A 72089-nucleotide genomic window follows, 5' to 3' on the forward strand; every position below is an offset into this window, starting at 1 on the left:
ATGGTGCCAAAACAGCCATTTTTTGGTTACCTTGCCTCACAAAAAACTTAATATAGAGCAATTAAAAATCATATGTACCTCAAAATAGTACCAATAAAACTGGCACCTTATCCCCTAGTTTCCACTGTAAGGGTGTATTAGGGGCCTTAAAATGGGACATCTTTAAACCAGTCCAGCAAAATCTGCCTTCCAAAAACCATATGGTGTTCCTTTTCTTCTGAGCCCTGCAGTGCGCCCTTACATCAGTTTACGACCACATGTGGGGTGTTTCTGTAAACCTCAGAATCAAGGTAATAAATATTGAGTTTTGTTTGGCAGTTAACCCTCGATGTGTTAAAGAAAAAAATGGCTTAAAATGGAAAATCTGTCAAAAAAAGTGACATTTTTAAATTTCATCTCTATGTTCCTTCAATTCTTGTGGAACACCTAAAGGGTTAACAAAGTTTGTAAAATCTGTTTTGAGTAGCTTGAGGGGTGTAGTTTCTACACTGGGGTCATTTTGGGGGGTTTCACTATGTAAGCCCCACAAAGTGACTTCAGACCTGAACTGGTCCTTAACCACCTCAGCCCCTATAGCTTAAACACCCTTAATGACCAGGCCACTTTTTACACTTCTGACCTACAGTACTTTCACCGTTTATTGCTCGGTCATGCAACTTACCACCCAAATGAATTTTACCTCCTTTTCTTCTCACTAATAGAGCTTTCATTTGGTGGTATTTTATTGCTGCTGACATTTTTACTTTTTGTTATTAATCGAAATTTAACGATTTTTTTTGCAAAAAAATGACATTTTTCACTTTCAGTTGTAAAATTTTGCAAAAAAAACGACATCCATATATAATTTTTTCTCAAAATGTATTGTTCTACATGTCTTTGATAAAAAAAAAATGTTTGGGTAAAAAAAAAAATGGTTTGGGTAAAAGTTATAGCGTTTACAAACTATGGTACAAAAATGTGAATTTCCGCTTTTTGAAGCAGCTCTGACTTTCTGAGCACCTGTCATGTTTCCTGAGGTTCTACAATGGCCAGACAGTATAAACACCCCACAAATGACCCCATTTCGGAAAGTAGACACCCTAAGGTATTCGCTGATGGGCATAGTGAGTTCATAGAACTTTTTATTTTTTGTCACAAGTCAGCGGAAAATGATGATTTTTTCTTTTTTCTTTTTTTTTCTTACAAAGTCTCATATTCCACTAACTTGTGACAAAAAATAAAAACTTCTATGAACTCACTATGCCCATCAGCGAATACCTTGGGGTGTCTTCTTTCCAAAATGGGGTCACTTGTGGGGTAGTTATACTGCCCTGGCATTCTAGGGGCCCAAATGTGTGGTAAGTAGTTTGAAATCAAAATCTGTAAAAAATGGCCGGTGAAATCCGAAAGGTGCTCTTTGGAATGTGGGCCCCTTTGCCCACCTAGGCTGCAAAAAAGTGTCAAACATGTGGTATCTCCGTACTCAGGAGAAGTTGGGCAATGTGTTTTGGGGTGTCATTTTACATATACCCATGCTGGGTGAGATAAATATCTTGGTCAAATGCCAACTTTGTATAAAAAAATGGGAAAAGTTGTCTTTTGCCAAGATATTTCTCTCACCCAGCATGGGTATATGTAAAATGACACCCCAAAACACATTGCCCAACTTCTCCTGAGTACAGCAATACCACATGTGTGACACTTTTTTGCAGCCTAGGTGGGCAAAGGGGCCCACATTCCAAAGAGCACCTTTCGGATTTCACCGGCCATTTTTTACAGATTTTGATTTCAAACCACTTCTCACGCATTCGGCACCTAAAATGCCAGGGCAGTATAACTACCCCACAAGTGACCCCATTTTGGAAAGAAGACACCCCAAGGTATTTTGTGATGGGCATAGAGAGTTCATGGAAGTTTTTATTTTTTGTCACAAGTTAGTGGAATATGAGACTTTGTAAGGAAAAAAAAAATAATCATCATTTTCCGCTAACTTGTGACAAAAAATATAAATTCTAGGAACTCGCCATGCCCCTCACGGAATACCTTGGGGTGTCTTCTTTCCAAAATTGGGTCACTTGTGGGGTAGTTATACTGCCCTGGCATTTTCCAGGGGCCCTAATATGTAGTAAGTAGGTAAATGACCTGTGAAATCCTAAAGGTGCTCTTTGGAATGTGGGCCCCTTTGCCCACCTGAGCTGCAAAAAAGTGTCACACATGTGGTATCTCCGTACTCAGGAGAAGTTGGGCAATGTGTTTTGGGGTGTCATTTTACATATACCCATGCTGGGTGAGATAAATATCTTGGTCAAATGCCAACTTTGTATAAAAAAAAAGGGAAAAGTTGTCTTTTGCCAAGATATTTCTCTCACCCAGCATGGGTATATGTAAAATGACACCCCAAAACACATTGCCCAACTTCTCCTGAGTACAGCGATACCACATGTGTGACACTTTTTTGCAGCCTAGGTGGGCAAAAGGGGCCCACATTCCAAAGAGCACCTTTCGGATTTCACCGGCCATTTTTTTTACAGATTTTGATTTCAAACCACTTCTCACGCATTCGGCCCCTAAAATTCCAGGGCAGTATAACTACCCCACAAGTGACCCCATTTTGGAAAGAAGACACCCCAAGGTATTTCGTGATGGGCATAGTGAGTTCATGGAAGTTTTTATTTTTTGTCACAAGTTAGTGGAATATGAGACTTTGTAAGGGGAAAAAAAAAAAAAATTATCATTTTCCGCTAACTTGTGACAAAAAATATAAAATTCTAGGAACTCGCCATGCCCCTCACGGAATACCTTGGGGTGTCTTCTTTCCAAAATGGGGTCACTTGTGGGGTAGTTATACTGCCCTGGCATTTTCCAGGGGCCCTAATGTGTGGTAAGTAGGTAAATGACCTGTGAAATCCGAAAGGTGCTCTTTGGAATGTGGGCCCCTTTGCCCACCTAGGCTGCAAAAAAGTGTCACACATGTGGTATCGCCGTATTCAGGAGAAGTTGGGCAATGTGTTTTGGGGTGTCTTTTTACATATACTCATGCTGGGTGAGAGAAATATCTAGGCAAAAGACAACTTTTCCCATTTTTTATACAAAGTTGGCATTTGACCAAGATATTTATCTCACCCAGCATGGGTATATGTAAAATGACACCCCAAAACACATTGCCCAACTTCTCCTGAGTACGGCGATACCACATGTGTGACACTTTTTTGCAGCCTAGATGCGCAAAGGGGCCCACATTCATTTTATGAGGGCATTTTTAGACATTTGGATCCCAGACTTCTTCTCACGCTTTAGGGCCCCTAGAATGCCAGGGCAGTATAAAGTATAAATACCCCACATGTGACCCCATTTTGGAAAGAAGACACCCCAAGGTATTCAATTAGGGGCATGGCAAATTCATAGAAAATTTTTTTTTTTGGCACAAGTTAGCGGAAATTGATATATTTTTTTTTTTCTCACAAAGTCTCCCTTTCCGCTAACTTGGGACAAAAATTTCAATCTTTCATGGACTCAATATGCTGCTCACGGAATACCTTGGGGTGTCTTCTTTCCGAAATGGGGTCACATGTGGGGTATTTATACTGCCCTGGCATTCTAGGGGCCCTAAAGCGTGAGAAGAAGTCTGGAATATAAATGTCTAAAAATGTTTACGCATTTGGATTCCGTGAGGGGTATGGTGAGTTCATGTGAGATTTTTTTTTTTGACACAAGTTAGTGGAATATGAGACTTTGTAAGAAAAAAAAAAAAAATCCGCTAACTTGGGCCAAAAAAATGTCTGAATGGAGCCTTACAGGGGGGTGATCAATGACAGGGGGGTGATCAGGGAGTCTATATGGGGTGATCACCCCCCTGTAAGGCTCCATTCAGATGTCCATATGTGTTTTGCGGATCCGATCCATGTATCAGTGGATCCGTAAAAATCATACGGACATCTGAATGCAGCCTTACAGGGGGGTGATCAATGACAGGTTGTGATCAGGCAGTCTATATGGGGTGATCACCCCCCTGTAAGGCTCCATTCAGATGTCCGTATGTGTTTTGCGGATCCGATCCATCTATCAGTGGATCCGTAAAAATCATACGGACATCTGAATAGAGCCTTACAGGGGGGTGATCAATGACAGGGGGGTGATCAATGACAGGGGGGTGATCAGGGAGTCTATATGGGGTGATCAGGGGTGATCAGGTGTTCATAAGGGGTTAATAAGTGACAGGGGGGGTGTAGTGTAGTGTAGTGTAGTGGTGTTTGGTGCTACTTTACTGAGCTACCTGTGTCCTCTGGTGGTCGATCCAAACAAAAGGGACCACCAGAGGACCAGGTAGCAGGTATATTAGACGCTGTTATCAAAACAGCGTCTAATATACCTGTTAGGGGTTAAAAAAATTACATCTCCAGCCTGCCAGCGAACGATCGCCGCTGGCAGGCTGGAGATCCACTCGCTTACCTTCCGACCCTGTGAACGCGCGCGCCTGTGTGCGCTCGTTCACAGGAAATCTCGCGTCTCGCGAGATGACGCATATATGCGTGACTCTGTGCAGGGCTGCCTCCTCCGGAACGCGATCCTGCGTTAGGCGGTCCGGAGGTGGTTAAAAAGTGGGTTTTGGAAATTTTCGGAAAATTTTTAAGAATTGCTTCTAAAATTCTAAGCCTTCTAACTACCTAAAAATTTTTTAATTACATTTACAAAATGATGCCAACATAAAGTAGACATATGGGGAATGTTAAGTAATAAATATTTTATGAGGTATCAATTTCTGTTTTTAAAAGCAGAGAAATAGAAATTTTGAAAATTTTTAATTATTTAAAATTTTGGGTAAATTTGGGATTTTTTCATAAATAAAGGTGAAATATCTTGACTCAAATTTCTGACTATCATGAAGTACAATGTGTTACGAGAAAACAATCTCAGAATGGCTTAGATAAATAAAAGTGTTCCAAAGTTATTACCACATAAACTGACACATGTCAGATTTGCAAAAAATGGCCTGGGCAGGAAGGTGAAAACTGGCCCGGGGTTGAAAGGGTTAAGTAGATACCAAGATACTTACGTTAAATGTATATATGGTGTGTGTGTACCAAATTTGGAAATAGAGCATGTATGCTTTTTTTTGCAGTTCGAACATTGTGTGGTTGTATCAGTTATTATCTATGCATAGTGATGATAGTTAATATGTACTGTACTGATGCACCTTGCTTTGTGATATCATATATATGTATGTATATGTATATATCATATATATATATATATATGCTGCAAAAACGATCACATCTGTGATATGAATTTATGCATTATTCTGTGTAGTAAGCAGATAACAATTTACAGGCCATAACAACTAGCCACTAGAAGGGGTTGTATGCCTCTCTCCATAGGCAGGAGGAGCTTAGTTTTTGTTTTCGTGTCTACAATTGTTTTGTAGACACATGAGTCAATGTAGAGACAGTGGTTGTCTGGACATTGATGAGTGCCAATGAAAAGAACCAGCTCCAGAGAAAAAAAAATAGCCGGAGAAGCAAAAAAGGGAGAAAATAACATTGAAAGGCATACCAGTGTTAAGAGGAGGTGCTAGTACAAACCCTATAGAGGTACACTGCTTAAAACAAAAGCTTATAAACTCCATAGTAGCCATTGACCAGAAGTTGAAAGCCTTCTGGCCCTGGACAAACATAAAAGACAGACTCCAGATATTCCCACCATACCACTTCCCATAGAGGAGACTAGTGGCAACAAGCATTATGAGTGTGGCAACCTGTAAAAATGGTGCAGAGCTTTTTTCTGATGTTAGCATCCACACTGTGGCTGCATAGTGAGAAGTGTTGCACCTCAATTTCTGTATGTGTATGCAAAAGAAGCTAATGTAAGGAAAATAGTTTTAGAGACTTCTTGTCTTATTAAAATTATTGTCTCAATTCAGCAAATGGCATTTGTTATGTAGCCAAAGTTACTGCAAGGCACTTACTAAAATATTATGATTGAAAAATGAGTCAAGCCAGCAAAGGAGGCAATTGCATTACATAATGCTTATTTTCCAGGGTTACAGCTACTGCTGCAATCCAGCAGCTGTGGCTGTGCTTACCCATTATAGTAAAAAACGCTGTCCTCTCTGGTGGCTGGGAGGCACGCATGCACAGCAGTTACTATCCCGGCCACCTCGTATTTACACTTCAGAAATGGCCGTAAACCCCTGGAGGAGGGCAATGTATAATGCGATGGAAAAATTAATCAAGGAGGCAATATGGATAATCACAATACGATAATAGGTGCCTTCTATTAACTATTGTCAACATGATAAATGTCAGTTGCTGAAGTGAAACAATCCTTTAGCTATAGTCACGTAACCTGTAAGAGCTGTGAAAATTGCACTTGTGTAACATCTGCCAGTCCATGCATGCTGAAAACTGCAACTGATGTGCTTGAAGTTCACTCTTCAAGATGCCTCATCATTGCCCCCACTGCTGCAAGGGACCCTGCCTTGCACCTCACAATTCTCCTCACCATCAAGGGCAGCCCAAACTACATTCAGGCAGGCTTCCCAGAGTTCAGGATGTACCTCAAAGGGAGTAATAGGTGTGCCCTTTCAATTACTGCACAGCCCAGGGATTGTCTGAACTGTGAATACTACTACTCCCATCCCCCACACCTCCCATTCATCTCAATACACATGGCTGCTTTCTTCCCAAAACAGCTAACTAGTTCGAAAAAAAAACACAGATTCTCTCGTACGCTGACGTGATGATATCAATCAAGATGGCCGAGATGGCCTCTCCATGATCAAATGGATGAGGTGAGTATGTATTTTTTGTTTTGCCACCATTTCAGGAAAAAATAATTAGTTACCCCAAAGCACCAAGAAATTTAGTTTTGTGGCAAATCAAATTTTTCTTGTAATTCGGATCGAATTCCACTTCGATTCCCTCAACACTAGCCCTGATATACAGTTTACGACCTGCTAATGTAGTTTCTGTATGGGTGTGTCCCTCCTAGCTATGAATGCTGGAAGTGAGCTATGTGTGTTCCGGATGCTGCTGTCTTTACTAGCTCTCATATATCAGCACAGCTCCATTCATGTAGTGATTTCCCCTTCTAGAAGACATGAGGGATCACTACTCCCATGTGCTGACAGACAGTGATGCTGAAGAGTGTGTGATTACCCCCCACCCACCGCCCCAATCACTGCAGAGTCTGTGGCCATGGGTGCTCTTTTCTCTATGTACACTCCCCCTCTGCATGAAGACTGCTATGTGTGTGCTTTCCTACCTATCACACTCAGTGCAGCCATTGAGATTTGTCTGCCCAAGAAGGGTTGGATACTTTGTGGACATTCATAATTTTCCATTTCAGAAGCGATATAAATGAAAAGAAAGGAATACAGACAATAAAAAGCATCAGTGTAAATGTGTTCATAACCTTTAAATTATGTACAGTGTAATTTAATATTTGTGTGCTTTCATACAAAATGGTTTATGAAAAAAAATGAAAATCATGGACTGATCAAAACTGCTAAAACTTGCAAATACTCAACATAAATAGTTAAATTTAGAGTTCTTTGGTAAAAATATAATCTGTGTGTATTAGAACAACTGAAATTTGGGACATTTAAGTCCTGCCCTTTGACCAACCAAGGAACTCCATTTGCAACTTCTAAAAAAAAGTAATTTACCAAGTTAAGTTGTTGCACTTCACTTTCATAGTTGTCATTCTGTTTCCTGAGAACATGATTTTGCCTTTTCAATATATAGTTTTCCTCTTTTATTTTGTATAGTTCGAGACTGAACTTGGCTTCTCCAATCATGCTAAGCTATGTACTTTACATTGCCTGAAAGTGCATTTGCTTCTTCCTGTAGATATGAGAAGTAGTTTTGAGCGAACTTGTGTTTTCAAGTTTGGCGTTCGGATTCGGGTTATCTAATAATCCTGTTATGGATTCTGGTACCATAGACCATAACGGAATTCTATGACGGTATGAACCACGGAAGCCTATAAGAGGCATTCCGTATTGCATTCTGTCATAATAGAAGTCTATGCTGGTTTATGCTGGCCCAAGACTTCTATTATGATGGAATGCAATACTGAATGCCTCTTATAGGCTTCCATGGTGCATGCCGTCATAGAATTCTGTTATGGTCCTTGGTAGCGGAATCTATAATGGAATTCTTAGATAACCCGAACCTTGTTCGCCGAACTTGAAAACACAAGTTCGCTCAACACTAATGAGGAGTCATATCATTCATGGGTGAAATATAATGGCTGGATAATAATAAATTCATTATGGAATAAATGGTTTCTTGGCTTAGTACTGCAATAAAAACATTCTTATATGTGTGTACACTTATAGCAAAAATGTGACAACATATACAGTCATACAGTATATGTTTTCATAAATGGACAGCACTCATTTAAACCTCAAGTAGGACATTCCATGCAAAAAATTCTAATAATACTACTGCAATAATGTTTAGCTTATCCAGGTTCATGCTCTAAGGGCTGTTAAAGAGCTAGACACTTACCTATAGGGTAGCCATCAGATAGGTGGCAATATAGAAACGTTTGTTGTCCTCCTGAATAAGAGCTTATGTGCATTCACTTACTTCCAGGGAGCATTGCCGGGCCTATAAGACTCCCTACACCAACTTGTGGAGGAACAATAATAGGGTTTTTAATATGTCCCTATCCAGCAAACTACAGGGTGGGCCATTTATATGGATACACCTTAATAAAATGGGAATGGTTGGTGATTTTAACTTCCTGTTTGTGGCACATTAGTATATGTGAGGGGGGAAACTTTTCAAGATGGGTGGTGACCATGGCGGACATTTTGAAGTCGGCCATTTTGAATCCAACTTTTGTTTTTTCAATAGGAAGAGGGTCATGTGACACATCAAACTTATTGGGAATTTCACAAAAAAAACAATGGTGTGCTTGGTTTTAACGTAACTTTATTCTTTCAAGAGTTATTTACAAGTTTCTGACCACTTATAAAATGTGTTCAATGTGCTGCCCATTGTGTTGGATTGTCAATGCAACCCTCTTCTCCCACTCTTCACACACTGACAGCAACACCGCAGGAGAAATACTAGCACAGGCTTCCAGTATCAGTAGTTTCAGGTGCTGCACATCTCGTATCTTCACAGCATAGACAATTTCCTTCAGATGACCCCAAAGATAAAAGTCTAAGGGGTCACTGGATATGCTAAATTGCTACATGATGATGTGTTTCCCTCTTTATGCACTGAAGCTGGCACGTTCCCTTAGTTTTTCCAGCAAGATGGTGCACCACCACATAAGGGGTGTCAGGTCCGAGCATTCCTAGATGAACAGTTTCCTGGAAAGTGGATTTGTCGTCGTGGGCCAGTTGAATGGCCCCCAAGGTCTCCCGATCTGACCCCCTTAGACTTTTATCTTTGGGGTCATCTGAAGGCAATTGTCTATGCTGTGAAGATACGAGATGTGCAGCACCTGTAAATACGGATACTAGAGGCCTGTGCTAGCATTTCTCCTGCGGTGTTGCTATCAGTGTGTGAAAAGTGGGAGAAGAGGGTTGCATTGACAATCCAACACAATGGGCAGCACATTGAACACATTTTATAAGTGGTCAGAAACTTGTAAATAACTCATGAAAGAATAAAGTTACGTTAAAACCAAGCACACCGTTGTTTTTCTTGTGAAATTCCCAATAAGTTTGATGTGTCACATGACCCTCTTCCTATTGAAAAAACTAAAGTTGGATTCAAAATGGCCGACTTCAAAATGGCCGCCATGGTCACCACCCATCTTGAACAGTTTCCCCCCTCACATATACTAATGTGCCACAAACAGGAAGTTAATATCACCAACCATTTCCATTTTATTAAGGTGTATCCATATAAATGGCCCACCCTGTACAACTACTACTCTGGTAACCTCTAGGATAAAGATATCACCAGCTTATTGTTGCATCTATTTGTAGTGAATGGGTTAAACATATTGGGCACTGCCTAGTCAAAAAAGACCATTAAAAAGAGACCATTAAAAAGAATATCAGAAATTCTAAATTTTTAATTACAAAAGACGCAAATATTTCATAAAAATTCAATGGACATGTTCAAAAAGGCAAAAAGAAAACAATGAATACCTCTGCTTTCTGTTTTTCTAGGATCTGTATTGTATGTTCATATTCTTCTTTGGCAACACTGTTTGATTTTTTAGTTTGCAATAAGTGCTGTTTATGAAAGAGACCAAATTCATGTATTAAAGTCACAGTAACACCCACTTTGTCATATACAGATGTAACCAAATTTCACAAAGAAATTCACTTGGTGACAAATTACTTTGTTACTAAGCGCATTTCTTTGTAAGTAGCGGGAGCAATGATGGGGAACTACGATTGCACCACCCCTGCCATTAAACCCCTTTGATTCCACGTTCATCGCTGATAATCTGATAATAATATTGAAAGTCTTCAGGAGTTTGTCTGTTAAAAAAAAAAATAATAATAATAATACGCACCTTATCCATTTGAGCGCAAAGAGACCAACATGGCCATCTTGATTGAATACACACTGCTGTGCATGATGAGGTCATCACTCAGGCCTGTGTGGTAATATCATATGTTACCACGCACAAGATTTCGCATGGAATCTTTAATCAAGATGGCCGTGGGGGCCTCTGTCACGGCCTCTGTTGTGTGTGCCGTGACACGGTTGCAATGCATGCCGTTGCCTGTGGCAATGTGTTGTTGCATCATGTAGATGGCTCCTCCTTTCCCTGGGTCCTTCCCTGTATGGTGCCGGAGGGGTTAATTATCTGGCTGGTGTGGATTTTGGTGTGTCTTGGGTGTGGCCTCTTGGCTCTTTATATGTTTTGTTGTGAGCCTATGGTCAGTTGCCATCCAGCCTTTGTGTAAGCTGGAGTGATGCTCCTATCCTGTATATACCATCTGTCCAGTGGGAGGGCCTCCTAGCTAGACATCAATGTCACCATGATGTCTCCCCTATGTTCCCTCTGTCATTTTTCCTTCCTCATTTGTTTTGGTTGGTGTTTTGGGTGTATGTTTATGTCTAGTTTGGTGTTCCATGTCTGGTATGTTTGGTATTGGATTCCAGCATGGTTGCTCGACATTTCCATTGATTATCTGTTGAACCTCCAAAGGAGAGTGTCTAGTTTCCCCAGAGGGGGAATCACAAATCGATGAGCAGCTCTGCCTGGGGCCGCCATGCTTCCTGTCTGCATGGGGGTTCGGTCATCGTTGTGGCTGCGGCAGGTAAGTGCGTGTTGTTTCTGGACTCTTACCTGCCGATCCAGTGGCTGTTCACTGGCTGTCTCTTTCCTTGAAGCTAGGCCAGTAGAGACTCCTGTTCATCTGCGTCTGGGATGAACAGGTTGTCTCCTGCTCCTTACCTTTATTCAGGGATCATCAGGGCGACTCAGGGTCCGAGGTTCCTGTATATGAGCCCACCTACCATCTGGGTCTGCTCACACGGTTAGGAGTCAGGACCAGGATTAGTGCGGCTTAGGAGGTGACCTGCTCCTTTTCCTAGCTGCTTCCCTATTCTCCTAAGTTATATGGGTGGGAGTCCCCCCCCCCCATTCCCCACCGTGACAGCCTTTTCATGCTTAAATGAGGATTATGGTTTTTTTTTGCTGCCATTTCGGGGAAAATTGATTCGGCTTTGTGATGAATCAAATTTTTCCTGCAATTCGGATCAAGGTCCACTTCGGATACTTTGATTCACTGAACACTACTCTTCAGTATCCACAATTTATCATTTTGACAGGGTCATCACATTACTTGACTTGAACCATTACTACTTCTTACAAGATTGTTTTTGTGTTAGTTTAGACTTTTGTCTCTATAATGCAAAACATGCTCAGAAAGAACTGTCCATAGGAATTCACAGGAAAAGCCATTTCTAGTAAATTCAGAATTAGCAGGACGGTAGTGCCGAGCATAGTCAAAAATGTATGTGCTTGTTATGAGAGAAATGTGGAAAATCTACGAGTAGCTCTAGCTAAAATCTGGCAGCAGGTGCATAAAAAAGGGAAAAGTCACATCACCATTTCATTTTCCATTCTTCTGAAGAACAGAAAAAAAAAATGGATTCTACATTATGCTCATTTTATGCCATTTCCGTCTGATCATTATTTTAGATTGGAGAAAATGTCCTCCACAAAGGACTTTCTTCTATTTAAAATAACGGGTCTCAGACACAAATTGCTAAAATGAGCATAATGGATGCTCAAAATGTAGAATCCATTTTTTCGTTGTGACAGATTAGAAGAACGAACATTAAAGCGGTGTTTTGAACCTAGCATAAGTTGGTCATTTTAGGGCTGGGACGGGCTACACAGAGACTTCCACAGCATGGCTGCAGAGATATCAAACGTATCATGACAGATTAATAGGAATACATTTAGTCTCATAACAATTAAACTGAAGATGACCATAGCTAAAAGAGCTGTTGACTATGACATGTCAGAAAGTAACAAAGTGTTAAATCCCAAAATCCAGGACAAATGTGCAGCATATTCTGTTATAAAAATTTTTGTGGATCGAATGGGGTCCCAGTTATTTCAATGGGGCTGCAAAAAAAATGCGAACAGCACACCATGCACTGTCTACATCTATATGTCTGTTCCGCATTCCAGCGGGAAAAAAAAATAGAACATGTGCTATTCTTGTCCATTTTCTGGACAAGAATAGGCATTGTTACAATGTGTCCGCAAAAAAACTGATACAGTTGTTTGAATGCACCCTTATAGGCATGCTACAGATTTAAAAAATCTTCAGTATGCTGTCAAATCCACAGCTAAGGTATCTGTTTTGTTTGAATGAGGTATAGAAAACCCCATCCATAACTATTACACTATACTCGGTTGCAGATTTTTGATGCAGACTGAGTGTGGACACAGGGTGTAGACCTGGCTAATCATAAAGAGTGTGAAGTTTGACTTAGGTGTTCAAAATTGTTTTTCAGGCAACACATATACACTGACCAGCAAAAGGGTAACAATGTTTTGAAGTTTTCATTTTGTAGACAATCATTTTGACTATCTCATACATAAATTGGACTAGCAACTATTTAGCATATGATTAGTTATGCAGATTCTTGTCATGTAACTGCATTGTTACTGTTTTGCTCTTGGTGGTGGAACAATCTTTTTACCTCTTGTATACTACAAATTACAACTTGTTCTCACATTCCCGAAGAGAAACCGCATCATCTAGCTCATCGATAGAGGTATCTCGGCCAAGAAAATTGCCAAACTGAATCATGTGAGTGACATGGCAGTTGGAAGAATATGAAATGAAGTCCGTCCATTCAAAGCGGTGGATGTCCAGGCAAAATATCGAAGTCAACAAGTTGGCTCATCACTAAGTCTCTTAGTTTTGGCGAGACAAACACAGCAGTGGAAGTGGCTAGTGTGCTTCGTAATAGTGAAATCACAGACAAGTCTGGAATGGTGGCTTTAGAAAAGGTGAAGAAGCCTCGACTTCATCGAAAGAAGCATCTGCTAAAGTTTGCAAAAAAGTATGAACAGTGGACAGTAGAAGATTGGAAACAGGCGATTTGGAGCAATGAGGTGAAAATCAATAGACTGGGCTTGATGGGTTCAAATGGGTCTGGAAGAAACAAAGTAAAAGGGGGCTAATGGATTAAGAAATTGAAAGAACTCTGGAGTAAACCTGATGATATTGAGTTGTTTCACCACAATTGGCATTGGATACTTGACCAGAATCAATGGTGGTCTCAATGCTGAGCTATATCTGGGTATCCTACAAGACGAGTTACTTTGTTCACTCGAGTACTATGAGTATGAAAAGACATAGTGTTCCAGCAGGACAATGACCCAAAGCATACATCGCGATTGGCGAAGAAATGGTTTAATGTAAATGAAGTAAAAATGCTGGATTGGCTCCCACAGTTCCCAGACCTCAACCCAATAGAACATGTGTTGGTAGAGTTGAAGAAAAAGCTGTATTTGTACCCAAGTGAGTCAACCTGTATGCACCAACATTGGGAACGTGCAGAAGAGACCTGGGAACAGATTTCGGTCAAGACATGCTTGAATCTGATCAAGACCATGCCCAGAAGTATTTAGGCAGTGTTGAAAGCTAAAGGTGGATTTACAAAATAATAAAAATAAACATTTAGAATTTTAGGTGCAAAACAGTAACAATGCACTTATATGACAAGAATCCGCATAACTTATCATATGCTAAATAGTTGCAAGTCCAATTGATGTATGAGATAACCAAGATGATTGTCTATAAAATGATGGTAGTCTCACATTTGAAGGTGTAGTGGATGATGAGATATGGAGCCTTCAAGTCAAAAGTTCAAAACATTGTTACCCTTTTGCTCGTCAGTTTAAATGCCTAATTTCAATAGAAACTCTAGCACAGAATACACAGTAAGACACTGTGGGTTGTCATTCTTGCTTTTCACTAATATTATAATGATAAAAATAGTAACCAATATAATAATTGGCAATTGTGGTCTAAATCAGCACTATATACACATTTAATTGCTGTTCCCTAACATATTGTTTTAAGACATGCCTTAATCTGTTCATTTGATATTTACTGCATTTTTAACCAAAATGTATTTTGATAAAATTAAGATTACTGTGGCTGTAGGAGACAGTGTAGCCTCATTTCGATTTGTCTAATAATTATCTTTTTTCTGTTTTATTTTTTTAACATTTAAGGAAAATACTGTGGTCTATATTATTCAGTTCTATTAGATAGATCCTGAACCTGAATACTTTTATTTTTTTAAATAAATAATCAATTCACTTTTGCATTAAAGCTACATCACAAACTAGGATAGCACAACCTTAGTATCATAATACATTACTTTTCCGGTATTTTGAACTAATACATTCCTATGGGAAAAAATGCTGGCATTCAGGCATGTCTTTTTTTGGCTGGAGATAAAACCGTAGCATGCTACGGTTTTATCTTTTGCCTGATCAGTCAAAATGACTGAACTGAAGACATCCTGATGCATCCTGAACGGATTACTCTCCATTCAGAATGCATGGGGATATGCCTGATCAGTTCTTTTCCGGTATAGAGCCCCTGTGATGGAACACTATGCCGGAAAAGAAAAACGCTAGTGTGAAAGTACCCTTAGGGCTCTTTCACACCTGCGTTCTTGTCTTCCGGCATAGAGTTCCGTCGTCGGGGCTCTATGCCGGAAGAATCCTGATCAGGATTATCCTAATGCATTCTGAATGGAGAGAAATCCGTTCAGGATGCATCAGGATGTCTTCAGTTCCAGAACGGAACGTTTTTTGGCCGGAGAAAATACCGCAGCATGCTGCGCTTTTTGCTCCGGCCAAAAATCCGGAACACTTGCCGCAAGGCCGGATCCGGAATTAATGCCCATTGAAAGGCATTGAACCGGATCCGGCCTTAAGCTAAACGTCGTTTCGGCGCATTGCCGGAGCCGACATTTAGCTTTTTCAGAGTGGTTACCATGGCTGCCGGGACGCTAAAGTCCTGGCAGCCATGGTAAAGTGTAGCGAGGAGCGGGGGAGCAGTATACTTACCGTCCGTGCGGCTCCCCGGGCGCTCCAGAGTGACGTCAGGGCGCCCCAAGCGCATGGATCATGTGATCACATGGATCACGTCATCCATGCGCATGGGGCGCTCTGACGTCATTCTGGAGCGCCCCGGGAGCCGCACGGACTGTAAGTATACCGCTTCCCCGATCCCCGCTCCTACTATGGCAACCAGGACTTTAATAGCGTCCTGGGTGCCATAGTAACACTGAAAGCATTTGGAAGACGGATCCGTCTTCAAATGCTTTCAGTACACTTGCGTTTTTCCGGATCCGGAGTGTAATTCCGGCAAGTGGAGTACACGCCGGATCCGAACAACGCAAGTGTGAAAGAGGCCTAATCCGGTTTCCGTGAAGTCTCCATGACACCACATATTTCCGGCCCATTTTATTATTTTCAAAATTCTTAAGTTCTACCCCTTATGCTGGTTTCCGTTAAAATACACTGGCGATGAGGGGAAGGGGTGGGGTTTTTACCTCTCTGTGTTTCTTCCTGTCCTATCAGAGGAAGTCAGTCTCAGGATGTGGTGTAATGGAGACCTCCAGGAAACCGGATTACCGGTGAGTGTAATAAGCATATATATATATATATATATATATATATATATATATACAGGGAGTGCAAAATTATTAGGCAAGTTGTATTTTTGAGGATTAATTTTATTATTGAACAACAACCATGTTCTCAATGAACCCAAAAAACTCATTAATATCAAAGCTGAATATTTTTGGAAGTAGTTTTTAGTTTGTTTTTAGTTTTAGCTATTTTAGGGGGATATCTGTGTGTGCAGGTGACTATTACTGTGCATAATTATTAGGCAACTTAACAAAAAACAAATATATACCCATTTCAATTATTTATTTTTACCAGTGAAACCAATATAACATCTCAACATTCACAAATATACATTTCTGACATTCAAAAACAAAACAAAAACAAATCAGTGACCAATATAGCCACCTTTCTTTGCAAGGACACTCAAAAGCCTGCCATCCATGGATTCTGTCAGTGTTTTGATCTGTTCACCATCAACATTGCGTGCAGCAGCAACCACAGCCTCCCAGACACTGTTCAGAGAGGTGTACTGTTTTCCCTCCTTGTAAATCTCACATTTGATGATGGACCACAGGTTCTCAATGGGGTTCAGATCAGGTGAACAAGGAGGCCATGTCATTAGATTTTCTTCTTTTATACCCTTTCTTGCCAGCCACGCTGTGGAGTACTTGGACACGTGTGATGGAGCATTGTCCTGCATGAAAATCATGTTTTTCTTGAAGGATGCAGACTTCTTCCTGTACCACTGCTTGAAGAAGGTCTCTTCCAGAAACTGGCAGTAGGACTGGGAGTTGAGCTTGACTCCATCCTCAACCCGAAAAGGCCCCACAAGCTCATCTTTGATGATACCAGCCCAAACCAGTACTCCACCTCCACCTTGCTGGCGTCTGAGTCAGACTGGAGCTCTCTGCCCTTTACCAATCCAGCCACGGGCCCATCCATCTGGCCCATCAAGACTCACTCTCATTTCATCAGTCCATAAAACCTTAGAAAAATCAGTCTTGAGATATTTCTTGGCCCAGTCTTGACGTTTCAGCTTGTGTGTCTTGTTCAGTGGTGGTCGTCTTTCAGCCTTTCTTACCTTGGCCATGTCTCTGAGTATTGCACACCTTGTGCTTTTGGGCACTCCAGTGATGTTGCAGCTCTGAAATATGGCCAAACTGGTGGCAAGTGGCATCTTGGCAGCTGCACGCTTGACTTTTCTCAGTTCATGGGCAGTTATTTTGCGCCTTGGTTTTTCCACACGCTTCTTGCGACCCTGTTGACTATTTTGAATGAAACCCTTGATTGTTCGATGATCACGCTTCAGAAGCTTTGCAATTTTAAGAGTGCTGCATCCCTCTGCAAGATATCTCACTATTTTTGACTTTTCTGAGCCTGTCAAGTCCTTCTTTTGACCCATTTTGCCAAAGGAAAGGAAGTTGCCTAATAATTATGCACACCTAATATAGGGTGCGGATGTCATTAGACCACACCCCTTCTCATTACAGAGATGCACATCACCTAATATGCTTAATTGGTAGTAGGCTTTCGAGCCTATACAGCTTGGAGTAAGACAACATGCATAAAGAGGATGATGTGCTCAAAATACTCATTTGCCTAATAATTCTGCACGCAGTGTATATATAATTTTTTTAGCCTAAAACTTGCTTAGCTAATATATATTGCTAACATCAGATTTACAGTGCTTTATTTAATTTTTTTAATAACTGAGACAACCCCTTTTGAGAATAGCCATTTTTATAAAGCAGCCTGCAAAATGTGAAGGGTGCACACAGCTGACATCCGCATTTTTGCAGACAGCAGAGATTGAAAATGTATAAATGATCAATTTTACCACAAAACTATATATCAATCTGATCAGCTTCTTCTGCTCTATAATATGTTTCTTCTCTTTTAATGGCATTCTGTGGACGGCTGGGTGACAACCGTTTGGGCACTAGATATCGCTGTTGGAAATCTTGTTCCTGTTAGACTATTTCGAGTCTACATATGAAGAGGAAAACTATGGAACTGATAATTGATTTTTAATGTTCTGCAAATGTGAATCGAGCATCCAACTAAGCATATGTAATCCTATGATCACAATTAACTTACAAAGTAAGTTCATCTGAAATTCCAGCGGCATATCACAAGAATTTCCACATTGTTCATATGTAATTAAGAAAAGCCTATTTGCCTTCTAGAAATGTCATTTGTAAGTTGTCTGCTGATTTTCCTGTACCAGACCTTACTTCCTTTAGAAGCCACAGCCATCTCCTTTATTCACTTCACATGTGTTTTTGCTTTCACAGTTATTTACATTTCCAAAAATCATTTGGGAATAGTTTCAGCTCTTTATTGGAGCATCTGAGATCATTGTGGCATTGGATGGAAATCCTTCATGGTATTTATGAAGAGACTGAAGTTCATATCCTCTGATGGTTGCAGGATGCATACCCTAGTCTGATGTAGAGATTGTAATCTTCATTTCCATAAAAGCGGAAAATAGGTGACAGAAATTTAGTGTACAAATAATGTTTTCTTAAAAGAACATCTCAGGTGACACAACACATGGCTAGTATTCCTAAAACACCCTGTTATTAAGTGTATAGCAACAGGCCATAAGTGCACTGTGCGGTCATCATATGGAAGTCACTCCATTTCATAACAGAACAGATGTGGATGGAGGTCGGACAACAAATAGAAATGTGGATGAAAATAACACAGGAAGTCACACATGGTTGTATCAGGCACAAAGTATCAATTAAATACAATGTCCTTCAGTTACATTTTTGTAACATTCACATTCTGAAAGTATAAAGAATCTCCCATATTCTTCTAAAACCTATGAATTCAAAATCTTATTCTCCAGCTATTAACGACTAGATTCTGAATAGTTGCCATTTTGGTTAATTTATTGTCACCTGATGGGACTTTTTTCAGGTTTAACACTAAGGGATATGTTAAAGGAAATGAATGGGAAAGAAATAATAACTTTTGAAGGCAGCTTAAAGTGCTGGATCCTAAGTGAATTGTAAATTGTTGAATTGTATCCACGTGTTAAGAAGGAAAGTAAGCAACCATAAGGTCGGTGATATTGTATGTGTAGAGTATAATTTGAACATGTAAAATGTATATGATAAATGTTTCTCTTGAATGAATTTTGAAGCATAGATTTCAGGCATTCAGTGGCATACCTTCAAAGGAGGAAGACCATGCCACTGCTATGGGACCAAAGGGGAGGGAGCCCCAGCAATGAACTACTTCATTTTGATGCAGTCACCACTAGTGATGAGCGGGAGGTGCCATATTCAATTTCGCGATATTTCGCGAATATTTGATTGAATATTCGTCTTATACAAAGAAAAAGACACAAATGCAATGGCACTCTGCAACCAGCATTTTGCCCTGCCTCTATGCTGGATGAGGCATTGGTGTACATTTTGGCCAAAGCGTAATAATATTCGTCTTATATTAGTGGAAATCGAATATTTGTCATTATTCTATTTATAGCGAATAATATGCGATTTAATTATTTCTTTTAACTGTATAAGGTAACTTTCCTATTGGTTGGCTATTTAGAATATTAAATATTTTTTTCCAATCTTTACAGTTGTTCGCATACTCCTCCCCGACAAGCGTCCCCGTCACCATGGGAACGCCTGTGGGTTAGAAAATACCATCAGATCTGAGTTTTCCCTGAGATCGTGAAAACTCAGATCTGATGGTATATTCTAACCCATAGGCGTTCCCATGGTGACAGAGACGCTTGTCGGAGAGGAGTATACGAACAACGGTACAGATTGGGAAAAAAAGACGAATATTCAAAATAACGAATATTCGCTATATTGCTATAATTTTGTTTTTTAGAATATTCGTCATATTCGTCATATTCTAAAACACAAAGTTATAGCAATATAGCGAATATTCGTGAAATACACATATAGACTGCAATTTAGCTAATAAAGTGCTATAGTATTTTTTTTTATAGTCACTTTTTTTGTCTCTTCTGAAGTTCAGATTTGGAAAAAATTTACACTATTAAAAATAAATACTATAGCACTATATTAGCTAAATTGCTGTCTATATGCGTATTTCATAAATATTCGCTATATTGCTATAACTTCGTGTTTTAGAATATGACAAATATGACGAATATTCTAAAAAACGAAGTTATAGCAATATAGCGAACTAATGAGCGCTTCCATAGTGCTCATTAGTATTTACATTATAAGATACACTTATGCCATTTTTCCACCACTTCTGGGGTAAAAAAAAAGTGTGTCTTATAGTGCAGGAAATACAGTATGTACCTTTTAGGATTCATGCACAGGATCATATGTATCTGCACTTGAAAAGTGGTACAGTACATAATAAATAACTGCCTTGTGCAATGTTTTGCAGTCCACATAGTTCAATGTGGGCAGGTAAGCAGCTATAGAGGAAGCAGAGAAGCCACTGCTTTGGGGCCCGAGCTCAAAAGGAGCAGTAACATGACAGCCTGTTTCATGCAAGTTTCAGGAGCCGGCTGCTGTTGCCAAGCAATGAAGTAAACTTGCAGCTTACAAGCTCCCAAGCTGTAGAGCCACTCAGACTTGCCACTTCTTCTCTTCATTCTTCAGAGCAGGATGTCTTCCTGAGGAGAGTGAGACTGCAGCGAAACTCTTGAAGCTACTGCTGTCTGGATACTGTAGACCAGCAGGTTCAATGCTTATTTAATCGTTTTATTGCCTTATTAAGCCGTTTGTTTGCCTCCATAGACTCCCTCACACCTGCCCCCATATCCCGTCCTTCTCTTATCTCATCCTCACAGAACCGTGCTGTCTCCTTTGCTCCCTAAGGGTACTTTCACACAAGCATTTTTCTTTTCCGGTATTGAGTTCCGTCACAGGGGCTCAATACCGGAAAAAGACTGATCAGTTTTATCCTAATGCATTCTGAATGGAGAGCAATCCGTTCAGGAAGCATCAGTTCAGTCCCTCTTCCATTTTTTGTCCAGAGAAAATATCGCAGCATGCTGCAGATTTCGCTCCGGCCAATAATAACACTTGCCGGAATGCCGGATCCGGCATTAATTTCCATTGAAATGTATTAATGCCAGATCCGGTATTAAGTGTTCTGGAAAACCGATCTGGGCATGCGCAGACCTTTAAAAATGTGAGAAAAATAAATACCGGATCTGTTTTTCCGGACGACAACCGGATGCGGATCCGGAATTGTGATGCATTTGTCAGACGAATCCGGATCCGTCTCACAAATGCATCCGTTTGCATCCGGATTGCCAGATCCGACAGGCAGTTCTGGCGACGGAACTGCCTGCCGGAATCCTCTGCCACAAGTGTGAAAGTACCCTTATTTATCCAGAGCTCCTGTTCCACCCCTATTATCTCCTATTGCTGCCTTGCACAGAACTCCTGTGCGGATAGTGACATTACCGGTGGTACCTCTCCTGTATAACGTTTCCTCATCCCAAACACCTGTGACATTTCCTGTAATTTTTCATTAGTCACTGGTGACCGCATTGACATTATCTGCAGGATATCTCCTGTGTGATGTTTCCACATCCCAAATACCTTTTTAAATTTGTTTGCGCATACACTTCCAAATCCTACGCTACTGTACGTGTGACATACTTTCAATCATATATCACATTTAATATGAAGAAGGTGAGCAGTAAGGGACGGGGCAGTGGCCATAATGCTGATGGTGCACGCAGAGGCCGTGGCCCTGGGTGCGGTGAAACTATGCCTGCTGCCAGAGCACAAGAAAAACAATTATCCACGATACCTAGCTTCATGTCCCAGTTTGCAGGGCGTCGCTGGACACCACTCTTGAAGTCAGACCAGTGCGACCAGGTGGTCGGTTGGATTGCAGCAGATAATGCTTCCAGTAACTTAAGCACCACCCTCTCTTCCACCAAGTCTCAGTAGCCAAGAGTCTGCTCAATCCAATCCTCACCCTGATCATCCTTCTACCCACCATGGAGAGTCTGGGCAAACAAGTGATCCCATTTTCCTAGGAGCTCTTTTCAGTGCCATTCCTTGATTTGGCCCTCTCCCAAACTCTTGAGCATCCACAATCACAAGAAGATGACAGTGGGGAACGGCAATTACTGTTTAATGAGGTGGATGATGATGAGACACAGTTGCCAATAACTCAATGACAATTACTGTCTCAAGAGGTTGATAAAGAGGATGAGACACAGTTGTCAATCACTGAGGTAGTGGTTAGGTCAGCAAGTCAGGAGGATGAGCAGAGTGAGGAAGTGGAAGAGGAGGTGGTGGACGATTAAGTCATTGACCCAACCTGGAAAGGTGGAAAGCCGAGCGAGGACATCTCAGTACAGAGGGGGAGGGATCTGCAGCACAGCAACAGGCTGGAAGAGGCAGTAGGGTGGCAAAAGGGAGAAGGCGGGCCACACCAAACAGGCCCGCAACTGTTCCCGGTAGCACACCCTTGCGGAAATCTCCTTGCCAAGGGGTAGGTGTTCCACACTCTGGCACTTTTTTGAGGAAAGTGCGGACGACAAAAGAATTGTAATTTGCAACCTGTGCCATACAAAAATGAGGATGGGCGTGAACACTAGCAACCTCACAACCACTAGCATGATCCGCCACATCCCACCAAAGCACCGTAATAGGTGGGCCGAACGCCTGGGTCCACAATCTGTATCTGTGGGTCACACCACTGCCTCCGCTTCCCCTGTGTTATGTGCTAGCCAATCCCCTGTCGAAGGCGCAGGCCCTGATGCCTCCCGCCCTGCACCTGGACCTTTGCAAGCACCATCAGCAACCACATCCACTTCCGTGTCCCAGCTCAGATTCCAAATTTCCTTACCCCAGGCCTATCAATGCAAGCGCAAATACCCAGCCACCCACCCACAGGCCACTAAATGAGCAGCTTTCCATATTACTGGCCCTGGAAATGTTGCCATTTAGGCTTGTGGACACTGAGGCCTTCCGCAGCCTGATGTCGATGGCCGTACCGCATTATGCAGTCACCAGCCGCCACTATTTTTCAAGTTGTGCCATGCCTGCCTTACACCAACATGTCTCCCGTAACATCACACGTGCCCTGACCAACGCAGTTACTAGGAAGATCTACTTAACCCTGGACACATGGACAAGTGCATTTGGCCAGGTACGCCACATTTCCCTGACGGCACACTAGGTGAATGTTGTGGAGGCCGGGAGCGAGTCGTACCCTGGGATGGCACAGGTGCTACCAACGCCAAGGATTGCGGGCCCTACGTCGATCAGTGTTTCCGCCAGTACCTATGTTAGTGGCTCCAACCTCCAATTCTCCTCCTCCGCCTCCTCCTCCACTTCCACCTCCGAATTATCCACGTGCAGCACCAGTCAGTCATCAGTTGGTAGCTGAAAGCAGTGTAGCACTGCAGTGGGGAAGCGGCAATAGACCGAATTGAAGTTCATATGCTTAGGGGACAAACAGCCCACCGCCGCAAAGCTGTGGCAGGGGATAAGAGACCAGACTGAGCTGTGGCTCTTACTACTCAACCTAGAACCAGGCATGGTTGTATCTCAGATAATGGCCCTAACTTGGTGGCGGCTTTGGAGCTCGGCAAGCTCACACACATCCCATGTCTAGACCATGTCTTAAACTTTGTGGTTCAGCAGTTTCTCTTAACCTACCCAAATTTGCCTGAGCTACTAGTGAAGGTGCGCCGCATGTGTGCACATTTCCGCAAGTCATCGACAGGTTCAGCTGGTCAGTCCACGATGCAGCAGCGCTTGAAATTGCCAGCTCACGGCTGTTGTGCAACGTGAGCATGCGCTGCAACTCCATGTTCCACATGTTGGCCAGGCTATGTGAGCAGGAGAGGGCAGTCGTGGAATACCAGCTGCAACATGGTCATCGCCTTTCCAGTCAGCTTCCAGTATTCACAAGCGAGGAGTGGGCATGGATGTCTGACCTCTCTGAGGTTTTACGAAACTTTGAGGAATCAACACAGATGGTGAGCGGCGATAAAGCTATTATCAGCGTAACCATCCCACTTCTGTGTCTACCAAACACTTGCTGCTCACAATTAAGGACGACGCTTTGCATGTGGAAGAGGTGGAAATGGGGGAAGACATTACACAGAGTGATTGCAAGACCACCCTCAGTTCGTCTTCTCAGCGCGAATTGGACGATTAAACGGAGGAGGAGACAGTTGCCTCCGCTACAGATGGTAGTACCCATGGAAGTTTAATTCCATCTGTTTAGCGTGGGTGGGCAGAAGAGGAGGAAGAGGAGATTGAGAGTGATCCTCCTGATGATGACAGCGAAGTCTTGCCTGTTGGTACTACTGGCACACATGGCTGACTTCATATTAGGCTACCTTTCCAGCGACCCGCGCGTTATATGCATTTTAGACAACACGGATTACTGTTTGTTCACCCTTCTTAACCCCCACTACAAAGAGAACTTCTCATCTCTCATTCATCCGGTGGAGAGGACGAGCAAAATGGTGCAATACCAGAAGATCCTTGTTGAAAAATTGATTCAAAAAATTTCATCTGACAACACTGGCGGCAGAGTCTGTAGTTCCTTGGCCAACAGAGGAGGGGAGACAAGGGGAACACACAGCAGTTCCAACAGAGGCAGGGCAACACTCTCCAAAGCCTGGGACATTTTCATGACACCCTGCCAGAACCCTCACCTTGATGCGCAGCCTGGTGTCACACGGAAGAAAATTTTTGGGAAGATTATGAAGGAGTATATAGCAGACCGTGTCAGCGTCCTCAATGATCCCTCAGTGCCTTACAACTACTGGGTGTACAAGCTGGACACGTGGTGAACTGGCGCTCTTTGCCTTGGAGGTGCTGGCCTGCCCTGCCACCAGCGTTTTGTCTGAGCGGGTATTTAGTGCAGCTGGTGACATTATAACAGATAAGTGTATCCGCCTATCAACTGAAAATGCTGACAGGTTGACCCTTATAAAAATGAACAAGGCCTGGATTGACCATGACTTCTCGACTCCACCAGAGGAAAGCTGATGAACATAAAGGCACGTAAAATGTATTGCTTATAATGCTCCGAATACCCTGTATTCCCATGCACCCCTTCCACCACAAACAAGGGTATATGGTTGAATCTTCCTTTTCTCATCCTCCTCCTCCTCTTCCATCATATCAACATGCATAAAAATTGATTTGTGAATGTACTGTCATGGCCTTTGGTTTGCGCTGTGACACTGTTGTACTGTCACGGCGGGAAGTGGGTGAAACCCCCCACCATACAATGCAAGAAGGATAATGGCAGCAACTAGGCCAGGACGCCGGGATCAGGGAGCAGGTCACCTCCTATTGCATCCCTAATCCTCTCCCTAACTCCTAACCGTATGAGCGGACCCTGATGGTGGGACGGCTCATACCCTGGATACCTAATATCCTGAGTTGCCCTGGAAATCCATCACTTAGGAGCAGGGGAGAGACGACCTGTTCATCCACAACACGGAGTAACAGGAGTCTCTAAAGGACTAGAATCAGGGAAAGGGAAACACATACAGCTAAAGGAGATGGCAGGTAAGCAAAACCAATAACACACTTACCTGCCACAGACACACTGACTGGTCCTTGGTCCTGCAGTAAACATAATGAAAACGCTGATGAAAACACACCAGCAGACTTTGCCTTTACCATCTATTCACAATTAAATCAAGCAGCTTCAGTAAGTGTACACCTCCTTTTGCTGTATGGACCGAATTACTTAGTGGTGAAATTTTGTATTTCAAACATGTGTTTTTTGGTGAAAATTGATGGGTGATTGTACACCTCCTTTTGCTGTATGGACCGAATTACGTGGTGGTGAAATTTTATATTTCAAACATGTTTTTTAGGGAAAATGTACCTCCTTTTGCTGTTTGGACTGAATTACGTCGTCCTGGGTCCTGCAGTAAACATAATGAAAACGCTGATGAAAACACACCAGCAGACTTTGCCTTTACCATCTATTCACAATTAAATCAAGCAGCTTCAGAAAGTGTAAAATATTCATGCGTTTTTATCTGCTCCATCTGCATTCAATCTCCATAGCACACAAGACATGACAGGAGAACCTCTGCTTTGGAGTCCAAGTCCAGTTTCTTAAGATCAGGAGTTCCTTCAGAATTGTGCGTGACATTCTTGCTCCCTATGCGAAGCTAAAACAAAAGGACTCAGTAGGCAAAGGAAAAATATATTCTCCGTTCATCGTTGCACTTATATGTTGAAAAGCCTTGTGTAGTGTAAAAGTGGAAAAAAATAAGAGGCTATTTGCCGTTCAGCGGCGCAGTTATATTTGGTAAAGCCCTTTTTGCAGTGAAATTTTTTATGTGAAACAGGCTTTTTTTTTTTTTAAATTGATTGTACACCTCCTATTTTTGCATGGACCGAATTACGTAGTGGTGAAATTTTGTATTTCAAACATGTTTTTTTCTGGAAAATTGATGGATAATTGTATACCTCCTTTTGCTGTATGGACCGAATTACAAAGTTGTGACATTTTTTATTTCAAACATGTTTTTTTGGGAAAATTGATAGTTGAATGTACAACTCCTTTTGCCATATGGACCGAATTACATAGTGGTGAAATTTTGTATTTCAAACATGTTTTTTTGGGGGAAAATTGATGGGTGATTGTACACCTCCTTTTGCTGTATAGACCGAATTTCTTAGTGGTGAAATTTTGTATTTCAAACATGTGTTTTTTGTGGAAAATTGATGGGTGATTGTACACCTCATTTTGCTGTATGGACCGAATTACGTAGTGGTGAAATTTTATATTTCAAACATGTTTTTTTCGGGAAAATTGATAGGTGAATGTACACCTCCTTTTGCTGTTTGGACTGAATTATGTCATCCTGGGTCCTGCAGTAAACATAATGAAAACGCTGATGAAAACACACAAGCAGACTTTGCCTTTACCATCTATTCACAATTAAATCAAGCAGCTTCAGTAAGTGTACACCTCCTTTTGCTGCATGGACCGAATTTCTTAGTGTTGAAATTTTGTATTTTCAAACATGTGTTTTTTTGGGAAAATTGATGGGTGATTGTACACCTCCTTTTGCTGTATGGACCGAATTACGTGTTGGTGAAATTTTATATTTCAAACATGTTTTTTTGGGAAAATTGACCTCCTTTTGCTGTTTGGACTGAATTACGTCGTCCTGGGTCCTGCAGTAAACATAATGAAAATGCTGATGAAAACACACCAGCAGACTTTGCCTTTACCATCTATTCACAATTAAATCAAGCAGCTTCAGTAAGTGTAAAATATTCATGCGTTTTTATCTGCTCCATCTGCATTCAATCTCCATAGCACACAAGACATGACAGAGAGCCTCTGCTTTGGAGTCCAAGTCCAGTTTCTTAAGACCAGGAGTTCCTTCAGAATTGTGTGTAACATTCTTGCTCCCTATGTGAAGCCAAAACAAAAAGGACTTCGTAGGCAAAGGAAAAATATATTCGCCGTTCATCGTTGCACTTATATGTTTAAAAGCCTTGTGTAGTGTAAAAGTGGAATAAAATAAGAGGCTATTTGCCATTCAGCGGCGCAGTTATATGTGGTAAAGCCCTTTTTGCAGTGAAATTTTTTATGTGAAACAGGATTTTTTGTGAAAAATTGATTGTACACCTCCTATTGCTGTATGGACCGAATTACGTAGTGGTGAAATTTTGTATTTCAAACATGTTTTTTTCTGGAAAATTTATGGATAATTGTATACCTCATTTTGCTGTATGGACTGAATTACAAAGTGGTGAAATTTTTTATTTCAAACATGTTTTTTTCGGGAAAATTGATCGGTGAATGTACACCTCCTTTTGCTGTTTGGACTGAATTATGTCATCCTGGGTCCTGCAGTAAACATAATGAAAACGCTGATGAAAACACACAAGCAGACTTTGCCTTTACCATCTATTCACAATTAAATCAAGCAGCTTCAGTAAGTGTACACCTCCTTTTGCTGCATGGACCGAATTTCTTAGTGTTGAAATTTTGTATTTCAAACATGTGTTTTTTTGGGAAAATTGATGGGTGATTGTACACCTCCTTTTGCTGTATGGACCGAATTACGTGTTGGTGAAATTTTATATTTCAAACATGTTTTTTTGGGAAAATTGACCTCCTTTTGCTGTTTGGACTGAATTACGTCGTCCTGGGTCCTGCAGTAAACATAATGAAAATGCTGATGAAAACACACCAGCAGACTTTGCCTTTACCATCTATTCACAATTAAATCAAGCAGCTTCAGTAAGTGTAAAATATTCATGCGTTTTTATCTGCTCCATCTGCATTCAATCTCCATAGCACACAAGACATGACAGAGAGCCTCTGCTTTGGAGTCCAAGTCCAGTTTCTTAAGACCAGGAGTTCCTTCAGAATTGTGTGTAACATTCTTGCTCCCTATGTGAAGCCAAAACAAAAAGGACTTCGTAGGGAAAGGAAAAATATATTCGCCGTTCATCGTTGCACTTATATGTTTAAAAGCCTTGTGTAGTGTAAAAGTGGAATAAAATAAGAGGCTATTTGCCATTCAGCGGCGCAGTTATATGTGGTAAAGCCTTTTTTGCAGTGAAATTTTTTATGTGAAACAGGATTTTTTGTGAAAAATTGATTGTACACCTCCTATTGCTGTATGGACCGAATTACGTAGTGGTGAAATTTTGTATTTCAAACATGTTTTTTTATGGAAAATTTATGGATAATTGTATACCTCATTTTGCTGTATGGACTGAATTACAAAGTGGTGGAATTTTTTATTTCAAACATGTTTTTTGGGGAAAATTGATAGTTGAATGTACACCTCCTTTTGCTGTATGGACCGAATTACGTGGTGGTGAAATTTTATATTTCAAACATGTTTTTTTGGGAAAATTGATGGGTGATTGTACACCTCCTTTTGCTGTATGGAACGAATTACGTGGTGGTGAAATTTTATATTTCAAACATGTTTTTTTGGGAAAATTGACCTCCTTTTGCTGTTTGGACTGAATTACGTCATCCTGGTTCCTGCAGTAAACATAATGAAAACGCTAATGAAAACACACCAGCAGACTTTACCTTTACCATCTATTCACAATTAAATCAAGCAGCTTCAGTAACTTGAAAATATTCATGCGTTTTTATCTGCTCCATCTGCATTCAATCTCCACAGCACACAAGACATGACAGGAGAGCCTCTGCTTTGGAGTCCAAGTCCAGTTTCTTAATGTCAGGAGTTCCTTCAGAATTGTGCGTAACATTCTTGCTCCCTGTTCCAAGCCAAAACAAAAGGACTCCGTAAGGAAAGGAAAAATATATTCGCCGTTCAGCATTGCACTTATATGTTGAAAAGCCTTGTGTAGTGTAAAAGTGGAAAAAAATAAGGGTCTATTTGCCGTTTAGCAGCGCAGTTATATGTGGTAAAGCCCTTTTTGCAGTGAAATCTTTTATGTGAAACAGGCTTTTTTGGGGAAAATTGATTGTACACCTCCTATTGCTGTATGGACCGAATTACGTAGTGCGGAAATTTTGTATTTCAACCATGGTTTTTTTGGGAAAATTGATGGGTGAATGTACAACTCCTTTTGCTGTATGGACCAAATTACCTAGTGGTGAAATTTTGTATTTCAAACATGGTTTTTTTCGGGAAAATTGATGGGTGATTTTGCTGTATGGACCGAATAACAAAGTGGTGACATTTTTTATTTCAAACATGTTTTTTGGGGAAAACTGATGGGTGAATGTACAGATGTAGCAGGGTTTGCACTCTAGCTCTTAACTCAAATTTCTTAACTCATCGCGTTATCTTGAGGCAACAGCCATTAAAAAGCAATTGAAGGTGTTTGCTCAGATTAGATAACACAACTCAGAAATCTCAGAAAACAGGAGTGTTAACTCTACTCCATCCAGACTCTTGGATAGGGAGATTGGACTTGCAGGTGAGGGCCTGCTGGTGAGCTGACCTTCTAAAACATTATATGCAAGGGCCTGCAGATGAGCTGACCCTGTAAAAGATTGTAGGTGAAGGCCTGCTGGTGAGCTGACCCTGTAAAAAATTATATGCGAGGGCCTGCTGGTGAGCTGACCCTGTAAAAGTTTTTAGGTGCGGGCCTGCAGGTGAGCAAACCCTGTAAAAGATTTTAGGTTTGGGCCTGCTGGTGAGCTGACCCTGTAAAATATTATATGCGAGGGCCTGCTGGTGAGCTAGCCCTCTAAAACAACATGCTTATTTGTCACATATAATGCCCTCGCATATATTCCCTTTGCATATAATGTTTTACAGGGTCAGCTCAGCTGGAGGCCCTCGCATATAATTTTTTAGAGGGTCAGCTCACCAGCAGCCCTCACCTACAATGTTTTACAGGGTCAGCTCACCAGCAGGCCCTCGAATATCATTTTTTATAGGGTCAGCTCACCAGCAGGCCCTCGCATATAATTTTTTTAGATGGTCAGCTTACCAGCAGGCCCTCACCTAAAATGTTTTACAGGGTCAGCTCACCAGTAGGCCCTTGCATATAATTTTTTTAGAGGTCAGTTCACCAGCAGGCCATCACCTACAATGTTTTACAGGGTCAGCTCACCAGTAGCCCCTTACCTACAATGTTTTACAGGGTCAGTGTCATGGTCTTACCTTCTTGCTGTTCTCCTTCGTTTGACATGTGCTGGCGGCCATCTTGGTTTCTGGGTTTCTTGTAGCCTTCCACCCTGCGGCTCCTCCTTCCCACTGGGAGGAGCTGGATGCCTGCTCATATATATAGGAGGTCTGTGGCGTCAGTTCCTTGCTTGGTCCTCCTGTGTTCACATGCTTCTAAGACTGCTGCTGCTTCTGGTTCCTAATCCTGGCTTCGTCTGACTTCCCTGCTGGTTCCTGATCCTGGCTTCGTCTGACTACCCTGCTGGTTCCTGATCCTGGCTTCGTCTGACTACCCTTCTGGTTTCCCGACCTCTGGCTACGCAAGGACTCTGCTTCGGTTTCACCATCCGTTTGGACTTTTGCTTTATAGCTTGATTTTCAATAAAGCCTTCTTATTTTCACTTATCTCTTGTTGTACGTCTGGTTCATGGTTCCGTGACAGTCAGCTCACCAGCAGGCCTTCACCTACAATCTTTTACTGGACAGGGTCAGCTCACCTGAAGGCCCTCGCATATAATGTTTTAGAGTGTCAGCTCACCTCCAGGTCCTCACCTACAACCTTTTAGAGGGTCAGCTCACCAGCAGGCCCTCACCTACAATCTTTTACAGGGTCAGCTCACCAGCAAGCCCACACCTAAAATCTTTTACAGGGTCAGCTCACCTGCAGGACCGCACCTAAAAACTATTGCAGGGTCAGCTCACCAGCAGGCCCTCACATATAATGTTTTACAGGGTCAGCTCACCAGCAGGCCCTCGCATATAATATTTTACAGGGTCAGCTCACCAGCAGGCCTTCACCTACAATCTTTTACAGGGTCAGCTCATCTGCAGACCCTCGCATATAATGTTTTAGAGGGTCAGCTCACCAGCAGGTCCTCACCTGCAAGTCCAGTCTCTTTATCCAAGAGTCTGGTCAACACATTTCTCACCGCCGGGGGTTGCGTAACTAGTTATAATCTAGGAGTCTCTTTCGTTATCGGAATTAACCAGACAAATTGCTCCACCAACTAAGAACGTCCATGCACCACCACCCACAGAATCACGAAAGAGCTATCAATCTGTCAATCCTTTCCGTGTTCGGGCCGGGTGAGATTTCCCGTGTTGAGTCAAATTAAGCTGCCGGCTCCACTCCTGGTGGTGCCCAGTCAATTACTTTAAAGGGGTTGTCCGGGTTCAGAGGTGAACCCGGACATATCCCTATTTTCACCCAGGCAGCCCCCCTGACTTGAGCATCAGAGCAGTTCATGCTCCAATGCTCTCCTTTGCTCTCCGCTAAATCGCGCATGGCAAAGGAATTTTTAGGAGTTCCTGTGATGAACCGAGCTCTCCATGGGGCTGCCAGGAAGCCCAGTGACATCACCGGCACTGATGGGCGGGCTTTAGCACTGCCCTAGCCAGTAAAACGGCTAGAACAGCGCTAAAGCCCGCCCATCAGAGCCGGTGACGTCACCGAACACAGTTTGTTTCAGTTTTAAATAATGCTTTTTTTTATTATGTTTTTTTTTTTTGTGTCTCTATATTCTGAAAGCCATAGTTTTTTTTATTGTTTAGGCCACTGTCTTACGTAGGGCTCATTTTTTTCCAGATGAGATGACGGTTTGATTGCTACTACATTAGGGTGCATATGACTTTTTGATAGCTTGGTATTACACTTTTTTTTACGGTGTTCATCTGAGGGGTTAGGTCATGTGACATTTTTATACTACAGCTGGTCGTTACGGACGCGGAAAAACCTAAGGCCCCTTTCACACGAGTGAGTATTATGCACGGGTGCAATGCGTGATGCGAACGCATTGTGCCTGCACTGAATCCGGACTCATTCATTTCAATGGGTCTGTGTACATGAGCGTTGGTTTTCATGCATCACTTGTGCATTGTGTGAAAATCGCAGCATGTTCTATATTCTGTGATTTTCACGCAACGCTGGCCGCATAGAATGGGCTGCGTGAAAATCGCATCCGCAATTAATTGCAGATGCAATTCGTTTTTCACGGATGTTTGCTAAGAGATGTTGTTTGTATGCCTTCAGTTTTTATCATGCGTGTGCAAAACGCATTAAATCGCATTGCACCCGTGCTATAAAAACTGAACAACTGAACGCGATCGCATACTGAACTGAATGAACTTGATTTCAAAATCGCGCATTTTTCACTGAATGCATCCGCAACACATCTGGACCTAATCCTCTAACGCTTGTCTGCAAGGGGCCAATATCACTGGAGTACATACAGGGGTCGCAGTTGCAATGTAATGGAGTGCTCTGATGGGGCCCGGCATGAAGTTCAGTGGCAATTTCGGGCCCCATCAGAGCGCTCCATCCCTCCATTACATGTATAATACATGTATATCACTCCCACACACCGGGTCAGGCAGTTAATTTCCATAGTGAAGCAGGGAAACCTCTCTGCTCCCTGCTCCACTGATCTTCAGAGCTCAGGAGCTCCCCCTGCTGGCCCCACATCATGCTGCTTGCTGTGGGAGGAGAGCTGAAAGTCCGGGAATCTGCCTACAGCACAGCCAGCAGCGCGATGAGTGTGGGAGCCTGTCATCAGGGAAGAAGGTATGTGTTTTGTTTTTTTATAATGCTGCAGAATGGGGGCAAGGGGGTGATGGGCACAACTAGAGTGAGGGGGCACAAAAGCTGGCATCTCTACTGAGGGGCACCAAATCTGCCATAACTAATTTGAGGGGGCACCTAATCTGGCATAACTACTGTGAGGAGGGCACATAAGAAGGCATAACTATGATGGGGCACATATGAAGGCATAAGTACTGTGAGGGGGCACGTAATCTGGCATAACCACTCTGAGGGGGCACATATCTGGGCATATCTACTTTGAGGGGGCACATAACTGGCCATAAATACTGTGATGGGGCACATAATCTGGCATAACTACTAGTGATGGACGAACATCTGCCGGGACTGTTCGGGAACGCGATCGCACGAACACAATCAAATGTTCGCAAACCTCAAGTTCGCGGCGGGTCCCATTCATTTTAATGGCAGACGAACCTGAAAAACCTTCAGCTCATATTTGCAGCCAAGAAATAATTACTAGAAGTGCACAAATAGTCCCGCAACATGGACAGTGACATACCAGATGTATTAGTCGAATTTGCGATCTCCATTCATAATTTTTTTCAATGCGAAATATTGGCAATATAATTTTCACGTACGCGTATGCACAAATGCACTATGCAGTTCCCAAATGCACTATAAAGAAAGTATGTTGGTATATAACACCCCGCTTCAATCAGTTTTTTGGGGGGGCGACTGGTATATCACACCAGTAGAAATTATTTGTTCCAATAACGCTTGTCCCTCTATATACCTGCAGTATCGCAGCAGAACCGCACATAACTGCGGCACAATACAAATGCACTATAATATAAATGAAAATAAATTCAATTATTAAAGTTAAGCAAAAATCATAGATGTGGTAGGCAATAACAAGTGCTCGGCGGCACTAAATCAGGTGCTCGGCGCACCAAATCAGAAACCATATGTCCTACTACAATCCGGGGGGTTCCAGTACACATCCATGAATCCCGGAGGGAAAGCAAAAAAACATCTATCCCTGGGCTAGATGATGATGTGGTATTGAAGGACAGGGTGGGCAAAGAACTGTCACTGATATTGCCCTACAGGGGGGTGCTATTCTGGCCCTGATAGCCTAACCACAGACCACCCGCCCTGATAAGAGCGACACTGTCCAGAACCTTACCCTATATAAAAACCGCCTTAGTAAGCCCCTAGCCCCTGACTTCCAGGTGATCACTATATAGATCTATGTGTTTTTGACTCATTATAAAAGTATATTATAAGTATATCGCACCCCTCTGTGTATCACACCTATCTATAGCACACCTATACAAGTCCCGAAAATGACTTTTGTAGCCCTATTAGCTAGCATTTGGTGTCCCTAACAGTCTGTCCCTGCTCCACACAGCAACCTATCCCTACACTGGTAAAACACTGAATGTAAAATGGCGGCCAGATCAGGTTTATTTATAAGGTAGGGGGTATGTCCATGTGCTGAAAGTCTCAATTGGCTGTCCTGTACCACCTGATGGATGTGTCATGGGTCAAAGTTCTTCACAATGTAAAAGAATATGGCGGGCGCGAATATCTCCATATGTTCAGCGAATCGCGAACACGCAAATTCACCGCGAAACGACCGCCGGGTGAACCGCAAGGCCATCTCTAATTACTACTGTGAGGGGACACATAATCTGACATTACTACTGTGGGGGGGACACATAATCTGGCATTACTACTGTAAGGGGCAGATAATCTGGCATTACTACTGTGAGGGGACACATAATCTGGCATTATTACTGTGAGGGGACACATAATCTGGGCATTACTACTGTGAGGGGGCACATATTTGGCATTGCTACTGTGAGGGGGCACATAACTGGGCATTATTACTGTGAGGTGGCACATAACTGGGCATTATTGCTGTGAGGGGACACATAATCTGGCAATACTACTGTGAGGGGGCACATATCTGGGCATAACTACTGTGACAGGAACAAAGGTGGGCATAACTACTGTGAGGGGCCACAAGATGGGCATTAGTACTGTGTGGTTGCATTTAGGGGAAATGTCCTAGATTACCCTGCTATACATTGGCATGGCTCAGTCTTACAGGCCAGCACAGCACCCCCAGCTGGTGATTTCACAGGGGCAGTCACCATCCCTTCCTTATGTGATTATTCTTTTTTTCTCACCACAGGGACCTTGTTCTGGATCCAGCGGACATCACGCCGATGCCAGTGACACCCTGGATGAGGTAGGACCAGATTTAATTAGGTCTGGGTGAGTGTAGCCATGCATTGGGCTTAGGGCTCTTTAACACGAGCGGATGCCATGCGGGTAATCCGCTGTGTGAAAGAGAGCCAAGCCCCGTTTCGGACAGCAGAGACACGGAGCATTAACATGATTTATAATGCTCTTTGCCTCTCTGTGATCTTTTTACTACAAAATCACAGTGAGATAAAGTTGTCACCGTGATTTTGTAGTAAAAAGATCAGTCAATCATGTTACTGCTCCGTGTCTCTGCTGTCCAGAATGGGGCATGGCACTCATTCACGCAGCGGATTAGCAGCACGGAAAGAGCCCTTAGTAAGAAAATCTGCCGCTTCTTTGTAAAAATGGGAGGGGGGCCCAATCCAAAGTTTGCACTGTGGCCCATAACACTATAGTTACGCCACTGGCCGCTGGGCAGTGTTCCCTCTAAGCTGCACGGGTGAGCAGCCGCGCAGCAATTATTGTGCCCCCACTCACAAGTTTACTATGTCCACTCAGCGCGCCCGCTCACCCGCCTTGCAAAATGCCCACACACTTGTCCACACTATTGATGAGTTCTTCCAAACTTCCTCCTGTGTGTGAAGTAAGTGAGGTGCCGCCTACCACATATTCCCCGCGCCACTGCTGCTGCCTTCTCCTTCTTTTTCTGACTGAAGAGGAGGAGCGGCATTGCACAGGGAGAGGTAATGTGGAGGCGGCGTTGTCGCCATCTTAGAAGCTAGACTCCCTCCTGAGACTGAAGCTGCCTGCTGGACCTGCTACATAAGTATGCTCGGAGTGGGGACAGACCTGGAGGACATGCTGCTGCAGAACACAAGGGGTGAAGCCATTGTGAGGGACACACCATCCTATCCCAGTACATAGGAATAGGCTGTATATAAGTGCAGGGCTTGCTGCTGCAGAACACAAGGGGTGAAACCACTGGCAGGAATGACGGGGGGCGACGGGGAGGGGGCCCCATGTATGAGTTTTGCACCGGGGCCCCATGAATTTTGTGTACGCCACTGGCCAATATGTATACTTTTTTAATTTATTTAACCACCTCCCGTCCGCCCATAGACTATAAACGTCCGGGAGGTGGTTCTTTATTTCTGAATAGATATTCCAGAACGTCCATTCAGAAACTGCAGCTGCACGCTAATCGTGCAGCTGCTGATCGGGTTGACCGCTGTCAGTGACATCAGGGCAACTCATAGAGGTGTCCCTGCCTTCTGGATCGCTGCATACACAGCGCTCACCGAGCTATGCGCTTCCTGTTCCGGCCCGGCGGTCATGTGATCGCTGGGACCGGAGAGTGCAGGAGTTGTGTGAGGTCTTTCAGAGACCTCGATCAGCCCTGCACTGATGCTGTACAGCGCTGTATTGTGCTATACAGCCTCTCTGGGGGGTTGTATTTCTCCTGTAACTGGGGCTACTGTGTCAGCCCCAGTTACAGGAGAAATCAACAGTGAAAAAAAAAAATAAAGTGAAGAAAATGTCCCCCTGAGGTCTTGTACGACCTTATGGGGGACGAAAAGTGTAAAAAAAAAAATAAAAAAAATAAAGTGTTAAAAAAATAAAATAAAAAAAAAGGTTTCACATGTAAAAAAAAAATTCCCCAAGTAAGGAATAAAAAAAAAAGTTAAAAATAGAAAAAATAAAATAGACATATTTGGTATTGCCGTGTCCGTGACGGTCGGCTCTATAAATATATTACATGATCGACCCAGTCCGATAAATAACATAAAAAATATATATATAACTGTCAAAAAAAGCAATTTTTGTCACCTTACATCACAAAAAGTGCAACACCAAGTGATCAAAAAGGTGTAAGTCCCACAAAATGGTACCAATAAAACCGTCAACTCATCCCTCAAAAAATGAGCCCCTACATAAGAAAATCTCTCAAAAAATAAAAAAAAACTATAGCTCTCAGAACATGGACACATTAAAACATTTTTTTTTTGTTTCAAAAATGCTATTATTGTGTAATACTTAAATAAATAATAAAAAGTATACATATTAGGTATCTCCACATCCGTAACGATCTGCTCTTTAAAAATGTCTCTTGATCGAACCCCTCAGGTGAACGCTGTAAAAATAAATAAATAAAAACTGTGCTAAAACAACCAATTTTTTGGTCACCTTGCCCCAAAAAGTGTTATAATGAATGATCAAAAAATCATATGCACCCAAAAATAGTACCAATAAAACTGGCACCTTATCCCCTAGTTTCCAAAATGGGGTTACTTCTTGGGGGTGTCTACTGTAAGGGTGCATCAGGGGGGCTTCAAATGGGACATGGCATCTAAAAACCATGTGGAGTTCCTTTTCTTCTGCACCCTGCCGTGTGCCCATACAGCAGTTTATGACCACATGTGGGGTGTTTCTGTAAACCGCAGAATCTGGGTAATAAATATTGAGTTTTGTTTGGCTGTTAACCATCAATATGTTAAAGAAAAAATTGGATTAAAATGGAAAATCTGCCAAAAAAAAAAATCTCCATTTTCCTTTAATTCTTGTGGAACGCCTAAAGGGTTAACAAAGTTTGTAAAATCGGTTTTAAGTAACTTGAGGGGTGTAGTTTCTACATTGGGGTCATTTATGGGGGTATCCACTATGTAGGCCCCACAAAATGACTTCAGACCTGAACTGGTCCTTAAAAAGTGGGTTTTGGCAATTTTCTAAAAAATTTGAAGAATTGCTTCTAAACTTCTTAGCCTTTTAACGTCCTAAAAAAATGAAATTACATTTCCAAAAGGATGCCAACATAAAGTAGACATATGGGGAATGTTAAGTAATAAATATTTTATGAGGTATCAATTTCTGTTTTAAAAGCAGAGAAATTGAAATCTAAAAAATTGCAAATTTTTCTAAATTTTTGGTAAATTTGGGATTTTTTCATAAATAAAGGTGAAATATATTGACTCAAATTTATGACTATCATGAAGTACAATGTGTCACGAGAAAACAATCTCTGAATGACTTGGATAAGTAAAGGAGTTCCAAAGTTATTACCACATAAAGTGAGATATGTCAGATTTGAAAAATTAGGCCTGGTCAGGAAGGGGGCAAATGGCCCAGATGGGAAGTGGTTAAGTTTTACACAATAAAAGCATTTTTGAAACAAAACAAAAAAAATCATGTTTTAGAGCCATATTTATTTATTTTTTTGGGCGATTGTCTTAGGTAGGGTCTCATTTTTTGTGGGATGAGATGAAGGTTTGATTAGTACTATTTTGGGGTGCGTATGACTTTTTGATCGTTTGGTATTACACTTTTTGTGATGTAAGGTGAAAAAAATAGCTTTTTTGATTTTTTTTTTTTTTTTACGATGTTCACCTGAGGGGTTAAATCATGTGATATTTTTATACAGCAGGTCTTTACGGACTTGGCAATACCAAATATGCATACTTTTTTATTTAAGTTTAACACAATAAAAGCATTTTTGGAACAAAATAAAATCATGTTTTAGTGTCTCCATATTCTGAGAGCCATAGTTTTTTTTATTTTTTGCCAGACTATTTTATGTAGGGACTCATTTTATGCGGGATGAGGTAATGTTTTGATTGGTACTATTTTGGTGGGCATGCACCTTTTTGATTGCTTTGTGTTGCACTTTTTTGATGTAAGGTGACAAAAAAATGGTTGTCTCAGCACAGTTTTTATTTAGTTTTTTTTCTACGGCGTTCAGGTGAGGGGGTGTATCATGTTATATTTTTATAGAGCCGGTCATTATGGACGCGGCAATACCCAATATGTCTATTTCTTTATTTTTTTTATTTTTTTACAATTTTATGTGTTTTATTTTGGGAAATGGCCTTTTTTTTACTTGGAACTTTTTTTAAATATGAAAAACACTTTTTTTTTTATATTTTTTTTTTTGTCCCACTCTGGGACTTCAACTTATGGGGGCTAATCCCCTCTGTAATACATCACAATACATCCTGTGAAAAATAACAAGGATTCCAGCTCTTCACAATAAAAGGCTTCATTTTGCTCCAGACTGAGTCCAGGTCTGTACATCCGTGCTCTACCAAGAGGTGAGAGGTGAGAGCTGCAGCGAATTCCATGTTTATCACAATACATCCTGTATTGTAATGCATTGCCTGTCAGCATGAAAGCTAAGGGGCTGGATCTTACAGGCTTCCATAGAAGGCAAGCCATGTTGCCTATGGAGGGCATCGGGCTGGCTTCTCTGCCATTATTTTCCCGTCATTGCACCCGTACCCTCCGCAAACCGGCTGCATGCCGCGGTCAGCGTTGACCGCAGCATACAAGGGGTTAATACGCCGCCATCTGTGTTTTCACCTATGCTGGTGTTGTCACAGTCGTTACCTTTGACTGTGACCTTCCGTTCTTGCTCATTCGGCGCTCCTCGCTGAAGTTCTGTTCCTGTGTGTCTTTTGTGGTTCTTTATGGGTTAACTCCCCTGTGTGCCTATTAGGAGTTAATCCTCTGTCTGCTCCATGGGTGTGGTCTCTCTGCTGCACCCATGGAACCTGTATATAAGGCTGAGGTTTCCTCAGTTCTGGGTCAGCTCTTCTGGTGTGTGTTGTCTGTCCTGTTCCTGGTTTGTACTCTCTCCCATGCTGCTGACCCATGGGATCTGTGTCTGTCTGTCTGTGCTCTGTGAGTTTCCCTACTTGTTCATTTGCGTCCTTTTTCCTGTCTTTCTGTTCTGCCAGTTATGTTTTAGTTACTTTGTGTTTATTCTGATGTCTGTGTTCAGCAAGCCTTTGCAGCAGAGTGGCATGACAAGGCCATGCAGTTTACTACTGGTGGAGCAAGTCCTTCTCTGCTCATTGCCACTCCTGCTCCCTTGCGTGAACTCCTATTTGTATTATTAGTTGCCCTGTTTTGTATTCATATGTCTGTGTTCAGCAAGCCTTTGCAGCAGAGTGGCATGACAAGGCCATGCAGTTTACTACTGGTGGAGCAAGTCCTTCTCTGCTCATTGCCACTCCTGCTCCCTTGCATGAACTCCTGCTTGTGTTATTATTTGCCCTGTTTTGTATTTACCTGTCTGTTATGTTTGCCTATGTGCCGTCGGTACCTTCTGGTACCTGTTGTCCATTCGCTCCTGCTGTCACTGTCTAGGTCACGCTCCAGAGTGGACCCTGGCAACTTTCTGCGGCTAAGTCTAACCCTACCATCTAGGGCTCTAGTGAAAACCAGGAGTTGCTTAGTTACGCCCCTCTGGAGTATTACTAGACAGTGGCGCAGTGGTGGTTTTCTCCCACTGTGCTGACGGTACATAGAGCTCATGTTTTATCTGTGCTGCTTTCCATGTTTCTGTTTGTGCAATAAACTCTTATGTGTCTGTACCTGATTTCCGTTTATTGCTTGACGACGCGGTGGTCTCTCCTGGGACCTCCAACTCGTGACAGGTGTATGCTGCAGGGGCTGGCTGTCAGTGACTGCCGGGTCCATGCCATTGATCAGGCAGACGCAGTTCTTGTACCCACTCGATCAACCCGCTGTATATGTATGGCGCAGGTCCTTAAAGGGAACCTGTCACCTCCACCTTTAATCTGCTGCCCGGTGCGCTTCTCTAGTCAGGCTTGAAGTCACAGAGACAGCGACCTCCTTGCTTCGAGTCACGGTAACCACGCCCCCTTCCCTGCCCCTTCGCTGTGATTGAACGCGCTTATGCACGACAGTTCGGCTAGCTTTGCCGAACTGCCGGCTGTCAATCACAGTGAAGGGGCAGGGAAGGGGGCGTGGTCACCGTGACTTGAAGCAAGGAGGCCGCTGCCTCCGTGACTTCAAGCCTGACTAGAAAAGCGCATCGGGCAGCAGATTAAAGATAGTTTTTACAGCTTCTGCTTAACTACCTGCAGGAAGAAAAGGATTGTTACAAACATGCTGCTGTCTACTCTAAGGTACTGCTGCCAGCTTGGGATGTTTGTTGGAGGCAACAGGTTCCCTTTAAGTCACGTCCACCAGCGCCGTACTAATTAGCCTGTTTAGAATCAAGAAAGCCTTCATTTTGAGTACAGTAAAACACAATTATAGTCACCTACAGTTAAAGAACAGGATGGAAAAATGTACTTTTTCCTGAACTAACATACGTTTCTTGGCTTGCTAGCCCTTATCAGAACAAGATAGCAACCACTACTTCTGCAGTCTCAACATCTGTACAATAATATGATGAATCTGATGAATCAAAATATTGCACTTTATAGTATAAATCCTTTAATTTCAAACGTATTATAATTAGAGTTGAGCGAACACCTGGATGTTCGGGTTCGAGAAGTTCGGCCGAACTTCACGGAAATGTTCGGGTTCGGGATCCGAACCCGAACCGAACTTCGTCCCGAACCCGAACCCCATTGAAGTCAATGGGGACCCGAACTTTTGGGCACTAAAAAGGCTAGAGGGCTGCACTAAAACAGCCCAGGAAAGAGCTAGAGGGCTGCAAAAGGCAGCAACATGTAGGTAAATCCCCTGCAAACAAATGTGGATAGGGAAATGAATTAAAATAAAAAAAATAAAAATGACCCAATATCAATTGGACAGAGGTCCCATAGCAGAGAATCTGGCTTCACGTCAGCAGAGAATCAGTCTCTTCATGCCATAGCAAAGAATCTGGCTTCATGTCAGCACAGAATCAGTCTCTTCATGCCATAGCAGAGAATCTGGCTTCATGTCAGCACAGAATCAGTCTTCATGTCATAGTAGAGAATCAGGCTTCACGTCACCCACCACTGGAACAGGCCACTGTCACACATTTAGGCCCCGGCACCCAGACAGAGGAGAGCGGTCCCGTAACAGAGAATCTGGCCTTATGTCAGCGCAGAATCTGTCTTCATGTCATAGCAGAGAATCGGGCTTCACGTCACCCACCACTGGAACAGGCCACTGTCACACATTTAGGCCCCGGCACCCAGACAGAGGAGAGAGGTCCTGTAACAGAGAATCTGGCCTTATGTCAGCGCAGAATCTGTCTTCATGTCATAGCAGAGAATCAGGCATCACGTCACCCACCACTGGAACAGGCCACTGTCACACATTTAGGCCCCGGCACCCAGACAGAGGAGAGAGGTCCTGTAACAGAGAATCTGGCCTTATGTCAGCGCAGAATCTGTCTTCATGTCATAGCAGAGAATCAGGCATCACGTCACCCACCACTGGAACGGGCCACTGTCACACATTTAGGCCCCGGCACCCAGACAGAGGAGAGAGGTCCTGTAACAGAGAATCTGGCCTTATGTCAGCACAGAATCTGTCTTCATGTCATAGCAGAGAATCAGGCATCACGTCACCCACCACTGGAACAGGCCACTGTCACACATTTAGGCCCAGGCACCCAGGCAGAGGAGAGAGGTCCCGTAACAGAGAATCTGGCCTTATGTCAGCGCAGAATCAGTCTTCATGTCATAGCAGAGAATCAGGCTTCACGTCACCCACCACTGGAACAGGCCACTGTCACACATTTAGGCCCCGGCACCCAGACAGAGGAGAGAGGTCCTGTAACAGAGAATCTGGCCTTATGTCAGCACAGAATCTGTCTTCATGTCATAGCAGAGAATCAGGCATCACGTCACCCACCACTGGAACAGGCCACTGTCACACATTTAGGCCCAGGCACCCAGGCAGAGGAGAGAGGTCCCGTAACAGAGAATCTGGCCTTATGTCAGCGCAGAATCAGTCTTCATGTCATAGCAGAGAATCAGGCTTCACGTCACCCACCACTGGAACAGGCCACTGTCACACATTTAGGCCCAGGCACCCAGGCAGAGGAGAGAGGTCCCGTAACAGAGAATCTGGCCTTATGTCAGCACAGAATCTGTCTTCATGTAATAGCAGAGAATTAGGCATCACGTCACCCACCACTGGAACAGGCCACTGTCACACATTTTGGCCCAGGCACCCAGGCAGAGGAGAGAGGTCCCGTAACAGAGAATCTGGCCTTATGTCAGCGCAGAATCAGTCTTCATGTCATAGCAGAGAATCAGGCTTCACGTCACCCACCACTGGAACAGGCCACTGTCACACATTTAGGCCCCGGCACCCAGACAGAGGAGAGCGGTCCCGTAACAGAGAATCTGGCCTTATGTCAGCGCAGAATCTGTCTTCATGTCATAGCAGAGAATCAGGCTTCACGTCACCCACCACTGGAACAGGCCACTGTCACACATTTAGGCCTCGGCACCCAGACAGAGGAGAGAGGTCCTGTAACAGAGAATCTGTCCTTATGTCAGCACAGAATCTGTCTTCATGTCATAGCAGAGAATCAGGCATCACGTCACCCACCACTGGAACAGGCCACTGTCACACATTTAGGCCCCGGCACCCAGACAGAGGAGAGAGGTCCTGTAACAGAGAATCTGGCCTTATGTCAGCACAGAATCTGTCTTCATGTCATAGCAGAGAATCCGGCTTCACGTCACCCACCACTGGAACAGGCCACTGTCACATATTTAGGCCCAGGCACCCAGGCAGAGGAGAGAGGTCGCGTAACAGATAATCTGGCTTCATGTCAGCACAGAATAAGTCTTCATGTGATAGCAGAGAATCAGGCATCACGTCACCCACCACTGGAACAGGCCACTGTCACACATTTAGGCCCAGGCACCCAGGCAGAGGAGAGAGGTCCCGTAACAGAGAATCTGGCCTTATGTCAGCGCAGAATCAGTCTTCATGTCATAGCAGAGAATCAGGCTTCACGTCACCCACCACTGGAACAGGCCACTGTCACATATTTAGGCCCAGGCACCCAGGCAGAGGAGAGAGGTCGCGTAACAGAGAATCTGGCTTCATGTCAGCACAGAATAAGTCTTCATGTCATAGCAGAGAATCAGGCTTCACGTCACCCACCACTGGAACAGGCCACTGTCACACATTTTGGCCCAGGCACCCAGGCAGAGGAGAGAGGTCCCGTAACAGAGAATCTGGCCTTATGTCAGCGCAGAATCAGTCTTCATGTCATAGCAGAGAATCAGGCTTCACGTCACCCACCACTGGAACAGGCCACTGTCACACATTTAGGCCCCGTCACCCAGACAGAGGAGAGCGGTCCCGTAACAGAGAATCTGGCCTTATGTCAGCGCAGAATCTGTCTTCATGTCATAGCAGAGAATCAGGCTTCACGTCACCCACCACTGGAACAGGCCACTGTCACACATTTAGGCCTCGGCACCCAGACAGAGGAGAGAGGTCCTGTAACAGAGAATCTGTCCTTATGTCAGCACAGAATCTGTCTTCATGTCATAGCAGAGAATCAGGCATCACGTCACCCACCACTGGAACAGGCCACTGTCACACATTTAGGCCCCGGCACCCAGACAGAGGAGAGAGGTCCTGTAACAGAGAATCTGGCCTTATGTCAGCACAGAATCTGTCTTCATGTCATAGCAGAGAATCAGGCTTCACGTCACCCACCACTGGAACAGGCCACTGTCACATATTTAGGCCCAGGCACCCAGGCAGAGGAGAGAGGTCGCGTAACAGATAATCTGGCTTCATGTCAGCACAGAATAAGTCTTCATGTGATAGCAGAGAATCAGGCATCACGTCACCCACCACTGGAACAGGCCACTGTCACACATTTAGGCCCAGGCACCCAGGCAGAGGAGAGAGGTCCCGTAACAGAGAATCTGGCCTTATGTCAGCGCAGAATCAGTCTTCATGTCATAGCAGAGAATCAGGTTTCACCTCACCCACCACTGGAACAGGCCACTGTCACATATTTAGGCCCAGGCACCCAGGCAGAGGAGAGAGGTCGCGTAACAGAGAATCTGGCTTCATGTCAGCACAGAATAAGTCTTCATGTCATAGCAGAGAATCAGGCTTCACGTCACCCACCACTGGAACAGGCCACTGTCACATATTTAGGCCCAGGCACCCAGGCAGAGGAGAGAGGTCGGCTAACAGAGAATCTGGCTTCATTTCAGCACAGAATAAGTCTTCATGTCATAGCAGAGAATCAGGCTTCACGTCACCCACCACTGGAACAGGCCACTGTCACACATTTAGGCCCCGGCACCCAGACAGAGGAGAGGTTCATTCAACTTTGGGTTGCCCCGCAATATAATGGTAAAATGAAATTAAAAATAGTATTGAATGAGGAAGTGCCCTGGAGTAGAATAATATATTGTTAAGGGGAGGTAGTTAATATCTAATCTGCACAAGGGATGGACAGGTCCTGTGGGATCCATGCCTGGTTCATTTTTATGAACGTCAGCTTGTCCACATTGGCTGTAGACAGGCGGCTGCCTTTGTCTGTAATGACGCCCCCTGCCGTGCTGAATACACATTCAGACAAAACGCTGGCCGCCGGGCAGGCCAGCATCTCCAAGGCATAAAAGGCTAGCTCTGGCCACGTGGACAATTTGGAGACCCAGAAGTTGAATGGGGCCGAACCATCAGTCAGTACGTGGAGGGGTGTGCACAGGTACTGTTCCACCATGTTAGTGAAATGTTGCCTCCTGCTAACACGTTCCGTATCAGGTGGTGGTGCACTTAGCTGTGGCGTGTTGACAAAACTTTTCCACATCTCTGCCATGCTAACCCTGCCCTCAGAGGAGCTGGGCGTGACACAGCTGCGTTGGCGACCTCTTGCTCCTCCTTTGCCTTCGCCTTGGGCTTCCACTGGTTCCCCTGTGACATTTGGGAATGCTCTCAGTGGCGCGTCTACCAACGTGCGCTTGTACTCGCGCATCTTCCTATCACGCTCCAGTGTAGGAAGTAAGGTGGGCACATTGTCTTTGTACCGGGGATCCAGCAGGGTGGCAACCCAGTAGTCCGCACACGTTAAAATGTGGGCAACTCTGCTGTCGTTGCACAGGCACTGCAGCATGTAGTCGCTCATGTGTGCCAGGCTGCCCAGAGGTAAGGACAAGCTGTCCTCTGTGGGAGGCGTATCGTCATCGTCCTGTGTTTCCCCCCAGCCACGCACCAGTGATGGGCCCGAGCTGCTTTGGGTGCCACCCCGCTGTGAACATGCTTCATCCTCATCCTCCTCCACCTCCTCCTCATCCTCGTCCTCCTCATCCTCCAGTAGTGGGCCCTGTCTGGCCACATTTGTACCTGGCCTCTGGTGTTGCTAAAAACCTCCCTCTGAGTCACTTTGAAGAGACTGGCCTGAAAGTGCTAAAAATTACCCCTCTTCCTCCTCTTCCTCCTCTTCCTCCTGGGCCACCTCCTCTTCCATCATCGCCCTAAGTGTTTTCTCACGGAGACATAGAAGTGATATTGTAACGCTGATAACGGCGTCATCGCCACTGGCCATGTTGGTGGAGTTTTCGAAACAGCGCAACAGGGCACACAGGTCTCGCATGGAGGCCCAGTCATTGGTGGTGAAGTGTGTCTGATCCACAGTGCGACTGACCCGTGCGTGCTGCAGCTGAAACTCCACTATGGCCTGCTGCTGCTCGCACAGTCTGTCCAGCATATGCAAGGTGGAGTTCCACCTGGTGGGTACGTCGCATATGAGGCGGTGAGCGGGAAGGCCGAAGTTATGCTGTAGCGCAGACAGGCGAGCAGCGGCAGGGTGTGAACGCCGGAAGCGCGAACAGACGGCCCGCACTTTATGCAGCAGCTCTGACATGTCGGGGTAGTTGCGAATGAACTTCTGCACCACCAAATTCAGCACATGCGCCAGGCAAGGGATGTGCGTCAAACCGGCTAGTCCCAGAGCTGCAACGAGATTTCGCCCATTATCGCACACCACCAGGCCGGGCTTGAGGCTCACCGGCAGCAACCACTCGTCGGTCTGTTGTTCTATACCCCGCCACAACTCCTGTGCGGTGTGGGGCCTGTCCCCCAAACATATAAGTTTCAGAATGGCCTGCTGACGTTTACCCCGTGCTGTGCTGAAGTTGGTGGTGAAGGTGTGTGGCTGACTGGATGAGCAGGTGGAAGAAGAGGAGGAGGAAGCTGAGTAGGAGGAGGAGGAGACAGGAGGCAAAGAATGTTGCCCTGCGATCCTTGGCGGCGGAAGGACGTGCGCCAAACAGCTCTCCGCCTGGGGCCCAGCCGCCACTACATTTACCCAGTGTGCAGTTAGGGAGATATAGCGTCCCTGGCCGTGCTTACTGGTCCACGTATCTGTGGTTAGGTGGACCTTGCCACAGATGGCATTGCGCAGTGCACACTTGATTTTATCGGACACTTGTTTGTGCAGGGAAGGCACGGCTCTCTTGGAGAAGTAGTGGCGGCTGGGAACAACATACTGTGGGACAGCAAGTGACATGAGCTGTTTGAAGCTGTGTGTGTCCACCAGCCTAAATGACAGCATTTCATAGGCCAGTAGTTTAGAAATGCTGGCATTCAGGGCCAGGGATCGAGGGTGACTAGGTGGGAATTTACGCTTTCTCTCAAATGTTTGTGAGATGGAGAGCTGAACGCTGCCGTGTGACATGGTTGAGATGCTTGGTGACGCAGGTGGTGGTGGTACATCCCATGTATGCTGGGCGGCAGGTGCCAACGTTCCTCCAGAGGCAGAGGAAGAGGCCGAGGCGGCGGCAGCAGCAGCAGAAGAGGCCGAGGCGGCAGCAGCAGAAGAGGCAGCAGGGGGAGCCTGAGTGACTTCCTTGTTTTTAAGGTGTTTACTCCACTGCAGTTCATGCTTTGCATGCAGGTGCCTGGTCATGCAGGTTGTGCTAAGGTTTAGAACGTTAATGCCTCGCTTCAGGCTCTGATGGCACAGCGTGCAAACCACTCGGGTCTTGTCGTCAGCACATTGTTTGAAGAATTGCCATGCCAGGGAACTCCTTGAAGCTGCCTTTGGGGTGCTCGGTCCCAGATGGCGGCGGTCAGTAGCAGGCGGAGTCTCTTGGCGGCGGGTGTTCTGATTTTGCCCACTGCTCCCTCTTTTGCTACGCTGTTGGCTCAGTCTCACCACTGCCTCATCCTCCGAACTCTGAAAGTCAGTGGCACGACCTTCATTCCATGTGGGGTCTAGGACCTCATCGACCCCTGCATCGTCTTCCACCCAGTCTTGATCCCTGACCTCCTGTTCAGTCTGCCCACTGCAGAAAGACGCAGCAGTTGGCACCTGTGTTTCGTCATCATCAGAGACGTGCTGAGGTAGTATTCCCATGTCCTCATCATCAGGAAACATAAGTGGTTGTGCGTTAGTGCATTCTATCTCTTCCACCCCTGGTGAAGAGCTAAGTGGATGCCCTTGGGAAACCCTGGCAGCAGAGTCTTCAAACAGCATAAGAGACTGCTGCATAACTTGAGGCTCAGACAGTTTCCCTGATATGCATGGGGGTGATGTGACAGACTGATGGGCTTGGTTTTCATGCGCCATCTGTGCGCTTTCTGCAGAAGACTGGGTGGGAGATAATGTGAACGTGCTGGATCCACTGTCGGCCACCCAATTGACTAATGCCTGCACCTGCTCAGGCCTTACCATCCTTAGAACAGCATTGGGCCCCACCAAATATCGCTGTAAATTCTGCTGGCTACTGGGACCTGAGGTAGTTGGTTCACTAGGACGTGTGGCTGTGGCAGAACGGCAACGTCCTCTCCCAGCACCAGAGGGTCCACTAACACCACCACGACCATGTCCACGTCCGCGTCCGCGTCCCTTATTAGATGTTTTCCTCATTGTTCCCGTTCACCACAATTTTGAGAATGGCAAATTTGGGAATAGTTTTTCAACCCAGAAAAAAAAAAGTGCTTTTACGGTCACTACAAATAACTTGACCAGCTAAAACAGTACAGATTTGCTTGAATAGAAATGTGAGACCTGTTTTTTTTTTGCACTGTGTGACAGGTTAAGGTTTAATCACAGAATCAGACTTCTATCTGCACGGTAGCGTGTGTCTTAGGTTTTTCTGAATGACACTATCAGTACCTTCAATGTAAGATATCCTTTTTGGGATAGATTTCAAGTAGGCCTCAAATACCAGAAACTAGTTATTTTGAGAATGGCAAATTTGGGAATAGTTTTTCAACCCAGAAAAAAAAATTTGCTTTTACGGTCACTACAAATAACTTGACCAGCTAAAACAGTACAGATTTGCTTGAATAGAAATGTGAGACCTGTTTTTTTTTTGCACTGTGTGACAGGTTAAGGTTTAATCTCAGAATCAGACTTCTATCTGCACGGTGGCGTGTGTCTTAGGTTTTTCTGAATGACACTATCAGTACCTTTAATGTAAGATATCCTTTTTGGGATAGATTTCAAGTAGGCCTCAAATACCAGAAACTAGTTATTTTGAGAATGGCAAATTTGGGAATAGTTTTTCAAACCAGAAAAAAAAAAGTGCTTTTACGGTCGCTACAAATAACTTGACCAGCTAAAACAGTACAGATTTGCTTGAATAGAAATGTGAGACCTGTTTTTTTTTGCACTGTGTGACAGGTTAAGGTTTAATCTCAGAATCAGACTTCTATCTGCACGGTAGCGTGTGTCTTAGGTTTTTCTGAATGACACTATCAGTACCTTCAATGTAAGATATCCTTTTTGGGATAGATTTCAAGTAGGCCTCAAATACCAGAAACTAGTTATTTTGAGAATGGCAAATTTGGGAATAGTTTTTCAAACCAGAAAAAAAAATGTGCTTTTACGGTCACTACAAATAACTTGACCAGCTAAAACAGTACAGATTTGCTTGAATAGAAATGTGAGACCTGGTTTTTTTTGCACTGTGTGACAGGTTAAGGTTTAATCTCAGAATCAGACTTCTATCTGCACGGTAGCGTGTGTCTTAGGTTTTTCTGAATGACACTATCAGTACCTTCAATGTAAGATATCCTTTTTGGGATAGATTTCAAGTAGGCCTCATATACCAGAAACTAGTTATTTTGAGAATGGCAAATTTGGGAATAGTTTTTCAACCCAGAACAAAAAGTGTGCTTTTACGGTCACTACAAATAACTTGACCAGCTAAAACAGTCCAGATTTGGTTGAATAGAAATGTCAGGTCTATTTTTTAGGCGCTGGGTGACAGGCTCAACTTGCCCCTGATGTAGTATATGGCCAAAAAATAACCACACTGTTGATGGTTAAATGCACTTGGGTGACACAGGCTCAGCCTGCACCAGATGTAGTATATGGCCAAAAAATAACCAGACTGTTGATGGTTAAATGCACTTCGGTGACACAGGCTCAGCCTGCAGCTGATGTAGTATATAGCACAAAATAACCACACTATTGATGGTTAAATACACTTGGTGATAGCTTGTGCTGGCGCACCACAAGTCACAAAATGGCCGCCGATCACCCCAGAAAAAAAGTGATCTAAAAACGCTCTGGGCAGCCTCAAAAAAGTGAGCAAGTCAATACTAGCACTTCAATGATCCACAGCTGCAGATCGATCACAGAATGAAGTCTTTTGGAGGAGTTAATCACTGCCTAATCTCGCCCTAACGTCGCAGCTGCAACTTCTCCCTATGCTTCAATCAGCAGAGTGACGTGCAGCGCAACGTGACCCAAGCTTATATAGAGGCTGGGTCACATGCTGCACTGGCCAATCACAGCCATGCCAATAGTAGGCAAGGCTGTGATGGCCTCTTGGGGCAAGTAGTATGACGCTTGTTGATTGGCTGCTTTGCAGCCTTTCAAAAAGCGACAAGAAAGCGCCGAACACCGAACCCGAACACGGACTTTTACGAAAATGTTCGGGTTCGGGTCCGTGTCACGGACACCCCAAAATTCGGTACGAACCCGAACTTTACAGTTCGGGTTCGCTCATCCCTAATTATAATATTTTTGAAAAAAAAGCCAAAGCAACAAATTTATGCACATAATGATACATATTGCCATTTAACTTCATCTCTTGACCGTTGTGCTTCAGAGCATTACAGAACAACTAATGCAAATGTTAAAGATTTGAACTACACTGTGGCAGAGACATTAGAGACTTGTTAGCAACCCATATGTGTCTTCACAATTTGTATGATCAACTCTTTTACTGTTTAGAATATATTTTTGTCACATATGAGCAACTGCACTTCACAACTAGGATTTCTTTGTTTTCCTTCATAAGGACTTCTTTGAAGTTCACATGAAGTTTGATGAAGGGTAACGCTTCCTTTAAAATGAGTAAAATAAACATTCTTTGTAAGGATAGTGAGCAGGCACTCTATTTATGGGTTCATGGAAAGGCAATTTTATTCATTAAAAATAACATAGGTATGTAAAACGATAGATAGCAACAATATAGCGACAATTAAGAACAATATAACAATGATTAATAATATAACAAATGATAATATAGCAGCAATTCAACAGTTGATAATATATAGCAGCAATTGAGAAATGGTAGCAATATCAATAGTATATCACAATTAATCCGTAGCAAAATTGTTAGCAGCAGTTGGTAATAATATGCAGCAAAAGACTTTATAGGATTGAATTCGTGGCAATTGTTCCATGTATATACGTCACTATTCCTATGGACGCAATATGTAACAACAATGTAAAAACAATGTTCTTAGTTGTAGCAGTTATTGAAAAGACTTGCAATTAATCGCTGAATGTCTCCTTATATTCCTTTTGTGCAATGCACATGCTTAAGATAAAAATGAGGAGTCCTCTATGGTACACATTTAGTGTTTGGTCTACTCACGATTCAGCTGTTTTCTGGTGCGGCGTCCCGCTCCTATTCTGAGAACAGACTGACCTTTATAATTCGGACCTTCCGATCGCAGCTTGTTTCTTAAGAGTCGGCGTGCCACATGCTATGGCGGCGTCTCTATTTAATATTAGTTCCCCTACTTCAATGTTTCAGTCGCCTCTTAACTTGTATGTTCCAGCTGCCGGAGTTCCACTTTATAGATAGTTGGTCGATTTTCGTGAGTTGAATTAGATTCCTCTTGGAGCGCTCCAGCTGTATGGTTCCAATTTTCGTATGCTTGTTCACCCAAACATGTTTCGGAGCTCAAACTCGCTCCTTCCTCAGTGGTCAAGCATACTTCACGTAATGTCCTCTTTTTATCCTGTGCCAATCTATCAGGAGGGCCAGAAGCTGATCCGGATTTAACTCTTTGTATGTTCAATTGTGTGAACTTCTAATTCGAATTTAACTCTTTGTGTGTTCCATTATGTTACTTTCCAATTCTCTATTGTAGAGATATTTAGATCTCTTATTTCATGCTGCTTTTCAACATTACTGTTTATAAATATTATTAAGTTGCTTGAAATACAATTATTCATAAATAATTATTTAAAACTATAAAATATATAAATTTGTAAAATGTTTCAGAGGTATATATAATGTCAATACATCAATTATTTAAAAGTTTCCAAAGGTATATATAATGTCAATACATCAATTATTTTAAAGTTTCCAAAGGTATATATAATGTCAATACATCAATTATTTAAAAGTGTAAATAGTTATAAAATATATTTTTTCAAATATAAAATATAATCATCGAGACCTTTGGAGAAGATGCAGTTTTATGGGGGACCCCTAGTTAAGGGAAGACAGGGGTGCTGGATCTAAACAGAAACCACTGTCGTCCGTCAACCAGGGGCACCCCATTTTACAGGAAGCCGAAAATTTCGAGTTCCGCATTCAAACCATTAGGTTGAATGGAATCGAACTCAAAGATTCTTCTTGATTCCTGTCGAGACATCCTAGGTATATGATCGCCACCCCCCCAGTGTTTGTTTATTTTTTCAAATGAACATTAGACCTGAGGGGTTCTGATTATGATAGTGTTTGAAGTGTCTCGACAGGACATGTTTCTCATACCCTTTCTTTATATTTCCGATATGTTCAGCTATCCTGGTTTTCAAAAGTCTTTTTCGTTCGACCTATGTATTGTTTGCCACAAGGGCATTGGATCAAATACAATACATTATCCGAATTACATGTAAGTAGTTCATTTATTTCAATTTTAAAGTTATTTTGTGTGGCTTGAACTTTTGTTGTTTTTCTTGGGAAAGTGGTTTGTTTACAATTTGAACACCTCCCGCATCTGTAAAACCCTTTTAAGTGGTCCCAATGTTGTGAGATTCCTTTCTTTTTTATTATGGTTTTATTATTAATCTTTGAGTTCGATTCCATTAAACCTAATGGTTTGAATGCGGAACTCGAAATTTTCGGCTTCCTGTAAAATGGGGTGCCCCTGGTTGACGGACGACAGTGGTTTCTGTTTAGATCCAGCACCCCTGTCTTCCCTTAACTGGGGTCCCCCATAAAACTGCATCTTCTCCAAAAGTCTCTATGATTATATTTTATATTTGAAAAAATATATTTTATAACTATTTACACTTTTAAATAATTGATGTATTGAAATTATATATACCTTTGGAAACTTTTAAATAATTGATGTATTGACATTATATATACCTCTGAAACATTTTACAAATTTATATATTTTATAGTTTTAAATAATTATTTATGAATAATTGTATTTCAAGCAACTTAATAATATTTATAAACAGTAATGTTGAAAAGCAGCATGAAATAAGAGATCTAAATATCTCTACAATAGAGAATTGGAAAGTCACATAATGGAACACACAAAGAGTTAAATTCGAATTAGAAGTTCACATAATTGAACATACAAAGAGTTAAATCCGGATCAGCTTCTGGCCCTCCTGATAGATTGGCACAGGATAAAAAGAGGACATTACGTGAAGTATGCTTGACCACTGAGGAAGGAGCGAGTTTGAGCTCCGAAACATGTTTGGGTGAACAAGCATACGAAAATTGGAACCATACAGCTGGAGAGCTCCAAGAGGAATCTAATTCAACTCACGAAAATCGACCAACTATCTATAAAGTGGAACTCCGGCAGCTGGAACATACAAGTTAAGAGGCGACTGAAACATTGAAGTAGCGGAACTAATATTAAATAGAGACGCCGCCATAGCATGTGGCACGCCGACTCTTAAGAAACAAGCTGCGATCGGAAGGTCCGAATTATAAAGGTCAGTCTGTTCTCAGAATAGGAGCGGGACGCCGCACCAGAAAACAGCTGAATCGTGAGTAGACCAAACACTAAATGTGTACCATAGAGGACTCCTCATTTTTATCCTAAGCATGTGCATTGCACAAAAGGAATATAAGGAGACATTCAGCGATTAATTGCAAGTCTTTTCAATAACTGCTACAACTAAGAACATTGTTGTTACATTGTTGTTACATATTGCGTCCATAGGAATAGTGGCGTATATACATGGAACAATTGCCACGAATTCAATCCTATAAAGTCTTTTGCTGCATATTATTACCAACTGCTGCTAACAATTTTGCTACGGATTAATTGTGATATACTATTGATATTGCTACCATTTCTCAATTGCTGCTATATATTATCAACTGTTGAATTGCTGCTATATTATCATTTGTTATATTAATAATCATTGTTATATTGTTCTTAATTGTCGCTATATATATCGTTTTACATACCTATGTTATTTTCAATGAATAAAATTGCCTTTCCATGAACCCATAAATAGAGTGCCTGCTCACTATCCTTACAAATTTTAAATCTATTCACAAGTGACGAGGGTGAGTCACATTGAGCAAGAGCACCTGCTTTCAGAAAACCAGTGGAGAGCCGCCTTTTTTACTATATATTTTAAAATAAACATTCTACCAGCTGAACATTAACAACTAACAAGATCTTGTTTAAGCCTCATGCACACGTCCGTGGAAAACGGACCGTGTGACACCGGCCTGGATTTCTTCTGAGTGCAGGAGCGCACGGCGTCATTGGTTTCTATGACGCCGTGCGCTTCCTGCTGCCGCCGCAGTACAGTAATACACTGGTATAGATCATACCAATGCATTACTGTACTGCGGCGGCAGCATGAAGCGCACGGCTTCATAGCAACCAATGTTGCCGTGCGCTCCTGCACTCTGAAGAACTCCAGGCCGGTATCCACGGACGTGTGAATGCAGCCTTATCCGCCGGATCCAGAAAAACGTGTGAAAATGGATTACATTTGAATCATGATCAGGATTTTGATCACAATGAAAAAATGCATTGGAAAAAACGGATCCACCATTTATGGACTTTAACATTTTTTTCACATTTTTCGGGTTTAACATGCAAAAGCCAGATCTGGATTGACGGAACACAGGGCGCCGGCGTTAATGCAAGTCAATGGAAAAAGGCCGGATCCGGCGTTCAGTCAAAGTGTTCCGGATTTTTGGCCGGAGGTAAAAATACAACATGCTACGGTTTTCTGAAAAGCCTGATCAGTCAAAAAGACTGAACTGAAGACATCCTGATGCACCCTGAACGGATTACTCTCCATTCAGATTGCATGGGGATAAAACTGATCAGTTGTTTTCTGGATTTGAGCCCCTAGGATGGAACTCAGTGCCGGAAAAGAAAAACGCTAGTGTGAAAGTACCCTTAGTTCACTTGCTGTTTTTGGCACTAGCATAATTGAACCTGGTATTATTTGAGCACATGGATTTATTTGTCTGTTTCAGTTTCCTAGCCAAATGTTTCACTGAGTAAATTGGTATTACATTACAGTAAAAAAATTAAGATCTAATATGAAAATTACCTTTAGTATAAAAAAAAGTTTAATGCATTTAAAAAACAACATAAAAACAAATAGTAAAAGAAAACCATAAAAAATTTATTAACTATCAGTCTCAAAACAAACCATTAAACTGCACATCATCTTGCTTGTAGCAGCGACGTACCGTAGTGTAATTTCAAGAGCTGGTCCCATTTGAATGAATAGGAGCAGTTGTAATTGCAATGTGCTACTGCTACACAGGAAACGACACACAGTGAAATCTTCAAGAGAAAGCAGTGCTCACACAAGAGCTACCTCTACTTTAAACAGCTGATTGTGTCTGCGGTTGAGCAGGGCTGCCGGGAGTTGGACACGCACCGATCTGCTATTGATGACCTATCCTGAGGATAGGTCATCAATATTAACCTCCTGCACAACCCCTTCAATTTAAACAAAATTAAAGCTGCATCAATAAGTTGTATTTGATGAGGGATAGTAGGTTTCCTAGTTTAGTAGGATGGATTTCTTTGCATAAAACATCAGGAGCCTATAGAGTATTGTACAGTATTTAGTAAAAGGTGGTTATTATCCAAGCTCTGCAGAGCACACATCCAGTGAGCCCAGTTTGGTATTCAGAAACATATGGACCTCCACCCAAAAAGCAGCAATAACTGGCCATACCCTTATTATATGCATTAGAGTACCCCTTCTTTCACCACACCTGCCACATATCGCTAGTAGGCTTACACATCCAGACCAATTGGACCTTAGTCATATATACTTTGTGCAACCACTTTGTTTAGTTCAATTGTTCCCTAGCATTAATTACTGTGGAGCACCAACAAGAGGACACCTTTAATGATGAGCCTTCAACATTGAACTATCACTTTTCCAGTGCTTGAATGACCCATTTAAGCAAGATAAAATATTAGACAGAACCTTATAAAGAGAATAAACAGGCTTATGTAAGTTTTCCTGTCAGGCAAACCAATTCAACAGTCTCACTTTCTGTACTCATAGGACGCTTCCCAAATTTTCCCACTCCCACACAAGCATGCCTTAACTGAAAGTACCAAAAAAGGCAAGATTGCTGGAGATTAAACTTCTGTTTCAAATCTGCAAAACTTCTAAAGTTCCCATTGACAAATAATTGGGTAAGATATTTAATACCCCTGAGACCAAAATGTATAATCAGTAAGATGTAGAAACTCTGGGACATTAGATTTTCTCAACGAGCAAATGACAGATGACCACACTCACCTATCTCCCCTCTCCCAAATGACACCATCACCATAAGCATCCCATGCAGTTATGACAGCCACCATATTAATAGTAAGATAACGTATGACGTACATGCCAGCTCCGTCCACCAAGTTGGTGGGTGCCTAATAACGGCTCACCACTAGTGTTGAGCGAGCATGCTCGGTCGAACAGCAGTTCGGCCGAATACTGTGTATGCTCGAGCACAATTGAACACAATGAAAATCAATTTGGAGACCCGAGCATTAAACCAGGCACCCCCTGCTCTGAAGAAGAGAGAGTGTCTGGTTCACAGAAAAAGGTTAGAAATTGATGGAAACACCACCGAAATGGTTTGGAAACAGCATGGGGAGGATGTCTGGGTGCATCTTGGACTCCTATTGCCTATGACATACAATAGAGAACCACAAAAAAGCTATATGCCAAAACCCGGGTATGTGCAAGCCAACAATATATCCATGAGACAGATACAGTCAGCATACCTTACAATGGCAGCCTTATGCACTATGAGATATTCAAAACCAGCCAACAATATATCCATGAGACAGATACAGTCAGCATACCTTACAATGGCAGCCTTATGCACTATGAGAGCCAGTAAGCCTCAAAGTTGCTTCATAACTGTTGGATGGCTTGGCTGGACCTGCGCACCTAGATCATTATCATTAGGGTGACAAAAAGTTTTCTTTTTGTCCTAACATAATATTCAATAACCTTTCTATACAGTTTTGTCATGTAAACTCATTTGCATAATTGTGGGCATATGCAAATTAGCTGAATCTGCTTGTTTTTCAGATGAAACACCATTTGCATGGAAAATTCCCAATAAAAATTTGCAATTAGAATATTCGCGATCAACACTACTATGAATCCAATAGATGGTGCTGTTCATGACTCATTGGTTTCATAGTCTTTTTTTAAATACATTTTAATATGTTTTGATATAATTTACACATTTGGACATTTACATTCAAAGGTACATATTGGATCAAATTACATGTCATATTCCTTTTTTACAGATATGTGCAGTGAAAACAAAGATAAAACACATGTAAACAGTACAATAATCCTTTACCTAAACATTTCCCTTCCCCCCTAACCCTCCCCCCTTCTATACAGGTGTTGTGGTTTAAAGTTTTATTTTTATTATAGGTATTCCTGGAGGTGTACAGTGTCTCATTACGGAGTTCATGTAGATTTATTGTCATGTAGTCTAATGGTAGTGCGTCTTTATGTAAGGATTGATGATGCTTTATATGTTATTGGTTTCATAGTCTTATGACAAGACTATGAATCCAATAGATGGTACTGTTCATGAGTAGTGTAGATCGTGAATATTCTAATTGCGAATTTTCCATGCAAATAGTTTTTCAGCTGAAAAACAAGACAGATTCTGCTCATTTGCATTTCTTTCCCATATGTCCATGTTTATGCAAATGAGTTAACATGACAAAATTGTATAGAAAGGTTATTGAATATTATGTTAGGACAATCAGAAAACTTTTTGTCACCCTAATTATAATGATCTAGGTACGCAGGTCCACCCAAGCCATCCAACAGATATGAAGTAACTTTGAGGCTTACTGGCTCTTAGTCAGATGAGAGCTGGTTTTGAATGTCTCATAGCGCATAAGGCTGCCATTGTAAGGAGTGCTGCCTGTATCTGTCTCATGGATAGATTGTTGTCTTGTTGGCAAACCATTTTTGTGGTGTTTCCATCAATTTATAGCCTTTTTCTGTGAACCAGACACCCTCTCTTCTTCAGATCAGAGGTTCTCCCATTGACTTCTATTGTTCTCGGGTGCTCTGTAGAGCACCCAAGCATCCCGATGTGTTCGGTCAGAGCACCCGAGCACTTTGGTGCTCGATCAACACTACTCACCACCCCAGGGTTATTGGAATCTGCTCTAACTCACCAAGAGATAAATTAAATATGCATTACAACCAATCTAGGAGTAGCATTTGACCACAACAATAGAGTTTATTTATCAAAAGCAGCAAAATGAGCCTTGAGCAGGAGCTTCCCTGTACACATACAGTTTCAAGAAAAAGTATGTGAACCCTTTGGAATGATATGGATTTCTGCGCAAATTGGTCATAAAATGTGATCTGATCTTGGTCTAGACCAGGGATCAGCAACCTTCGGCACTCCAGCTGTGGTGAAACTACGACTCCCAGCATGCACACTTGTTTAGCTATTTTGAGAACTCCCATAGAAGTGAATGGAGCATGCTGGGAGTTGTAGTTTCAACACATCTGGAGTGCCGAAGGTTGCTGACCGCTGGTCTAGACAATCACAGTCTGCTTAAACTAATAACACACAAAGAATTAAATGTTACCATGTTTTTATTGAAAACACCATGTAAACATTCACATTGACATCTCCAAGAGCTAATTGGAGTGAGGTGTCAGCCAACTGGAAACCAATCAATGAGATGAGATTGGAGGTGTTGGTTACAGCTGCCCTGCCCTATAAACAACACACACCAGTTCTGGGTTTGCTTTTCACAAGAAGCATTGCCTGATGTAAATGATGACTCACATAAAATAGCTCTCAGAAGACCTACGATTAAGAATTGTTGACTTGCATAAAGAATTATAAAAGTAGCTCCAAAAGCCTTGCTGTTCATCAGTCCATGGTAAGACAAATTGTCTATAAATGGAGAAAGTTCAGCACTGCTGCTACTCTCCCTAGGAGTGGCAATCCTGTAAAGATGACTGCAAGAGCACAGCGCAGACTGCTTAATGAGGTGAACAAGAATCATAGAGTGTCAGCTAAAGACTTACAAAAGTCTCTGGTATATGCTAACATCCCTGTTAGCGAATCTACGATACGTAAAACACTAAACAAGAATGGATTTCATGGGAGGATACCACCGAGGAAGCCACTGCTGTCCAAAAAAAACATTGCTGCACATTTACAGTTTGCACAAGAGCACCTGGATGTTCCACAGCAGTACTGGCAAAATATTCTGTGGACAGATGAAACCAAAGTTGAGTTGTATGGAAGAAACACACAACACTATGTGTGGAGAAAGAGAGGCACAGCACACCAACATCATAACCTTATACCAACTGTGAAGTATGGTGGTGGGGGCATCATGGTTTGGGGCTGCTTTGCTGTGTCAGGGCCTGGACGGATTGCTATGATCTAAGGAAAAATGAATTCCCAAGTTTATCAAGACATTTTGCAGGAGAACTTAAGGTCATCTGTCCACCAGCTGTAGCTCAACAGAAGATGGGTGTTGCAACAGGACAATGACCCAAAGCATAGAAGTAAATCAACAACAGAATGGCTTAAACAGAAGAAAATACGCCTTCTGGAGTCGCCCAGTCAGAGTCCTGACCTCAACCCGATTGAGATGCTGTGGCATGACCTCAAGAAAGTGATTCACACCAGACATCCCAAGAATATTGCTGAACTGAAACAGTTCTGTAAAGAGGAATGTCAAGAATTACTCCTGACCATTGTGCACGTCTGATCTGCAACTACAGGAAACGTTTGGTTGAAGTTATTGCTGCCAAAGGAGGTTCAACCAGTTATTAAATCCAAGGGTTCACATACTTTTTCCACCAGCACTGTGAATGTTTACATGGTGTGTTCAATAAAAACATGGTAACAATTAATTCTTTGTTTGTTATTAGTTTAAGCAGACTGTGATTGTCTATTGTTGTGACTTAGATGAAGATCAGATCACATTTTATGACCAATTTGTGCAGAAATCCATATTATTCCAAAGGGTTCACATACTTTTTCTTGCAACAGTATATTAGTTTAGGTAGCAGTATAATAAAATATAACACCCAATAAGATTGAGAGGTAGGCCCTCCAAAGCCCTGAACTCGCAGATAACATATTCAATCATAGAAATCACATTGTGGTAACAAGATTTGTGAATATCCTTATGTAGCCCATTCATTTTTGGACAATCCACACCTCTTTTACTAGACACTATAAAGGTATATAGTAGTGTTGATCGAGGATGCTCGGCCAAACCCCGCGATGCTCAGTGTATTTAAATTTAATTTAGCCTCTATTTCTGAAAAGTTTCTTCTAGATTTTGAACTTACAACCTTCTACATTAGATATAAAGCTGTATGATAAACTGAGCAACCACTCAGATATAAAGCTGTATGATAAACTGTGTCAGAAAAACCTCATAGTAGCTTCTCATGTAGTAAGTATTCCTATACAGCAGAAGTATCATTTTATATTTAACTGCAGGTTAACATGTAGCTCTATAGTGTAGTGGTTAAGGCTCTTGGTTCTAATGTGAAATGTTGTGAGTTCAAATCCCAGCAGAAACATTTCAGAAATAGAGATGAAATTTATATCTTTTATAATTTTTTTTGTAATTGTAAAAAATGTATGGCACAAAATATATGTGTAATTACTTAAAAAAATTTAAATATATATGTTTTTAGCCATAATATATTTACATATATTATAGTATTTTATATATTCTAAATATATAATATATGTAAATATATTATGGCTAAAAACTTTATATATATATATATATATATATATATATATTAAATTTAGCCTCTATTTCTGAAATGTTTTTGCCGGGCTCCAAACACTGACTCCATATATGGACATAGCTATATATGGAGTCAGAGCAGGGACTCCTAAGCGCGGATTCACACTGGGTGATTCCCCCACTGTACAGCGATCTTCTGCATAGACCTCAGTGGGACCCGGCACCCTCTTCTCTTGAGAGCAGGGGGTGCCTGGTTTAATGCTCGGGTTCTCCCATTGACTTCCATTGTGCTCGGGTATTCTCTAGAGCAGGCATGCTCAACCTGCGGCCCTCCAGCTGTTGTAAAACTACAACTCCCACAATGCCCTGCTGTAGGCTGATAGCTGTAGGCTGTTCGGGCATGCTGGGAGTTGTAGTTTTGCAACAGCTGGAGGGCCTTAGGTTGAGCATGCCTGCTCTAGAGCACCCGAGCATCCCAAAGTGTTCTTCATGAGCACCAGAGCACCTGGTGCTCAATCAACACTAGTATATAGAAAAGTGTTTAAACAAATATTTGTCTCACTTTGTCTTGCTATTGGTTGCATATGTTTGGGATTTTTTTTTCACATTATTTCAATTTATATATATTTTTAGTTTGTAAGCAAATTTGTTACTTTGAATAAAAAAAAACAGGAAAGAATGAATTACCATGATAAAGCACACAGCGTTTACATACAGTTTATAGTTCACACACATTATTTCATGTTTTTTTTCAACATATATTATAAAGGAAATAACTCTTGATCCTAAGCTGAGATCTCCACCTCACCTGACCCTGTTTTACTAGGTGCAGTACCACATGATCACCTGGTTGCTACTCATAAAAGCTTGAACTTCCTCAGACAGTGTTATATCTCTGGAGAGCAATTAGACTGCAATATATTGGAGCCAAAAATATGTTGTTAAACGACATTACACCTCCATATAGGGTGGAAGGAAAAGCCATTTAAGAACTTGATTAAAGTGTTGCCTAAAGTACTATTGAATGTTATTTTAATGAAACAGTTTCTGCTAATAATTGTAGTTGAAGACAATTTACCCAGTGTTTCATTGTTCATACTTGAACCTAGTATATCATGGATGATTTTAAGACAAGAGAGGAGCTTTTTGAAAACTGTGTGAATGTTGACATCTAGAGTTGAGTGAATCTATTCAAAAATTTAGAAATTCAACCCATTTTCTTCATAAAGTTCTCAATCTAACAAATCGGAATTTTTTGTCAAAGAGGGAAAGGGAGAGAGAGACTTTTCCAAGCGATCAGAGCACTTTCGATTTGAATCAAAAAATTTCCAGCTCATATCTAAATGGAATGCTGATTCAGACAAAACAGTCCAGAATCGACTTTTAAGAAATTTTCTCATACTTATTGATATTTTTTTGTAGGGTCTGTGGATTCATATAATATGTGTTTCCATCATGTAACATTACTAGAAAAGCTTAACCTTCTGACCTACAGTATAATTATGCTCAGAAATAGTGGAGGATTGATTTACAGTACACTGAGATCTAAGAGGGCATGTCCATGCTTTTTTGCCTATGAGATAAAAATAGGAGAGTTTAAAGGTCCTGTAAATAATGCAACAGGTTCATTTTATGAGTTGCTCTATACAGTAGGTGTGATTAAAAACCCACCATTTTTTCTTACTAACTTGCACTTATTACAGTGCTGTAGTAACTCTACTTATTTCATGATAGTAATATATGAACAATTACCATTGCCTATGATAACCAGAATACTTCATATAATTACGTTTTTTATACCTGTGCACGTACTTTATATAATGCTTTATTACTAATTTCCTTGTAACATTTTAACTTGTTCAAAATGAATAAAAATTAATTACAAAAATGTGTTTGCTGCAGTAGCAGGTAAAGAAGAATCGTACATTCAACTTGTCACACGTAGCTTGCTTATTTGGCATATGATTGGCTCAATACCTGCATATGGCAAACAATTATGTATTTATTGGAGTGTTATTTGCAATGATTGCATCTATGATTTGGAGACATCAATATCCCCAAAAATGCAATTAAATAAAATTTCAATTGATTTATCTATGGCTGTCAAGACTAGAGTAAAATGCTCCACTTACCTAAAGGCATTTTACAGTATTCAAAACTTGACTCCTAATAAAAAATGCTCATGTGGCTTCTAGAGAGGGGCCAGAGCAAAGGATGGGAGTAGTAGTGGCTCGGGCTGTTACAGTCAATCATGGTGGCTTTACTCATTTCTTCACTGGGGCACACCCTGGTTCTGGGGCTCCTGCCTGATAGTATTTGGTGTGCTCATGATTAGTGTTGAGCGAACTTCTGTTTTAAGTTCGGCGTCTAAAGTTCGGCTTCCGGTTGGTGGAGAATCCCGATATGGGTTCCGAATTCCGTTGTGGTCCGTGGTAGCGGAATCAATAATCGGCCATTATTGATTCCGCTACCACGGACCACAACGGAATTCGGAATCCATATCGGGATTCTCCGCTAACCGGAAGCTGAACTTTAGACGCCGAACTTAAAACAGAAGTTCGCTCAACACTACTCATGATAATAAATGTCTGTATGGTGTGGGGATGCGCTCTGTTAAACAGTATAAGCGGACGCAGTATAGAGGAACCAACCAGTTTGTAAACCAAAAGTTCAGTGTTTATTCACGCGTTAGAAAGTTCACAGAACAAAAAAACATTTTCAAGCAAAAAAGTCACCTTGCAGCATTGGTGTCAGTTCACACCATGCGGCCTGTTCTGCCAACAAGAGTCCATCAGCAGTCTTTAGACTGCCTGTTTTTCCTCATATGGGTCTCAGCCCTCCACCCCGGCACAAGCCTCAGATCCCAATACAGGGATCCCCTCTGCATGAACCCATGTCTTTTAAAGGTAGCTAGGTGTTAACAAAAACCCGGATCGGCACCTGCGATCCAGCACACACTGGGAGGAAAATACCTGTCTCAACATTTCACAATTCCCTTTACTGTGTCACAATGGGTGCAAGGCAGGGTGTATAAAAAGCAATGATCAGCATATGATGCAGGAGTCAGTAACCAGGCCAGATGTAGCAAGAATTAGCAGCAAATGGATAAATTACATGTTTTACTGAATCTTTTTCCATAAAATATATCAATCTGTTCAACTCCTCCAGCTCTACCAGCTCCAAAAATTGTCTTCTTTTTTCTTTAAGGAAGATGCCTTCTCTGTCTTCTGTTTAGAGGTGGGTGAACTTTTTTAAATTCATTTTGTGACCAATTAGTCAAATTAAAAAAAATTATAGATTTGTGCCTAATCTATTCTACTCAAATCAATTATGCTCCAACTGGCTTAAATTGGTATATGTCACTATGAGGTTTCCTATATGTTTTTGTTATCTTTTTTAGAAATATTAGCTCTTCCTCTGTTTTCTACTCTTTCTTTTAATCTCTTTAACACAATGGCAGCAATAATAGGCCTCTTGCACACAAATTGCGGTCCCCAATGCACGGAACGGGTGCACAACGTTCGTGTGCAAGAGGCCATCATCTCAGAGTAACACTGACATATATAGTGAAACAACTAGGGGTCACTTAGCTCTTTAGGATCGCCATCTTCTCACTTGGTTGGCACACCTCAAGAAGTCACAACACTGCAGGTTTGGGTGCAAACTGGCCACAACCAGCCTTATTGTCACTTTTACACCAGTCAAAATATAAACTATAAAAATAAATCCTAGGCCGTCTGGCCACTAACTACACAGTAGTTTTCCCTCTCTACCATCCAGCTCCCTAAAACACAACTCAGTGCCTACCCCACAATAGCTACAGTATGGGTAAATGCATAGTTGACAGTGTTAACAGTGAGCAGGGGCGGATTAAGTGCATGTTAGGCCCGGGGCTGTCTACCCAACTTGGGCCCCTCCCTCCATTTTAGTTTAGGTTTTTTTTGTATGAAGAGGCTGCGGTGCTTTATGAGCGCCACAGTCTCTTCCTAGGCCATATGACATCTTCAGACTAAAAAAAATACCCCAAATTGGGTCCTAAACTGAAAAATTTGTCGCCAAATTTAAAATACATATAATTATAATAAAAAAGACATGGAGGAGAATACAGCACCACATACCTCTTACATCCAGTGACATCTCCTGTCATGTAGACCTCTTTCCTCTTCTCCTCCTTTTGACCCAGACCACCATGGCAAATTCTTTCAGCCACATCTCGTCTCTACAGTTTGTAACACAGACACGTTAGATTTCTCCATTTTTCCATCAACCTCCTCATCCTGGTGTCCCCACAGTGTCAACCTGCTGCCACTCCCAATACTGTGCCCGTTTTGCTCCCTAATGTCCAAGGTACTATACTGCTGAAAAGATAGTGACCCTAATAGACATAATTGGAGTCATTTATCAAACTGGTGTAAAGTAGAACTGGATTTCCAAAAGAGCTGTCAAAAATATAAGGTGGAATCTGATTGGCTGCTATGGGCAACTAAGCCAGTTCTACTTTACACCAGTTGGATAAATTACCCCAAATGTCCCTATAGTGTCTACAGCAGCTATAATGTCCCCTAGAGTGCCCCGAGTAATAATACCACCCTCTATCCCTGTATAGTGTCCCCAAAAATAATAGAATTTCCCCTACAGTGCCTCCCCAATAGCAACACCGCCATATAGTAATTTTGACCACACTGCCCCATATAGTAATCCCCCCATAGTAATTTCCCCCCACACAGTAATTTCCCCCAAACTGCCCTCATATAGTAGTTTGCCCCCACAAAGTAATTTCCCCTACATAGTAATTTTCTCCACACTGCCCCTACATAGTAATTTCCACCACACTGCCCCCACATAGTAATTTCCCCAACACTGCCCCCACATAGAAATTTGCCCCCACACTGCCCCACATAGTAATTTGCCCCCACATAGCAATTTCCCCACACTGTCCCCACATAGCAATTTCCCCACACTGTCCCCACATAGCAATTTCCCCACACTGTCCCCACACTGCCCCCACACAATAGTTTTCCCCACACTGCCCCCACATAGCAATTTCCCCAAACTGCCCCCACATAGAAATTACCCCACACTGTCCCCACATAACAATTTCCCCCACACTGCTCCCACACAATAGTTTCCCCCACACTGCCCCCACATAGTAATTTGCTCCCACATAGTAATTTGCCCCCACACTGCCCCCACATAGTAATTTGTCCCCACATAGCAATTTCCCCACACTGTCCCCACATAGCAATTTCCCCACACTGTCCCCACATAGAAATTACCCCACACTGTCCCCACATAGCAATTTCCCCCACACTGCCCCACAATAGTTTCCCCTACACTGCCCCCACATAGTAATTTTGTCCCCACATAGCAATTTCCCCACACTGTCCCCACATAGCAATTTCCCCACACTGTCCCCACATAGAAATTACCCCACACTGTCCCCACATAGCAATTTCCCCCACACTTCCCCCACAATAGTTTCCCCTACACTGCCCCCACATAGTAATTTTTTCCCCACATAGCAATTTCCCCACACTGTCCCCACATAGAAATTACCCCACACTGTCCCCACATAGCAATTACCCCACACTGTCCCCACATAGCAATTTCCCCCACACTGCCCCCACACAGTAATTTGTCCCCACATAGCAATTTCCCCACACTGTCCCCACATAGAAATTACCCCACACTGTCCCCACATAGCAATTTCCCCACACTGTCCCCACATAGAAATTACCCTACACTGTCCCCACATGGCAATTACCCCACACTGTCCCCGCATAGCAATTTCTCCCCATATAGTAATTTGCCCCATATAGTAGTCCCTCCCATAATAATTTGCCCCCACATAGTAATTTGCCCCCACATAGTAGTCCCTCCGATAATAATTTGCCCCCACACTGCCCCCACATAGTAATTTGCCCCCACACTGCCCTATATAGTAATTTGCCCCCACATAGTAGTCCCTCCCATAATAATTTACCCCCACATAGTAATTTGCCCCCACATAGTAATCCCTCCCATAATAATTTGCCCCCACACATTAATTTGCCCCCACACTGCCCCATATAGTAATTTGCCCCCACATAGTAGTCCCTCCCATAATAATTTGCCCCTACATAGTAATTTGTCCCCACATAGTATTCCCTCCCATAATACTTTGGCCCCAGACAGCCCCCACATTCCCCCCCATGTACTCGATGTCTCTTCCCTAATATGTCCTCCTGTGTGTGTCCCCCCCACATGTCCCCCAAAGTAGGCACATGAAATAAAATAAAAAATACCAAAAAATGTCCAGGGCCAGGCGCTTGCTCACAGAGGATGGTGGGATGAGGCAGGCGTGCACACGTCACAGTGCTGCGTCCGGGCACAGGCGCACGATGACGTGATCACGCACGCCTGCGTCGGGATTTCACTGCCGCATAGGCCTCAGGCCTACTAGGCCTGAAGCCTATGGCGGTGAACGGCGACGGGACAGGGAGCTATGCGCTCCCGTGCCCCGCCGCAGTATGTGGGCGTTCGGGTCGGCGTTGGGCCCCCCAGCGATGCTGGGCCCGGGGCTGCCGACCCGAACGTCCCTATTGTAATCCGCCACTGACAGTGAGGGACATTTAGTAAGAGCAGTACACAATTTTTATAGCGCAAAAAGTCACAAATTATGGTGCATGCCAGATGTGCACTAAAATGTGCCACTTTTAAATCCTCTCTGCACTTTTCTGAGAAAGGGGTGAAGCTTCGTCCAGCCCGCTGGATTTACTATAACTTATACCAGAAACTAGCCTTTTAGCTGAATGTGCACCAGCTCTAGCTAGTGTGACTTCAGTTTTTAGCACAGTGGCAGGGCAGAGATGCAACTAATTTACTAAAAAGCATTAAAAGAGTACATTTTGCATCAGTAAACATTTTGCATCCAAAACAGAGATAAAATATAAAGGAAATATTTGCATCTCTTCTGTGTTTTGAACCCACTCCTGTTTTTGGCTTACCAATACTGATCAAATACTGACCAAATTCTGACCGTGTGAAAGAGGTCTTATGGATGCTCAAAATCCAGGATCCTTTTTTTTTTCTGTTTTTCTAACGTTTAAGAAGAACAGAAAAATATATGGTGATGTCAACATGGACAAACAGGGACAATAGTGGTCCCATAACAGAATGAGAATGGGTGCCAACAGCAGTGACAGTAACAGGGGCAATAGTTGCACCATGAAAAAGTAGGCGGGGGCTGCAGCAGTTAGAATAGTCGGCCCATTACAGCAGTGGTATCCAGCACAAGATAGTGGCAGATCACATGCCTGGTAGATGGGCCCGACACATGTTTGAGCAAATATGTGCACTAAGAGCTTCCATTAACTAATTTATAGTCGGTATTGTACCACTTTTATTTAGAATGACCACCATTTCTTAGCTCTATTGTTTTTTTGTATAATGGTGTGCAGCCATTTTGTTTTTTATAATTATGTTTGCTTCATGGATATGCACCTGTGATTCTGAAGGTTCTAGTCTAAATTCTCTTGTGGTATATATTGAGGGTAGCGCCTCTTTTAGACTGAACACGCCCATCTACCTGGGACTTCTGAGCAGAGTACGTATGTAGCTGGTCTCTACACTGCCCTGAATATTGTAGGCTTAAGCAAGTCCAAAGAGAGGCAGTATATTTAGTGTTAGGGACCCATCTGCGGAAGCCATCTTGATGCCTGGTAGATGGGCCCGACACATGTTTGAGCAAATATGTGCGCTAAGAGCTTCCATTAACTCATTTATAGTCGGTATTGTACCACTTTTATTTAGAATGACCCCTATTTCTTAGCTCTATTGTTTGTATGTATAATGGTGTGCAGCCATTTTGCTTTATGGATATGCACCTGTGATTCTGAAGGTTCTAGTCTAAATTCTCTTGTGGTATATATTGAGGGTAGCGCCTCTTATAGACTGAACACATCCATCTACCTGGAACTTCTGAGCAGAGTATGTAGGTTCTAGTCTAAATTCTCTTGCAGATCACAGTAGTAGCAGAACCCAAAACAGCACTGTGATAACAAGGCCAAATGGCATGCATATCCTTTTAAAAATTGAACATGTACATACTGTAGAAAAAGCCCCATTGGAATGGGATGGTAGGAATGGCAATAAAAGCAGAGGCCTGGTGGCATCAGGCGAGTAGCAGCATCAGAATGGTGGCAGCAGGAGGTAGACAGAAGTAACGGACCATTTTGCAAAATATTCTGGTGTGGCCGCACACTACAGTATGATCATTAGTGGCAGAATGATCTATTCTGTTGCATCAGGCATCGGCGTCTGGAAATCCTGGTTGATCCATGCCTGATTCATCTTTATGAAGGTTAGTGTCTTAACATTTAGGAAGGAAAGAAGAGTTCTCTCAGGGGTAACTATGCCCCCCGCTACAGTGAACACCTGATGCATCATCACTGGCTGGGCAGGAAAGTATACCAATGGCAAAGTTGCAACCACACTTCAAGTTTGCATGTCCAGTAGTCCAGGGGATCGTGGATCATGGGTGACAGGGTGCAGTCCAAGTATGCCACCACCTGCTGGTTGAGGTTCTGTTGCATGTCCTTCTCCTGCTGCTAAGTGGTTTCACCAATAGGCAGCTGAAGACTTCAGACTGAAGTTGCTTCATATGGAGCTGGTGCTGCCACCCTCCACCAGTTAAGGCAGTGAAGCGTGAGAGCAGAGGGTCCCCCCTTCCCCCCCACCCCTTCCCCCCCTCCCCCCTTCCCGATGGGACTCGTAGGCGGTGACCAACTGACTACACAGCATGTCTCTATAGTAGTCCATTTTTGCATCCCTCTCAGAAGGTCTAAAAAATTTCCCCATTTCTGACCAGTAGCAAGGGTCTAACAATGTGGCTAGCCAGTAGTCATCCCTCTGCTGAATCCTGACAATGCAGCTGTCCCTACACAACATGACAGCATGCATCTGGCCATTTACGCAAGAGACTTGGAGGGCCTTCCTGCCTCCATCTCCACTGCATACTGCCAGGATCTGTCGGGGTCATCTGCATCGTTGCCCTCCAGCTCCTCCTGCTCCTCCCCTGTTGCATGGGCAGATAAACCACATAGGTCTGTATAAAATTCCTGGGCGTTTATGTCCTCCTCCTACTTCTCTCTGAAATTCGTATCGAAGTCCACTTCGGGTACTTCAATTTGCTCAATAATAATAGGAAGCTTGGAGATCTATCGGGCGGAGACTTATATCAGATGATGTTGGGAAAGAGCATTTTGCCTTTGCACCTCAAGGATGGCGTGTTTTGCATGGTAAGAGTGACTGAAGTGCATGTACAGTATTCTGGACATTTTTAACAGCTCTTGTAGTTCAGTGGAAGACTTGAGGAACCAGGTGACAACGATATTGAAGATGTGTGCCATGCAGGGCATGTGGGTCAGCCCTCACTGACGCAGAGCAGACAAAATGTTCTTCCTGTTATCAGTAACCATGGTTCCTATCTCCATTTGGTGAGGAGAAAGCCAGTGTTCGAGTTCTTTATTGATGACTCCAAGCAGTTCCTCCCCGGCTCTGCTTACCAAGGCTGACCATGTGCAGAACTGTGTGACAACGACTAGCTTTGCATAGGTGATTTGCTGGAGGATCACGGCGAACTGTGCCTAGAGGGGAGGGGGAGGTCAAGGTGGAGTATGAGGAGGCAGAGGAGAACATTGGTGCAGAAATCACAGCATTATAACGCGGAGGCAGCATTGTCATCACCTGGTCAGCTTGCTGGTGTGCCTGGTCCGGGACAAGATTTACCCAGTGGCAGGGGTGAACACAGACTGCAGAGGGCCCCTGTGCAAAGAATGTACCTGCTTACTTCCGTCACCATGCCAAATTCTCAACTTAACCCCTTCCCTACAGCCCAACTGTTAAAGACATACTTGGAAACCATTACTAGTGATGGACGAACATCGGCCGGGACGGTTCACGAACGCGCGTTAGCGATCAAATGTTCGCGAACTGTGCGTTCGTGGCGGGATCCATTGAATTTAATTGCAGACGAACCTTCAAAAACTTCAGGTCATATTTGCAGTCACCAAATACTTGCTAGAAGTGCACAAATGGTCCCACAACATGGACAGTGAAATATCAGAGGGGGATCATTGGCAAAAATTCCCACAAAAAATATGTATTTTAATCAGGGGACATTTTTATGCGTCTTAAAGGGAAACTCAAAAATCTGCCTTGCTGGAGCTTAGAAATTTTTTATTTTAGGTGATGGGAGTACAGGCCTGAAAAATTAGGCATTCACCTGACAGAAAAAAACTTGTGATTATGTGGCTGGAGGTACATTAGGCAGTCACTGAATAAACATTTTACTGTAGACCAGTAAAGGCCCCAAAAATTAGGCATTCACCTGACAGAAAAGAACTTGTGATTATGTGGCTGGAGGTACATTAGGCAGTCACTGAATAAACATTTTACTGTAGACCAGTAAAGGCCCCAAAAATTAGGCATTCACCTGACAGAAAAGAACTT

Source organism: Bufo bufo, chromosome 2 (assembly GCF_905171765.1).
Source record: "Bufo bufo chromosome 2, aBufBuf1.1, whole genome shotgun sequence".
Lineage (NCBI taxonomy): Eukaryota > Metazoa > Chordata > Amphibia > Anura > Bufonidae > Bufo > Bufo bufo.